Source organism: Corythoichthys intestinalis, chromosome 4, assembly GCF_030265065.1.
Source record: "Corythoichthys intestinalis isolate RoL2023-P3 chromosome 4, ASM3026506v1, whole genome shotgun sequence".
NCBI lineage: Eukaryota > Metazoa > Chordata > Actinopteri > Syngnathiformes > Syngnathidae > Corythoichthys > Corythoichthys intestinalis.
In genome coordinates, this window is record NC_080398.1 from 45,163,076 (window position 1) to 45,225,009 (window position 61,934).

At 39.1% G+C, this 61,934-nt stretch overlaps 1 protein-coding gene across 1 annotated transcript; it reads left to right on the top strand.

Annotated features, from left to right (window-relative positions):
• The first annotated feature begins 31,016 nt into the window (after nt 1–31,016).
• Nucleotides 31,017–49,659, top strand: LOC130915000 (metalloreductase STEAP4-like). The gene is made up of 10 exons (XM_057834630.1): nt 31,017–31,388; nt 32,212–32,319; nt 32,925–32,995; nt 33,065–33,152; nt 37,498–37,776; nt 37,868–37,962; nt 38,739–38,849; nt 41,618–41,660; nt 41,748–41,912; nt 49,146–49,659. Exons 1-10 carry the CDS (start codon nt 31,182–31,184, stop codon nt 49,395–49,397), a joined length of 1,419 nt encoding a protein of 472 aa, XP_057690613.1. The 5' UTR covers nt 31,017–31,181; the 3' UTR covers nt 49,398–49,659.
• Nucleotides 49,660–61,934: the final 12,275 nt, after the last annotated feature.

The window sequence follows — 61,934 nt, forward strand, 5'->3', positions numbered from 1 at the left end:
GTTCCTATTGTTGAAAGCACAAAAGTGTGTAATAATAAACAACTAGCACATTTATATTTTGCATTTTGTTTTCATACTGTACCGAAAATGAACCGAACCGTGACCTCAAAACCGAGGTACGTACCGAACCGAGATTTTTGTGTACCGTTACATCCCTAGTATTAGGGGCAGTTTACATGGCGACTCTGCGACACGAAGACGCAATGACTGAGTAGCGAAATTGCCTTGCGTGCATATGGTGTCGGCGAAGACGCAAGGCGAAAACGAAAAATTCTGAATCCTCCAAAAGTGGAAGAATTTGATTGCGGGGGATTGGGGGGGGCTTGCTTCGCATGCATATCAAAGGCTACTGCCGCGCCGGACCCACGCCGATAACGTCAGCACTCGTACACGTCACATTGGGCGTGCGCAGTGGTGCTATTTAACATTAAAAATTGCAAATGGCGGAACGTCGGCTTTAATTTACTGTTTTAATAATATTTTAAAATTTATATATGTTGAATGTTTCAATTTTTGTTCCTTTTGGAGCAAAAAGAAAATGCCATTGCTTCGAATGGGCGGGCATGTTTTCTTCTAGGCTGAGGAGCCTTGTGGGGTCAAAGTGCATCATTCGCTGTCACCTTGTAAATCTGCTCTGCCCCATAGGGCTTGGCTTGAATACTACATCGTTTTCATGCGGAATTGTGACATTGTTCGAATGGAAATGAAACCATGTAAATGCACATTTGAAATTTTTCGTCTTCTCAGAGAGTCACCATGTAAACTGCCCTTTCAACACTATTAATTGGTTAATAATATGTAAAAATAACAGACAATGTGAGGAAAGAGCAACATTGATTTGGGACAAAAAAAATCTGAAATCAACCAGATTTGCAATTAGTTTCCACCCGACAGCAGGGACATTGTCAAAGAATGAATGTTCTCTGTAAGTACAGAATCTTATCTTGGATTCCCAGAACCTTGTGCTGCTGTAGTCAATATTGTGTCCAATTTTGGTACTTTTACATTTAACCTGATTGCCAAAAAAGTTGTGGTAAAGACAAAGTTCTGCAACGATGAAGAAGCAGCACAAGAAATGTGTTGCTGAACGTCAAAAAGTGCTGCAGCAGAGCTCCACTCCACTGATATCCATTTCATTCCACTCACTGTGTGCTCCCTCTATTTCGGTGGTCATGGATCAGAGGGGACCAGTGATAACAAACAAAAAAAATAATAATTTGAAGTAGAAAATGCATGACCATAGCCTTGGGGAGCAGAAGGACAGCAGTGTAATGGAGGCTGCATGTGTGTGAAATAAACTATTTCGCTCAGAGACAAAATGAGGTCGGGGAATTGGACAGGGCGCTGATGCTCCAAACTGATGAAAATGCCTCGTACGATGAAAAGAACAGCCAGTAAAAAGTCCTGAAGTATGAAACTGGAGAAAAAAAATGGTGACCTATTAGGGAATCAATCAAAAGGATTTCTTCGTGAAGCCGAGGTCGAACACCAGTTTAAACCTCAGTCGAGTAACTTCCCCACTTTGTCTGATGGGAATTGTGTGAGTGTTTCAAGTCAAAAACAGCCGTTCTTCCCAAGGCCCCCATGTTAGAGCAGCAGAGGTCGCAACATTCAAAGCCCACCTCATCCACCCTCCATCTTTCTGGTTCGCGCACACATAAACACACTCATGTTCCGACCAAAGTGGGAGACAGTCATTGTGGAGATGGATGGAGGTGGTAAATAGGGGTGTCATGGCACTTTGATGGAATGAGGCAGAGGAGAATTCATCCTGTGCTTCCTCCAGCTTGTGCCCTCCTGCTGACAGCATCTGGAAATAAGGCCCTCTGTGTCTGTATATACACAACTATGTATGGGTGTGTGTCTTTATGTGTGAAAGGAGAGAAGGGCACATCACTCGCTCACTTGTATCACCTATTTGTGTGCCTGCGTGTGACTACGTATGTGTGTATGTGTATGTGTGTAGTTGTCAAACTTGCCTTTGTGCCTTTTTCCCTCCCAGTGTTGAGCATCTCCTCGGTTCTGGGAATTGGATGAAAGCGGCCCAATCTGGAGGAGAGAACTAGCGATAAGCGGGAGACAGCGTGAGAGAAATCGGATAGAGGAGAAAACATCCTTCCTGTTCAGCTTCATGTTCATATCAGGTCTGAAATAACATCCCGTCGAGTCGGTGGTCAGTAAAATGGTGTTAGATCCTGCAGAGAAGCTAACAGGAATTTTTTTTGCAAAAGGAACAAATGATTGCTGGTTATGCCTGTCTTTCCTCCTAAAGGCAACATGTTTTCATCATTGGAATTGTCAGAAATAGAGTGGAAGGAAAAGGAATATACAGTGGGGCAAATAAGTATTTAGTCAACCACTAATTGTGCGAGTTCTCCCACTTAAACATATTAGAAAGGCCTGTAATTGTCAACAAGGGTAAACCTCAACCATGAGAGACAGAATGTGAAAAAAAAAAACATAAAATCACATTGCTTGATTTTTAAAGAATTTATTTGCAAATCATGGTGGAAAATAAGTATTTGGTCAATTCCAAAAGTTCATCTCAATACTTTGTTATGTACCCTTTGTTGGCAATAACGGAGGCCAAACATTTTCTGTAACTCTTCACAAGCTTTTCAAACACCGTTGTTGGTATTTTGGCCCATTCCTCCATCCAGATCTCCTCTAGAGCAGTGATGTTTTGGGGCCGTCGTTGGGCAACACGGACTTTCAACTCCCTCCACAGATTTTCTATGGGGTTGAGATCTGGAGACCGGCTCGGTCACTCCAGGACCTTGAAATGCTTCTTACGAAGCCACTCATTTGTTGCTCTGGCTGTGTGTTTGGGATCACTGTCATGCTGAAAGACCCAGCCACGTCTCATTTTCAATGCCCTTGCTGATGGAAGGAGATTTTCACTCAAAATCTCTCGATACTTGGCCTCATTCATTCTTTCCTTTACACAGATCAGTCGTCCTGGTCCCTTTGCAGAAAAACAGCCCCAAAGCATGATGTTTCCACCCCTATGCTTCACAGTGGGTATGGTGTTCTTCGGATGCAATTCAGTATTCTTTCTCCTCCAAACACGAAAACCTGTGTTCCTACTAAAAAGTTCTATTTTGGTTTCATCTGACCATAACACATTGTCCCAGTCCTTTTCTGGATTATCTAAATGCTCTCTAGCGAACCGCAGACGGGCCTGGACGTGTACTTTCTTCAGCAGGGGGACACGTCTGGCAGTGCAGGATTTGAGTCCCTGGCGGCGCATTTTGTTACTGATAGTAGCTTTTTTTACTGTGGTCCCAGCTCTCTGTAGGTCATTCACTAGGTCCCCCCATGTGGTTCTGTTATTTTTGCTCACCGTTCTTGTTATCATTTTGACGCCATGGGGTGAGATTTTGCATGGAGCCCTAGATGGAGGGAGATAATCAGTGGTCTTGTATGTCTTCCATTTTCTAATAATTGCTCCCACAGTTATTTCTTTACACCAAGCGTTTTACCTGTTGCAGATTCAGTCTTCCCAGCCTGGTGCAGGTCTACAATTTTGTCTCTGGTGTCCTTTGAAAGCTCTTTGGTCTTGGCTATAGTGGAGTTTGGAGTGTGACTGAATGAGATTGTGGACAGGTGTCTTTTATTCAGATAATGAGTTAAAACAGTTGCCATTAATACAGGTAACGAGTGGAGCCTTGTTAGACCTCGTTAGAAGAAGTTAGACCTCTTTGACAGCCAGAAATCTTGGTTGTTTGTAGGTGACCAAATACTTATTTTGCACTCTAATTTGGAAATAAATTCTTTAAAAATCAAACAATGTGATTTTCTGTTTTTTTTTCCCACATTCTGTCTCTCATGGTTGATGTTTACTCATGTTGACAATTACAGGCCTCTCTAATCTTTTCAAGTAGGAGAACTTGCACAATTGGTGGTTGACTAAATACTTATTTGCCCCACTGTATAGTACTAGTAGCAGACAACATGAGTAACTTGGTCAACATGGCTTGTATTTTTGTTAAAAATGTTGGATATTTTTTTCCCTAAATCGGACCAAAACAAGTAAAATATCCTTTTTACTCACATTGGTTTTCCTAATTTACATTAATACATACTTTTACATACACATACATTATGTCAATTATTAAATTCTGTGAATGTAAACTGTGGTGTATGAGTTAGACCTGAGATTGTCAGGTAATTATTCCAGAGTGCACCCACTGGATTAAAAGATGATAATGATTAGTACTAAATATGCAGGAAATTTTGGAAAAACATTTATACAACATTATTCAAATACAGATCAAGACAAATGACTTCAAAACCTTTTCCATCATTATGACCTGTAACTTGTAAATCTCAATTTAATTTGTGTTTGCGTAAATGTACACAACTTCTTGTAGTCATTCAGCACACATCTGAGAAGATAATCCATGACGATCAATTGGAGTGCAACATTGTCATGGAAAAATACTTACACCAAATTTGGATTGGATTAATGTTTGGTTGGTAGTTGTATTACATTTAAAGATGCTACCCTATGCAGGGATTCTTCGGGTTACGATGTCCTTGAGCTACGGCGTTTTGACTCTACACCCATGCCTCGACCGCCATTTCGTCCCCAGCTAGTGCATAATATTTGTCGATATACTTTACTTCACAAACAGTTGACGAGACAGCTCCTACAGACATTACGCCACAGCTGGGCCAAGCAAAGTGTCGTGGCAGCTTTCACTGCGATAAACTCAAACAAACCCTGCGTTCTAACGCCGGGTTTAGGTGGAAACAGTACAAACGTTTTAGTGCATAGAAGCAGGCAGGAGTGTTTCGAAAGGGATTTGGTCAAGGATTCAAGGTAATTATCATATAAAATAGAACCATGCATGCATTTTTAAACGTGAAAAAAACAAATGAATGGAAAAAAATTAGCGTAACTTTAGCTTGAAATATTTATAAAATGAGTGATAACTGCCTGTTTTTTTTTTTTTAATTTGATTTTAATCAAGAACGCATAGACTGTTTTACGTTCATGTCTGTAGAAATTCAGGGATGTACGCATTTATTTACATGAATTTTCAACTTAAAAAAGCTCTTTGCTTTGTGATGGACACCATGTTGGATTTCGTATCCATATACAATAGCGTAACTTTACATTCAAATAATTAGGTAATTTTCGGCCAACTGCCGGTTTTTGGGCAAAAAACTAATAACTTAGACATTTTTGCGTCCATACAAAATAACTTAGCTTTTACGTGTTTTATTTTAGGTAAAAATTAAATCTAAAAACAATAAGGGCAAGATAGGATCGGAATTCAACCTAAATAAGTTATGATTGTATACAGAAAAATGCTATTTTTTCTTCTGTAGTGTAAAATTAAGATGATTCTGGATGCTTTCCTCATGTATTAAGTTTCTGATGTGAAAAGTGAGTGATTTATTATCTGTTGAAAACGTCAAAATTGCACAAAAAAAGGTGCTATTTTGGGCAAAAACGTTTTTCTCTTTCCACTCTTTCCCTTTTCCACCCTCCTTTTTTCAAATTATGGCCTCAAAGAAGACAGCTGGGTCTTCTAGCAATGCTGGTGCAGCCAAAAGAAATGTCATTACCATGGAAACGAGGCTTAACATCATAAAAAGATCGGCGAAAGGACAGACACTGATGAACATCAGTAAACATATGCTGCGTTCAGACCAAAGTTAAACCGTCACGCGAAAACACCTTGCCCATCACTAAAAGCAGTTTTCTGGTCACACAGACCTTATGTTGCCATCAATTCAACGAAACCATACAACATCCGGTTGACGTAATGTAAAAATAAGTAGAGTAATGTAACGAATCGGGTTGCATGTACAGTATGTGAGGGTGACCAAACGTCCTCTTTTGCCTGGACATCACACTTTTTACATTTTGTCCGTGGCGTTCGGTTGGGTTTTATAAATTCATGAAAATGTCGGGTTTTCAGTTTTTTTCACAGGACCAATTCGCGTGTATTGAAATTGACTGACACTTTGCACAGAATTCTACGGTACTGTGCTGCCTGTGATGTGTTCCCTGAGTGACTGCCCAGTGGTTGGTTCTGTTGTGCTCAGTAACAGAGAAAACAGATGTCGGAGATGTGTACCATCATCCCCAAAAGTGCTAAAACAAACAAACAAACAAACAAACAAACAAACAAACAAACAAACAAACAAACAAAGACTAAAGTGACAGTCCCCCCCCCCCGCCCATTAAATTTGTATTGTTGTGAGGCTACGGTTTGATTTAATTTAATTTTACCGGAAAGAGAAAAACACTTTTTATTAAAGCTGGATTTTCTACACAAGAGGTATTATTTAAAACATGATTTCAGGTTATTCATTTGTACAGTAAGAATTGAAAAGACAGCTCTGTATTATTTTGCTCAAGGAGGATTCACTAACACAGAAGAGGCATTATTAATTTTTAAAAATCATAATTTCATTCAAGTTTTATTTTTTACGTTATTATTTTTCAGTTATATTTGGTATAATAAAGCCTGTTGAGGAACCTCTGAGATTTTGAATTTGTCTCTTTGGTTGTATAGCTATTTTTTTTTGTTTATTTTTCTATCCGGACGGAGGAGTCACACTTTAAATATATTAAACTGATGAGGCATCTTTGAGTGAACTTGGAGTTAAATTTAAGTACATTGCTACTTCTACATTCGAAGTCAAGTTCCAGGACCTTGTTTGTTAGCCGAAAGGGTCATATGTCGAGCACGATATTCCCATAAGAATACATTATGATCCCATTAATTCGTTTCACACCCTGAAAACCTACACTAAATCCTTAATAAATGCCATTGGTACTACAGCAGATAGCAACTACAGAGAGCAAAACAAATAAGTTATTAATAAAAATCTGAAAAATATAATTATAGTAATAATAATACTAATAACTGTAATCATGGAACGAATGGGATTCTAATGTGGCGGATGTGTTTTATCTACCTATTTTGATGTAACTGTAGACGTTAACAGTGAAATCTGATTTACGCTGGAATTTGGGTTTAGTAGGAACGGAACTCCCTCATTTGTAACTCAAGTTCCTTGTGATGAATGGGATGGATATCTTTTTGTGAAGTTGACCATTTTAGATGGCTCCACTAAAATGACTGTCATCACTAATAAGCTTTTGCCGTTATTGAGCAAGGTCATCAATGTGTGTTGAGTAATAAAAACCAAAGTGTTATAGCTAAAAACAGTAGGAGTGAAGTCTTACAATGATTACCCTTTTCTCCTCAATCATTGCATTCAAATGCCGTATGCCCAGCTATCAACCTTTGTTTATTGCTTTTGCACAGTATTGGGCATTTGTATTTTGATGTGTATGTTCAAGTAAGTTTTCAGCCCGAGCTGACTTTTCTACTTGATTAAAAATTAATGCAGCCTTCTGCTCTGTGTCACTTGTGCTGCTGCTCCCTCTTATTCACTGCTTGCCCTCCCTCACAAACCTTCTCTATTTTCTCCAGGTCACCTCTATATATCACCCCTCAACACGCACACAACCGAGGATTCTGCGTGTACGTGTGATGTATACTGTACGTGCTCTGATCTACTCTTTTTTTTCCCTTGCTCTTATCAGCCTTCCCATGACCCATCTACTGTGCCTTTCCCTTTCTTTAAAAAGAAAAAAAAAAACATATTTCATCAAAGGCTTGCTTACAGGTAAAACTCACGATGATCTCATTATGTGTTGCTAAGCGCACAGACTTGAAAGAGCAGTTTTCAAACAGACACACACACACACTCATACACATGGCTAACAGTGGCTTAGGACAAGAAAATCAAAGAGACGATCCCGGCAGAAGGCTCATGTATAATTCTTAAAACTAAGGCAAAGTTTTTATAACAATCTAATGATTTCAGGCTGTAGTGAGACGGCTGAGCAAAAGGCTGTTACTTTGCATAAATATACTGTGCGGGTCTGTCTCCTCTTTGTCTCTGTCCTGTTAGTAGCTGTATTAACCTGGGGTGTCCCTACTCTCCTGATCAGTGTAACCCCATTAACTCCGATTAAGTCTCATTACCACACTCGTGAGGATTGTTACTGCTTGCTTTATCTAATTTCTGAAACACCACACTGTGCTTTTCTTCTCACCCAGGACAAGGAACCTTATTTCGAAAATGGAACATCTTTGATTTGAATGACATACATAAAATGTAACCAAAAGTCACACAAAGTAAAGCGAATATACAGTGGGGCAAATAAGTATTTAGTCAACCACTAATTGTGCAAATTCTCCCACTTGAAAATATTAGGCCTGTAATTGTCAACATGGGTAAACCTCAACCATGAGAGACAGAATGTGGAAAAAAAAAACAGAAAATCACATTGTTTGATTTTTAAAGAATTTGTTTGCAAATCATGGTGGAAAATAAGTATTTGGTCAATACCAAAAGTTCATCTCAAAACTTTGTTATGTACCCTTTGTTGGCAATAACGGAGGCCAAACGTTTTCTGTAACTCTTCATAAGCTTTTCACACACTGTTGCTGGTATTTTGGCCCATTTCTCCATGCAGATCTCCTCTAGAGCAGTGATGTTTTGGGGCTGTCGTTTGGCAACACGGACTTTCAACTCCCTCCACAGATTTTCTATGGGGTTGAGATTTGGAGACTGGCTAGGCCACTCCAGGACCTTGAAATGCTTCTTACGAAGCCACTCCTTTGTTGCCCTGGCTGTGTGTTTAGGATCATGGTCATGCTGAAAGACCCAGCCACGTCTCATCTTCAATGCCCTTGCTGATGGAAGAGATTTTCACTCAAAATCTCTCGATACATGGCGCCATTCATTCTTTTCTTTACACAGATGAGTCATCCTGGTCCCTTTGCAGAGAAACAGCCCCAAAGCATGATGTTTCCACCCCCATGCTTCACAGTGGGTATGGTGTTCTACGGCTGCAATTCAGTATTCTTTCTCCTCCAAACACGAGAACCTGTGTTTCTACCAAAAAGTTCTATTTTGGTTTCATCTGACCATAACACATTGTCCCAGTCCTCTTCTGGATCATCCAAATGCTCTCTAGTGAACCGCAGACGGGCCTGGACGTGTACTGGCTTCAGCAGGGGGACACGTCTGGCAGTGCAGGATTTGAGTCCCTGGCGGCGTGTTACCGATAGTAGCCTTTGTTACTGTGGTCCCAGCTCTCTGTAGGTCATTCACTAGGTCCCCCCGTGTGGTTCTGTGATGTTTGCTCACTGTTCTTGTTATCATCTTGACGCCACGGGGTGAGACCTTGCATGGAGCCCCAGATCGAGGGAGATTATCTGTGGTCTTATATGTCTTCCATTTTCTAATAATTACTCCCACATTTGATTTCTTTACACCAAGCGTTTTACCTATTGCAGATTCAGTCTTCTCAGCCTGGTGCAGGTCTACAATTTTGACTCTGGTGTCCTTCGACAGCTCTTTGTTCTTGGCCATAGTGGAGTTTGGCGTGTGACAGACTGAGGTTGTGGACAGGTGTCTTTTATACCGATAATGAGTTCAAACAGGTGCCATTAATACTAGTAATGAGTGGAGTCTCGTTAGACCTCGTTAGAAGAAGTTAGACCTCTTTTAAGGCCAGAAATCTTGCTTGTTTGTAGGTGACCAAATACTTATTTTCCACTCTAATTTGGAAATAAATTCTTTAAAAGTCAAACAATGTGGTTTTCTGTTTTTTTTTCCACATTCTGTCTCTCATGGTTGAGGTTTACCCATGTTGACAATTACAGGCCTCTCTAATCTTTTCAAGTAGGAGAACTTGCACAATTGGTGGTTGACTAAATAGTTATTTGCCCCACTGTATGCATTTGAATATTGTTTTATAGTTATGTGTGTTACCATAACTGTTTGTGGCGCATTATGGGTTGGCTTTAAAGTCCCCCTACTGCATTTTTCCCCCCACGTTTATTAAATCTTTTCAAAGAGTATTAAAAGAAATCAATTATTAAGACTCACACAGAACCAAAACTATTGAAATTGTCCAATAAATTATTATTTTTTTTAATGGGTTGCCTTTGCATAGTAGTAGAAACCGAAGATGTAGTCAAAGGAAAATATTCTGGTAGAGTGCATATGACTCACTGGAAAACAGTGGTCGAGACTCGTTTACTTGATCGTGTGACAGGTCGGAATATGAAATTGAGAGCCGGTCAGAGGGGAAAGTTAGTCCCCTAAGAAAATGATTCCAGGGATATTTTATTGTTCAAACCAGAGGTAGAAATTCACCATAAGACCTAATTTATACTTCTGTGTTCAGTTGACGACGGCGCGACGGCAGAGACCCTATGTCCTCATTAAGCATTCAAAGTTCTGCGTGAAGGGAACACGTTGCTGTAATGCACGGCCAAGCCACAAGAGGGTTGTGGCTTCGAAGTTTTCTTCCGGTCATAGCAATGGCAACGGAGATAGAACCTGTGTATTTGCAGTTGCAGCTAATCAATATTGAATAACAAATGTTTGTTGATACAAATGTTAAAGCGCAGGCGACACAGAAGACGTTTCCGAATATTTGAAAACAGCGTTGTCGTTGTGCTGAACCGGAAACAACGTTCTGAGCAAACCAATTACAGTCCTTAGACGTTCACGTCACTACGCGTTGACGTGACACGTAGTCAGGATTTTTGGGAGGTGCACGTCAGGTTACGGTGTAGGGTCGTAAATCGGGTCTGCGTTAACGGCGTAGGTCTGCCATCACCACAACACAGAAGCATAAATCAGCCTTAACGCAGCGTGAGTGAGTGGGCGAGCTAGAGGGAGGGAGAGGGCTAGAGTGCTTAACATGGAAGCAATTTTGACTGCCATTCGGATCTTGGCCGCCTAAATGGTAAATGTTTTACAACTACGCCTATCACTTTTACACAACTGCATGGATAGCGATCGAAAAACTAATAATTTATGATCTGAAAATGTTAAAACCATGATTTTTTTTTTTGCTGGTACACTTTTGGTGATGCCGGGCCAACAATGTCGGCTTTACCCTTGTTGTTTCAGTTCCAATGACATTGCCACTTGGTCAAAGCAATCTTCAGTAAAAATTTTTTATCAAAACAACAATACATACCGGCTGGCCCACTCTATGTGCTCAATCCGGTCAACTCATTGTTTGGTCGGACCGATTAAAAATAGGGGCTTACATCAGCAGTGTTAGGGTTGGAGCAATTTCTTACACAACACGTATTAACCATTGTTAACCATTGGCCCTGAAGTGCAAAACACAACAGTAATTCAAAAAACACAACGGCAATTCAAAAACACAACGGCAAATCAAAAAACAAAATTATATTAAGGAACCGGTAAAAGTAGGTAGCAGTCAAAAAGTACACTCATCACTGATTGTACGAATCTTTCAGAAAGGGTCGGTATTGATAAATTAGGAAGTTACTATATTATAACTTACCACGCTTCTGACATGGTATTTCCAAAGACGCGAACGTGGCTGCCGCTATGTCTCTTGCAATGTTAGTGATTGCTTCATAAGGAAATATCTCATCTGCATATTGTACCATGTGACTTGTGGTTTTCCTGGAGCGATTGACAGTAATTGTAGCAAAAAAACTCCCTAGAATGGGGAGCTCGAAGCTCACGTTGCTGAGGAAAAAGTCCTCAGCAGTGGGAGTGAAAGTGTGGAATAGAGTGACAATTTGACACACAGTCTACTCTAATTACAGGAGGCAGCCAGAGAGGAAAAAAATCAGAAGTGTGTGGTCCATGAATCAATTACTCGATACCTTTACTACCACAGGGATTTCAGTTTTATTGTGACATCTTGTCTGAGTGTGGCTAAACTATGATAGGACACATAATTGGATTAAAAAAATGTTAATTCATTGCAAGAATCCCATCAATTGCTTTGGCAGCACAGTCTTGTACTGGTCTATATTTTGTAACCAACTGACTTATTAAACTAGGAAAAGGAATTGGTTTAGACATTAGAGCAGGGGTAGCCAACTCCGGTCCTCGTGGGCCCCTTTCCAGCTTCTTTTCAATGTCTCCCTCCTTTAAAACACCTGAATCAAATGATCAGCTCATCAGTAAGCTCTGCAGGAGCCTGATAACGATCCTGATTATTTGAGTCAGGTGAGTTGGAGGAGGGAGACATGGAAAACAAGCTGGATAGGGGCCCTCAAGGACCGACGTTGGCTACCCCTGCTTTAGAGGTTCTATTTATTACTTTGCAAGCAAATAATTATTGTGGATTAGATTTACGTCACAGCTTCTACATACTCTCCACAGGATTGATCAATTTAAGCATAATTACAAAACATTCTTATTTTACGGAATTATTTGTATGAAATCATTGCTTGAAATGAGAGAGAGAGAGAGAGAGAGAGAGAGAGAGAGAGAGAGAAAAGGAGGCAATAGTCAGGAAAAACTCTTGTAAGACATTGTGAAAAATCAATCAATTTCAGTCAAAATTGAAAACACAAAGTTTCACACAAAAAGAAAAAGTAACAAATCCATCCAAACATTGCGAAACAAAATACGAATCAACAATAAAAACATATCTGAGTAAAAAAAAGAATGACGTAAAATGTCAAGACAAAACTGATGAAAATTTGACCAATGAAACAAAAGAGAAAAAAACGGCGCAATTCTACACCTGATTAATGCATAATACGAAAACTGAAATGATATGATATAATATCATATAATTACGATACAATATAAGTTCATGTGACGCTCTTATATCCTGATTTCTTTCAAACTGCTTCTCTGACAAGTTCAATTTTACAACGAGTTGGCTCAGGACCCATGTAAAACTGGAATCTTCTCTCATTGCTCCACTTTTACAGTTAGAGCATGTGTGTGTGCGTGGGCGTGTGGGGGTGTGTGTGTATAGAGGTGTGTTATAAGGATAGATTGGATCTGACCCATTAACTTTATAGCCCACTCATTGAGCATCAGTGCAGTTGGGGTCAGTCAGGAGATTTCACTGTAAAGCCCTAAAACGCATCACACTAATATACTGCAGAGAACGAGCACAAGCACTTGCACAAGAGAAGGGGAGGACGAAGGTAAATTAGTAAGGTGGGGAATTTGAACAGTAGCATGCTTCCTTCCTATCTACTGCCGGGAAAGCACAGATTGCAAAACTGTTCCCAAACCTTGTCCAAAGCCAACAAAGTCGACGATATCATCTACTGCCAAGCTGCCAGCTGGACTTGATTTTCTTCTGTAATCCATTTAAAGCACTCAACAAGAAAAGAGCTTTTTTTCCCTCTACCTCCCCGTGTTGACATTTTTAGAACAAATGAAGGGTGTAAATACAGGCTCTGTTTTACAAGTTTGCCTTGGGTAAAAATAAATTTTACACATGAAATCTAAACTCAATCTAAATGGCCGGAGGGATGCTCACATACACACACAAGCACCAGATGCAGTACGCCAGTCACTTTGCTCTCAAACTGAGCTGTATCTTTGTTTTTCCCCTGCGGCACTGCATCTCCCTGCTCGGTCACACCTAAGACCCACTAATGCACAGTAATACAGCTTGCAAGATTCCTGATAGCGCATTGAGAAAAACTGGGGATTAAGAAATATCTCATCTGGAGTTTTGCCGCATCTTGAAAAGTTGGTTTCACATTTTAGCAATAGTAGCATTTAGTATTTGTATGCATGCATTCAGTAAACCAAGTCATCTAAAAAGCACTCAACACGCAATACAATACACAAAGATAAAATTAATTGTAAAGATATTGAAAGGGGTGGTTGCACATCTTTAAAATATTTTTTCATTATTAGTTTAACTAGTAATAATGAAAACACATTACTGGTACGAGGGTGCAAATCACCAATTTCATGATGATGCGATAACAATTCTTTGAACAATAATACAATATTTGCTGATACGTATTGCAAAGTCTGCTACAATTTAATTTAAATTCGATTCAAGGGCCTTGGATCAATTTAACACAAAAGTTAAGACACATTTAACACAGTCAGGTCTATTCCACCTAAAAAACAAAACAAAAAAATGTGGATGTTTTTTGAAGAATATAAGGTATTTAAATGGAAACCATTCTTCATTACCAAAAGTTGTATCTAAAAGCTGATAATAATTACTGATGTTTCGCATTTTCATCGATTTTGATTTGAGTTAACGAATTAATGTATCGATTCAAATCGATTAATTATTACACACCTAAATATTGGTGCGTGATTAATATGATCTGTGTAATAAAATCTACTACTTCTTATACCCTTAATTTGATATGCAAGAAACCATCGCACCGAAGAACAAAAAGGTGACTTATGAGGTGTCAGTCATTTGTAATCAGTGTTGTTCAAGTTACTTTTGAAAAATAAAAAGTTTTAGTTACTTCTCTGACAAAGTAACTGATTACTAGTTATATAATTATAAAGTTACTTTAAGTTACACCTATAGGTTATCCTGTACATATAGTATATATATATATATATATATATATATATATATAAAACACAGACAAGGCTGAAGAAGCATTTTTTGCTCTTGCACCCCTCTTTAAAATAAACTACTGTATTTTAAGCCAAAATAACTGTTGTGTTTGATAGAACAATATGTCTATATGCTGCCATATCAGATTTCATGGCGCATTAAGCCCCTGAACTATTTTTAATTTGTCCGTTTTACCCTGGAAACCCCGGTTTACAGACGTCGTGCAACCGCTTTTGTATGAACCTAGCCATGAAAAGAAGGCAAGTAATCGTATTTATTATTCGAAATGTCTGCCATTTTTAGGTCAGAATCGTTAATTGATGTATAACATTTAGTTAAAAAAAAACGACAAAAAAAATTATTCAATTGCATATTTTAAACTTTTAAACAAATTACGTCCCCAAAAAAATTGGCGTCTGTAAAAAAGTAATGGATATCTACCTCGTAACTATCGCTTAATTGTTTTTTTTTTTTTTTTACTGTCGCAATTTCTTCGACACGTTGGATGATAATCGATCCAAAGAAAAATTGGAAAAAAAAAAAAAGTTTAAAAGGGTAAATATACGAAAAACAAAATCTCAACCACTCTTTGATGTCTGCGATTTCTGCATCGCGACCCTTGTTATATTACCATGTTTCACCCATAAAATCCCCCAAAAAATCCAGGTGTGGCCATTCACAGCTGTGAATCTTGACACTCAGTGATACATGCTACATGGAGTTTTTGGATGGAAACAAGGTAAGCACGCGATAATATCTCGTTAAAGTCATGGCGTCATTTATTCTGCTCCCACGTGTCTCACCTCCAGACAGGGTTTTGCTGTTTAAAAAAAAAAAAAAAAAAGTTTTTTTTTTAAAAAAAATGCCCTCCTGTTCAAAATATTTCTTCTTTCAGAATATTGAGATTTTTTTAAGCTTTCTAATGATGCATCACACGTGTGTATCGGACAATTTAGAATTTTGGACAACTTGGGGGTGTCAGAGCGGAACTTGAAGTCACCTGAGTGTTTTCCGCCATATATATAGTATGTGTATATACAGTGCAGCAAATAAGTATTTAGTCAACCACTAATTGTGCAAGTTCTCCCACTTGAAAAGATTAGAGAGGCCTGTAATTGTCAACATGGGTAAACCTCAACCATGAAAGACAGAATGTGGGGGAAAAAAAAAAAAAAAAATCACATTGTTTGATTTTTAAAAAGAATTTATTTGCAAATCCCGGTGGAAAAAAAATATTAAGTCAATGCCAAAAGTTCATCTCAATACTTTGTTATGTACCCTTTGTTGGCAATAACGGAGGCCAAACGTTTTCTGTAACTCTTCATAAGCTTTTCACACACTGTTGCTGGTATTTTGGCCCATTCCTCCAAGCAGATCTCCTCTAGAGCAGTGATGTTTTGGGGCTGTCGTTGGGCGACACGGACTTTCAACTCCCTCCACAGATTTTCTATGGGGTTGAGATCTGGAGACTGGCTCGGCCACTCCAGGACCTTGAAATGCTTCTTACGAAGCCACTCCTTTGTTGCCCTGGCTGTGTGTTTGGGATCATTGTCATGCTGAAAGACCCAGCCACGTCTCATCTTCAATGCCCTTGCTGATGGAAGGAAATTTTCACTCAAAATCTCTCGATACATGGCCCCATTCATTCTTTCCTTTACACAGATCAGTCGTCCTGGTCCCTTTGCAGAAAAAACAGACCCAAACCATGATGTTTCCACCCCCATGCTTCACAGTGGGTATGGTGTTCTTCGGATGCAATTCAGTATTCTTTCTCCCCAAATACCAGAATCTGTATTTCTACCAAAAAGTTCTATTTTGGTTTTATCTGACCATAACACATTCTCCCAGTCCTCGTCTGGATCATCCAAATGCTCTCTAGCGAACCGCAGACGGGCCTGGACATGTACTTTCTTCAGCAGGGGGACACGTCTGGCAGTGCAGGATTTGAGTCCCTGGCGGAGTATTGTGTTACTGATAGTAGCCTTTGTTACTGTGGTCCCAGCTCTCTGTAGGTCATTCACTAGGTCCCCTTGTGTGGTTCTGGGATTTTTGCTCATCATTCTTGTTATAATTTTGACGCCACGGGGTGAGATCTTGCATGGCGCCCCAGATCGAGGTAGATTATCAGTGGTCTTTTATGTCTTCCATTTTCTAATAATTGCTCCCACAGTTGATTTCTTTACACCAAGCGTTTTACCTATTGCAGATGCAGTCTTCCCAGCCTGGTGCAGGTCTACAATTTTGTCTCTGGTGTCCTTCGACAGCTCTTTGGTCTTGGCCATCGTGGAGTGTGACTGACTGACTGACTGACTGACTGACTGAGGTTGTGGACAGGTGTCTTTTATACCGATAATGAGTTAAAACGGGTGCCATTAATACAGGTAACGTCTGGAGCCTTGTTAGACCTCGTTAGAAGAAGTTAGACCTCTTTGACAGCCAGAAATCTTGCTTGTTTGTTGGTGACCAAATACTTATTTTCTACTCTAATTTAGAAATAAATTCTTTAAAAATCTAACAATGTGATTTTCTGTTTTTTTTCCCCCACATTCTGTCTCTCATGGTTGAGGTTTACCCATGCTGTCAATTACAGGCCTAATCTTTTCAAGTAGGAGAACTTGCACAATTGGTGGTTGACACATATATGCACATGTGAAACTTGTGGGGTTCAGTACCCTTAGCAAAGTTAAGAACCACTGATCTAGAGCCTCTTTCAGATTTATATCCTGGTAAATTCCCTTGTAAAGTGACGTGGGATTTACAGGGTTGGACACATTCAGACTCATCCCGTGTTGGCAAATCGACACTCTCTGTGCAGGGAGGACAGCTGATGGGATTTTATAAGCCGGACATTACGTCATTTTTGGTCGACAACAAATTAAACCACAAATTTCCAAAGATGGATGATGGGCTGTCTTTTCCTCGGCTGTATGGTCCAGTAGCAATTTAATTTCACTTTGTTTCCAGTTTAATTTAGCTATTTCCAGTTTGCCATGTTGATAATTGCGATGGTTGTTTACCACTTTTCATCTTACTGCGAAGAAAGAGGAAATGACAATCAGCCTTCGCGCTGTGACTCAGGAAATAAACGCGTGCTTTCACACATGCTGCATTGCAGTGAAAGTCCCAGACATTGTACTTAGATGTGACCCGGTAAATGTACGTGTCCTCTCCGTATCAGTCAACCTGGAAAATTGCTTTCACACATAAGGGCTACTCGTTTAAATCCAGGGAATTAACCGGAGTTCAGGTATGTGTGAAAGGGGCTTAGTTCTCTCAATTGGCTTCATCAAACACCACTCCTAAACTCTTGTTGGTACAGTAGACAGTCGAGTGTGATGTGATTGGGATATGAATTAAAACCTCCAGATATGAACTGATGGTTGCAAGTCAGAAAAGAGTGGAGTGGTAATTCTTGGTCGGGTAGGAAATCGTGCCCCAGGTGGAGTAATGCAAGTATTTTGAGGTCTTGCTTACAAGTGAGGGAAGGTCAACTGATGGATCGGTGCAGCATCTGCTGTGATGCTAACTCTGCATCGGTCCGTTATAGCGAAGCAGAAGCTGAGCCAAAAGACCTGCCATTCCCTATGGTCACGAGCTGTGGGTCGAGACACAAAAAATAAGATTGTGGTTATGAAATGAGATTTTCCGTAGGGTTTCTCCCTCAGAGGCTCTCCCCTAGAGATTGGGTCAGAAGCTCAGTCATCCGGGAGGAGCTCTGTGTGGAGACCCTGCTCCTGTGCAATGATTTGGAGCCAGATGATATTGTCGGTCATGTGATTAGGATGCCTCATAGATGAATCCCTGGAGAGGTGTTTCTGGCACATCTCACCGGGACGACGCCCTCAGGGACTGTAGAGCCTCATCGGTTTGTCAGCTGAACTGCAGTTTTTCCTTCATGCAACATTGATATATTTATCTCAATCGACATAGGAATGTACCCAGCTGTGCAAGGATAAAAATCTCCATACTATGGTTTTGTACTACTGTACACTCATTACGTACAAAGTGTTATAGTGTGTACTACACAATCAGCTCCAGCTACTTTGGCACTGTGATCACATACAAACTACTTGATAGACATAATGCATTTCAATCCTTAAAATCAGGCCTAAAAACTCTATTGGTTATGAGAGTATATTCTTAAGTGCATTTGCTGTTCAAATACGCAAATATGCCTTATGCTTTTTATCCATTTATTTGTGTCTGTAGTATATGTATTTCAACTTCCTATTTTAAGTTTGTGTTTTTAATTATGTCTTGCGACTTTCATTTATCTTATTTGTGGTGTGTTTTTTTTCCCGTATCTCTTAGTTGACTGCTTTTGTTTTCAACTTGCCGATTTTTATGTGATGTGATGCACTTTGAATCACCTTGTGCTGAATTGTGCTTTGTGCAAATAGATTTGCCCTGCCTTCAGTAAACATGCAAAATGTCTTCATTTACCAATAGTCCCCAACCAATCTTACTCCTCATGAGATGTGCGTCTGTATGTCTGATGTATTGCAAGAAATAACAGATTCATGATCAGATTATGATGCCGCATTGAAATGGTGTTGCAGTCATCTTCTCGGCTGTGACCTTGTTAGGGCCAGAGCACCAACTGGCGTGAGAGTCCTATTGGAATGCAAGGGCATATTATTTCTTCTTCATGGCAAATGAAAACGGCCAATTTGGAGGCTTTAACATGCACGAAAACTCACCAAAATCTGCACATAAATGCGGCTTCGCGTAAATTTTGATCATTTTTAACGTTGCAAAAAAAAGTAGCAAAATGGCTCAGTGGCGCCCCTTTGAATTTTTCAAAAAGGCCTCTCCTATTAGGTTTTTTCAATGGAGAGCAATGAAATTTGGGGAGTCGATACCTTGTCCAAAACTGCTCCAAAAAGTCTCTTGCACCCATGTTCCAAAACCAACAGGAAATCTTTTTGGATTGAATGTAAAATTTAAATTAAGTTACAGGGTGCATACTGTATCTCAGACAGTGGCACCTAAGGAGTAAGTCTGATCCTCCTCAAAATGGGTAAGACTGTTCATGAAACATACGAGATCTTAAGTTTTCAAAATCGTTAATTTTCATTCAAGTGTCTGACCTGGGTGGGGTGCCAAAGTCGTCAATTTTTTGGCAACACGCCGTATTCAGTAAATGACTAATAACTCCCTGATACAATGTGTTTTTTTTTTCATTTCTGGCATGTACAGTGCTGCTCGAAAGTTTGTGAACCCCACAGCGATGGTCAGATTTTTTGTAAAAAAAACTAAAATAACCTTATTAAATGTTAAGTTATACCCAAATCCACAATACTGACATTCCAAATAATGGACTGAAACAAAAGAAATAGTTATATTGTCATTCTTTATTTAACAAAAGTGGTTGATTTAAGAAAAACTCAGATATCATGTGTGCAAAAGTATGTGAACCCCTTCAGTTAATAGGATATTGCGCCTCCTTTTGCAGAGATTACCTCAACCAAATGGTTTCTGTAGTGACTAATCAGCCTCTCACATCTACTTTGGGGGATTTTTGCCCATTCTTCCTTGCAGAACGCAGTCAGTTGAGAGAGGTTTGATGGGCGTCTGGCATGAACTGCTCGCTTCAGGTCCCGCCACAGCATTTCAATGGGATTTAGGTCAGGACTTTGACTGGGCCAGCCCAGAACACGAATCTTCTTCTTTTTCAGCCATTCCTTGGTTGTATTGCTGGAATGCTTTGGATCATTATCATGTTGCATGATCCACCTTCTGCCAAGCTTTAACTTCAAAACAGATGGCGTCAGGTTATGTTCTAGGATTTGACAATATTCCTCAGAATTCATGATTCCCTGGACTATGTGGAGTTGTCCAGGTCCTGAGGATGAAAAGCAAGCCCAGATCTTGACATTCCCACCTCCATGCTTCACTGTTGGGAGAAGGTTCTTTTGGTGGTATGCAGTGTTGACTTTTCGCCAGACATGGCGGTTTTGGTTGTGACCAAACAGTTCAATTTTGCACCTACATCAGTTGATGAAAACTCTTTTTAATTTAGTCTCGACAACACAACTGTTAAAAAAACAAAAAAAAACTACTGAATTGATTGATTAGGAAATCAGGTTGAAATAATAGAAAATTCCAAAATGTTGAGGGGGTTCACAAACTTTTGAGCAGCACTGTATGTGAGGTATCTCATCCTGAACATGACTGCAGTAAAATATTCACCATTAGGCCTGGCGCCCCCTGCTGGAAACAAGAATAGTCCTTTTTTACTAGACAGGCTCCTCCTCCAAGGGAAAAAAATCAATTAGCCTCAAACCTGCATCAGAGGAGCCTTAAGACATGTGTTCAGGTGCCTGATGGCAGATATACAACATGTCTGCGCCAAACTTCCCGTGCTTGTTAAGGGTCGTACCATGAAGGGTCCTGTAGGGGTCATTTGCATCAACCCTACAGCGCAAACTAGTGGCAACAGAAAGTCGCTCATTTTACTTGTACAGTACATGTCCAGTTCTTTTCAGGTTGGTAATTGTATTTACAAGACCTTTTGTAATACTAAATTTTAAGGCCCATGTTCACATGTCTCTCTCTGTTGCCATGACGACACTTTGGCAACTTATAGGGCCACGAAATTTGGCACACTTGGTTGAATTCGTCCAATTAGAAGATTCATTCTGGTTTTAAATAGCGCGTGGCTGCACAGCTCAGGAGCACCTCCTTTTTTGTAGGACCCTCCTCAATAGGGTTTTTCGTGTGAAAATAGGTGAGTTCCGAGCAAGTTAGGTTCTCATGAGATGATGAGAGGGGGACGATCTGCTACTACCTTGACCTGCGTGACGTCCGAGTTGCGCCAAACTGCGAGGGCCCGTTCAGTCGAGCTTGCTGGCCTAGTTTGTCTTTGTTTCACATGCGCCTTTACCATACCGCAGTTTTAAAATTCCCTTTGAGTAGTTTTCCAATAGTTTTCCTGCCTGCATGCCTGAAATTTCTGGCTTCCCTATTATCCAGAACACAGCACCACAACACAGCTGCCCTTCTTGTTCTTTTTGACGTCAAATCACACTTTGCCGCGCATTATTTCATTGTGGTCTTTTAATATTTAAACCCTCTGCCCATGCTCTCCAATGAATAATTGCTACAGTTTGCCATGTATTTGATATCACATTTATCTGGGGAGCATGTGCCTTGTTAGGCCTCTCATCATGGGGAACCTTTCATCATTGCACTTACTACAGCTAGGTATAGTTATCAACATGTAGTTTTGTCACATACAGTGGAACTGAAGTGCAAATCAAGAGCAAATAAAAAACACTGCAAATCACAAAACACAACAGCTAATAATAATAATAATAATAATAATAATAACAACAACAACAACAAAAAAACAACGAAAAATCAACAGATCAAATTAAACAACACAATGGTAAATTGACTGCAAACCATAAAACACAACGACAAAAACAACAACAACAATAACTGCAAATAAAAAAAAAATGCGAATCAATAAGGTTGTCAAATTTGTGTGTGATTGACAGTGTTGTTAATAACGGCGTTACAATATAACGGCGTTACTAACGGCGTTATTTTTTTCAGTAATGAGTAATCTAATTAATTACTTTTCTCATCTTGGCAACGCCGTTACCGTTACTGAGGCGGGAAAGGCGTGCGTTACTATGCGTTACTAAGTTGGTTGAATAAAAAAAAGTCTGAGAGAAACGGACTCACGGGGACGAGAGCAGAGCAGGACTGGGGAAGACGCCGTTGCAACCGCGATGCTAGGTGGCTCCAATAATACCTGACTGCAGCCATAGCCGACAAACTACGCCCACATGACACGGTAGATATCATATTATAGAACTAGATGCAAATGATAGACACTGCTGCACTGCCAACATGTTTTAAGGACTACATGCGTTTGTAAACAGCCGCCATCTTAAAGCAGTAGACCTCTCAGGAAGGCCCTGATGTAGAGATCCTTCCTAGCGAACCTAAGTAATTTTTTTAAATCTAAAATGCTCCTAAATCGGCAAAATCTTAACTTAAATCTATCTTTAAATGATGAAACAGTTTTAAAACTTACACATGTTTAAAGTAGACAAAAGGGAACTAATGCAATAACGGGAGAAATTTTAACAACTTTAACGATTGATTCACAACTTTAAATGACTTCCACACATAGCAAAGGTTACTAGCTAGTTATCGCAATACCCTTGTGTCTAGTTAAGTGGAGGGTAAAGAATTGGGCTTGGGCCAATTGTCCCCCAAACACTTTAAGCTTCACATTGTGTGACCTGTGTGTGTGTGTGTGTGTTTTTTTTTTTTTTTGAGAAAAGAAAAAACATATCACTAGTTACTTTGCCAAGTAACTAATTACTCTTACATTCAGGTAACTGAGTTACTAACGCAATTACTTTTTGGGAGAAGTAATTTGTAACTGTAATTAATTACTTTTTTAAAGTAAAATTAACAACACTGCATGGCACTAAATGCGTTAGTAGACAGCCGCCATCTTAAAGCAGTAGACTTTTTAGGACGGCTCTGTTGTAGAGAACCTTCCTAGCGAACCTAAGTAACTTTTTATCTTTTTTTAATCTTTTTATATAAATACTTCTAAATCGGCAAAATCTTGACTTGAATCTATCTTTAAATGATGAAACAGTTTTAAAACTTTCATATGTCGAAAGTAGAGAGAAGGGAACAAATGCAATAATGGGAGCAATTTTAACAACTTTTTACAGTTGATTCAGGGTAAAGGGTAAATTAGGGTAAAGAATTGGGCTCGGGCCAATTGTACCAAAAACCTTCACAAAAAACTTCACATAGTGTGGCCAATGTTTTTTTTTTTTTTTTTTGAGGGAAAAAAAAAAAGGTAATTATCACCAATTACTTTGCCAAGTAACTAATTACTCTTACATTCAGGTAATTGAGTTACTAACGCAATTACTTTTTGGGAGAAGTAATTTGTAACTATAATTAATTACTTTTTTTCAGTAAGATTAACAACACTGGTGATTGAATTCCCATAAAATAATTTGTTTTACATTGTCATACTTCTGTAACTTTTTTACTTCTGTTTTTTTGTGAGTGTGCATTCTGTAACTTCATTATAGTCTGTATGTATTCTGATTGAGTTTATATTTTTGTATTGTTCAATTTAAAATAAAAGTTGGTGTTGTTCTTTTTTATGTGGCGTAGACATAGTTGTGCCTTCTATGTTGTGGCAGGGTAGGTGAAGCCATTGCAGACCAAAGTGTGACCAGGAAGCAGATGAAGAGTGATGTGATATTTATTAGACAAAGACAAGGTTTTGGGTGGCTGGCAGGGGTGATGTGTCAGTAAATGTTTGTGGCAGGTGGCTTAGTACAAACAGGAGACTCAGCTGAGTGGGTGTCCTGAAGGAAAAGACAGAATTAGTCAGGGTTCAACAACAAGAGTAAAAAACTACAAGCTTACCTCGAAATTCCATTATCTCCATGTGCGCTACTCCGATGCGGACCGCTTGCGATGCCCAATGCCCACTGCATAGGTCTCTCATGGGGTCTTTACACCCTGGTGGCTCTGAATTTCAAAACAGAACGACAATTCAAAAAACACAGTGGCAAATTAAAAAACACAACGGCAAATCACATAAAAAAACACATTAAAAAACACAAAGGCAAATCATATAACAAAAAAAACAATTAAAAAAACATAACGACAAATCCAAAAATGAAATTACATTAAGGAACCGGAAAAGGTAGATAAGTACCAGTCAAAAATTACACTCATCGCTGATTGGACGAATCTACCGTCAAAGGTAGGTACTGATAAACTAGGAAGTTGTTCCGCATCTGGCGTGGTATTTGGAAATTAGCATTAGCCAACGTGGCTTCCGCTATAAATCCATCCATACATCTTCAACCGCTTTGAATTACTTTTATGTTGGACATACCTATGAAATAAAATATGCCAGCACCACAAGGTGTTTCAGACTTTCCTATTGGTGCGTTTGATGTACCAACGCGATGGTTTCCTCCGGTTCCTTAGTTTCATTTCATTTTTGGATTTGTCGTTGTGTTTTTCAATTTGTTTTTTTGTTATGTGATTTGCCATTGTTTTTTCTGAATTGTTTTATATGTTATGTGATTTGCCGTTTTGTTTTTTTAATTTGGTTTTTAGTTATATTAATTGCCTTTAATTTTTGATTTGTCGTTGTGTTTTTTTATTTGTTTTTTTGTTATGTGATTTGCCGTTGTGTTTTGAATTTGCTGTTGTTTTTTGATTTGCCTTTGTATTTTTTTAAATTAGTTTTTTGTTATGTAATTTGTTGTGGTTTTTTTGTCTTTTTGTTATGTGATTTGGCATTGTGTTTTTTAATTTGTCGTTGCGTTTTTTTGATTTGCTGTTGTGTTTTTTGATGTGCCGTTGTGTTTCGGACTTCAGGGCCACCGTACCCGAGGACTCTAGATGCACATGGGCAAAACAGAGACCACGTGATCGAATGAACACAAAGTTTATTATTGTGATAGTATTTTCAGAAAGAAACACACATATATGGGCCAAAAATGCACAAAGGCCAATTGTACAGTTTAGCCACAGTTAAATTCCATTACCCACCCACCCCACAAATCAGAGCAGACATGCACGCGCATGGTCTTAAGTATTGGCGGCGGAAACAAGCTTCAGTAATCCAGCACAGAAGTGTAGCTCACTTTTTACCGTTTATTTTTCCCCGCCCTCAATCGTGATGTCAGTAGCCCACCAATGGGAGCGTCGCCTTGCCGCATCAAACGCACCAATTGGAAGGTCGCGCTGACGCATCATTGCAGAACTGACAGTATTCCTAGTGACACTGCAATAGTTTTAGGAATAATGTCATTAATTTTAGTGATTTCAAAATATATTTTATTGTTTGGAGATACACAAGCACTATACATTCTATGCAAATGATCTATATACATTTTGTTTTGTGTAAATTTTATTCAAAAATAGTAAAAATTAGATGCATAATACTTTTATAAACATTATTTACTTTGAAAAAACAGATATTGCTACCGTTCTGTTTCCTGTTTGGTGCGTGCTAAACGGTAGGGCTTGATCTGGCCGCAGGTTGACGGACCAGAAAATAGACCCCGTTCATAATTTATTTTTGATGAACCGGAGAGGCCGGACTCCGGAGCTGAGCGGATCATGTGGACCACCTCGTATTGATTACAGTACAAACGCATTTGTTGCATCATTCAGAAGGCAGCTGAGTGCAGCGCAACGCAGCGCACATGGATCGAGTGGAATTTAGTGGTTCGTTGGCCGATGTACCAACAGTGCTCAGGTCGCTCCTTAAAAGCAATGGTGATTGCTGATGGAGCTGTAGATACGCCACACCCCGCCTGCCAAGGTTGAACTCATGCCACATGTCAAAAAAAGGAAGTGTTACAACAATAAAAGTAAAAGTTGAGGGGAGTCTTCGCAAGGCCCACCACATTCTAGTTTGATACTCAAGCGCTTTGGAAATTTCAAGCTAGGTGGTCACTGACATTTGTGAATTTTGACTGTGTTAATTTCTGGAATCATAAGGATTGTTCAGCATTGTTTTTAGATACGTCGGTATCACAGACCCATGTCGGGCCGGGCAATACTGAATATGTAATCATAGGACAAAAAGCCCAAACATGTCTTCCCTTTCGTCCAGTCAGCCACTAATCTACTTTCTCCAAATTTCTTATTTTTTCAGGAAGACACAGAATGTCGAATCAGAGATGATGTAGTTTGACACCATTAACCAGCTTTTGTAGAAAGTTCATTTTGTTTTGCCTTCTGATTTGCCATTGTGTTAAGTGATTTGCTGTTGTTTTGTTTCGATTTGTCTTTTAATACGCAGAATTTTTTGTGTTTTTTTTTTCTGTTGTTTTTGGAGTCGTCTTTATGTTTTTGATTTGTAGTTTATTTTTGTGATCTGCAGTTGGTGTTTATTTTTGAGGGGGGGTTGTGATCTGATTGTGTTTTGTGATTTGCTGTTGTGTTTTGCCATTAGCCATTTTTTTTTTTTTGTACTTTAGGGCCACTGTAGTCACAGAATGTTATTTATTTATTTATTTATTTATTTACAAGGGTGACCCCCAAAAAAGTTTACACTGTCATAATACAACTTACATGCCGTGTTTATTCAGTTTAGAATTAGAATTTAATCACATATTATACATTATTGTAAAGAACATGTACAGTACACTCTATTTTTCAATGTGTCCTCCCTTAAGTGTCACAACAGCCTCCAGGCGCCTGTGGAACGCTTGACAGGTCTTCTTTATGTAGGATGCTGTCATCTTTTCCCAAGATCTAAGAATGGACCTCTCCAAGGCTGCCACAGAAGGGTATGGCTTCTTACAGGCACTGTCCTCCACAGTTGCCCATATGCGATAATCAGGGGATTGAGATCTGGACTCTGGGGTGGCCACATATCCTTGGACCAGAATGCCTGCAAGTTGGCATCCAACCATTCCTGAGTCCTTTTGGAGGTGTGTGCTGGTGCACCGTCCTGCTGGAACACATAATTCCCATCCGGGTAGTTGGCAAGGATCCATGGCTTGACTTTATCATTCATAATAGCCAGATATTTGTCTGTGTTGATGCGCACTCCTGAAGGAATGAACACTGGAGGCATCTTCTTTCCATCTGATGAGATGAGGCCAAAAACCATGACAGAAGATGGGTGTTTTGTAGTGTTGGTATACTTTACATTATCAGGGACATCTGAAGGACCACCTCCAATCCATCGGTCATTTCTGCGGTTGAGGATTGCATTCACAGTAAAAATCTTTTCATCTGAGAACAAGATCGCACGACCTGTTGCAGCATGCTTGACATCGTTCAACAACACCTTGGACCGACTGAACCGATTTTCTTGTTGCGCCTCAGTAAGCAGTGGAACCTTTACTCTGGCCCTGGACTTCATGTTCAGATCATTCTTGATGAGCCGTTGCCTTGATGAGCGGTTCACATCAAGCTCACGTGCCATCTCTCTCATGGACCTCACAGGATTTGTCTTGATGCGCCGTTTGACCTTGTCAATCAACTTTTTGGTCTGCACAGATCGGGCACGTCCAGACCCAGGTTTTTGTGAGGCTGTTCCAGTATCTTTCAGCTTCTTTTTAATTTTGTAGACTGCACATCTGGATATTCCCAGATTTGCTGCAATCTCAGTAGGTGTCAGACCGGCACGCAGCAATTCAGGTACAGCTAGTTTTCTTCATTTTCAGCAGAAGCACAGGAATTGTAGAGACGAGAGATTACCAGCTGCATTGAGTGACCTTAATGAATCACTTAAGCATGACAACCTATTTAGATATGTTTCAATGGCTTTTAAACAAGCAGTCACTGAGTGTAAACTTTTTTTTGGGTCACCCTGTATTAAGGCTAATAGCTTTCCTAACTAAATGTCAGATATAGCACAATTCATTCATTTTGATGACAGCACAATGGTAAGTGTAACTCACAATGGTAAGTCATGAGTCTAAGGGAGCTTTTGTTTGCATGGACTTACAAGAACAAGTCCTCAACCTCCACATTCATTTTTTTCCCCCATTAACGTCATTTAAAAGGATCACAGCTTCTTTTCATCTAGGTTTTTGAATGTCAGAAAGACACCCACGCTATTTGAGGCATTTTGCATTGTTTGGTGGTGAGTTTAATAGGGCTCAAATACAGCAGAGGTTTGATGTTTTGTCCTTTATTGATTTTTGAGCTTAACCGTAGAGTGGGAAACAAAAACAATTGGTAGGACACAGTATACAGTAAGGAAATAACACCACTGAGTTGCTTGATTGATCGAACTTAACAACAACACTGAAACTTCTTCTTTGTTGGTGTTTGCACTCACTTAATGATACAATTTTAGGACTACATTTGCATTTTGCATTTTCCCACTTATAGAAAGTTTCCTGAGCGAAAATTGGGCGGCGCCATCTTTGACATTTTATGCTCCGGACTTCCGGTTTAGACAGAACACCATGAATTGCGGTTGAAGTAGACAGTCGATAGTTTTAAATTGCCAAATCTAACTAGAGGAACCCACGGAATCTCCAAAAATGGATTCAGCATGACATAGATGAGACTCGGAGGCCTTCTGTGCTGTGCTTGGTTATATGAACTCCTGGAAGCTCCTATAAATATGCTTGGAAGTGAAATGTTTTGAGCAGCATCCAGCTTCAAAGCGCTATTGTGGCTCTACCTCGCCATACGCCTTAAATCGAGCAGACAATATGTTAAGGATGTGCTTTAAAGCTAAATGATCTATCTAAAAGATTGCATGTTTGTTTTTATCACTTCATTGATTGTTTGTGGACAAAATTCTAACAATCTGTGCAGCCACGGGGTGGAGACTGATACGCCGGCCACTTAAGTGACTAAAATGACAAACAATGTTATAGTTGCCGAATGCAGAAAGGCTGTCGTGGATTTTGTTTGTTGTTACAAGAAAATACTATAAGGTCATTTTCATCTAGTAAGGTTATAGTTGTGATACCGTATTCATCACACATGTACATATAAACACAAATAGTATCTCATTCTTTTTTATTGCAGACATTGATTATTAAGTTGCGCATTAAGTTGTCTTCCCTAGCCTAATAACGTTTTCCACCTGTAAACAAATGAACAAACACCGTGTAACACCTGAATTTATGCAATTAGGGTTAAAAACCCGTGTATGACCTGTAATAGATGGGTGTTTTCCATTGTTTTTATCGTCAAAGCTAATGCAGAGCTAATGATGTCTCAGCTGTGACGTAACACAGGATTGTAGTCAAATTGAACATGCAGTAATTGTACCTGTTATTGATTTGTGGTGGTGGCACTGTCTTGGTTCCACATCTGCCTTCAAGGACCCAAAATTCCCATATTCATGTATTAAGACACATTCAACTGGATGCTTTGGAGCCTTTCAGGACCCTGATTGCGTTTCCATCTACTGCCATTAAATCAATAAAATACAAAACTATTTTGGTTGTGGCGACTCTTAGCCATTTCTTCATGTTGTCCTCCCATGTCGTGATGATGGTCGATGGATGCTGCATTTCCAAATTGTCTTTTTTGAGGGATTTTGTAATTCCACCCCACAGTTCCACTGTTGTTGTGGATGGAGAAAGTGTAAAACGGAAGTCACGAGCAGAAATGTGGAACTAAAGCGGAAGGATATTTCATTGATCGCATGCAGTAGATTTTTTTTTTTTTTTTTTAATCCTTCCCTTGAAAATGCAATATAATCCCTAAAATCAGGTGCAGTACTCTTAAATAAGAAAAACAATCCCCCATCATTGTTTAATTTAGGGTTATGAATTAGAGGGGGAAAAAGCACACTTAAAAACAACTTAATGTTCAAATATATTTTTGTACACACTTCGACAATATTATTAAATATCCTTAAAGTCTCCCAGTTAATTTGATTTTTAAGTACTACCTGTTACGTACAGCCAGTTTCAGCCAATGATAATACAGTATACAGTATGTGCCACTTCTGGGTCTATTGGATTTTATCTGTCAATTGAATGATACTTTACAGTAAATTGTTCAGTTACAAACTATAAAGACAGCCAAACTGATTTAATGGCTTTCAACTTTGTTTAAAACCTGTAAAATCTCGATCTATCTGTCTTCAGATTAAACTCTCAACTTTAAAACCAGATTTTTTTATTGTCTCATTGCCCCTCTTAATCATTTTAAATGTTTTTTTTTTTTTCACCATGATTTTATATGCTGTCGTCTTACATTTTCCTCTGGCTGCTTCATTTATTTATGAAATACCCACTTGCCTTTGTGCAGGAAATGGGATGTATAAATAAAACTGCCCTGCCTAATAGCCAATTAATTGCTGTTCAGGTCGCAGGCTAATTACAGTGCAAGAAAGCACAGCCGCGATAAATTTAATCCCCTCCACCCAACCGCCGTATTTGAGTCACATACACACTAATGTGGACCTTGGTAAAGCAGCAGAGCGGAGGGAGTAATTACAGTGTAGGACAGGTCATGAGGTCAGCATTTCACCTCAACTGGAGAACACTGGATCATTTTGGACCATTTGGGAAATAAAAGGCCATCTTCCGCTTCGAGACTAAGAGCAGAATTTATCAGCGGGCAAACATAAAAGTACAGATTAACCTACTAATTAGTGGGCTTCCCTGCAAAGTGTTAATTTGTCATCAGTGACCAATTGTAAGGATTTGCTTGCCCTCTTCTACAATGTACAGTAAATGTTATTGCCTTTGCCTACATGTGTTCAAGTAGTCATGCTGTTTGGGGAGCATGCTAAGTGGAAAAGAGGAAAACATTGTGTCCATATTGTGTTTGTTTTCTAATGTTCACGGTTAATCTCTCTAGGAGTTCCAGATATGAGGCAATTATAAAGAACACAGTGTTATAAAAACAGTTCACGTTATACAATTGTATTACGCAAAACTGGAAAAAGCAAGTGTGGAGAAGTGAAAATGTTTTTTCACATGTGATGTGTTGGGTTTCCCAGAAAAGAAATGAAACCAGACGGACACACACAAAGAGGACTTACTTACATAGTTGTTTGGGTTGAGGGCACAAATGCACCTCCCACCTTTTGCCCCTGAATATCCCGGTTGGGAAAGACTTCACCCTTAGCCCAACCTGCAATGGGAGGAGGGAAAAGGCAAATACAAAACCGCCGCCAAAATCTGTGAGTCAACAGACCAACGTGGTAGTAGACAACATACAAAAGACACCACTAATAGACAGGATTTGACTTTTTCCAAAGAGAAAAGAAGCTACTTTTTCAGGATAATTTTGTTTTATCTGCTTTGAATCAGAGTTGAAGCTCAGGCCAATGTCAAAAGAAGTGAATTCAGTGAATGTGACTCTGCATCCTCTGGGAGGAGGACCAGAGGTCACCTCGGAGCAGGAACCCTTGTGCATTTTTGGGACAGGAGACATGGGACGCTCATTGGGCCAGCGTCTGCTGCAGACCGGCTACAAGGTCATATACGGCAGCCGCAGACCTCTCGGCTGCGGCCCTGTGCCTCATGGAGCTCAGGTAACACGTGTGGCTGCCAGGCTGCCTTAAGCAGTGAGCAGCAAGCGGGTTCGAAATATGTTCTGTCTACCTCGGTTTAAAAAACACAAAAATTTATCAGCTGAGTTAAAGGTCACTGATAATGAAAATGTTTTTCTGTCTGCTGCTTCAAGAGTATTTTTTTTTTCATAGCAGCATTAGTTTCACACCAAATCATTGTATTTACTTTCAAAATAAACTCTAAATACAACTCTTAATATTGTATTACACTTATGATACTAATTAAAAAAGACACTCATTTGAATGACAGTACTGAAAAACACAAGGTCACCCCTCTCTCCAAAAAATGCTGCAAATTGAATAGGCGTCATTTCTTTTTTTTTTTTTTTTTTTAATTTTTGGTTCGTTTTTGTTTTTGGTTCGTTTGTAACATGATGTACATTGTTCTGAAAAGAAAAATAAAATTGTAATAGCTACAGTCGCCTTCTAGTTTGGAAAAAATAAAATAAAAAATCAAACAAGAAATGACACCTATCCAAACCTGTGGTCTCTCTTTTTTTTCTGGGTCACTCCGGGAAAAAAAAAAAAAAAAAAAACAATTAGAAAAATAACCGTCGTCGTAATTGAAATACTGCATAATGAAATATATGTATGAGAAAGTATTTGTTAACGTATACAAAAATAATTTTGAAAAATGAATGAGTCTACTTTTTGGCTGTCAAAAAGCGGAATAATGCAACTTCCGGTGGACCATGTGACTTGTGGAATATTCCAGTGAAAAAACTAAAGAAAATAAATCAATGTAATATACACCAATGTGTTCTGTTTTGTGTGTGTAATGTAGGTGATGAGCTATGCAGATGCAGCGCAGTTAGCCACTGTGGTCTTTGTGTGCTTACACAGAGAACATTATGACCTCATAGAGACACTCATGACACAACTGAAGGGAAAGGTATTGATCCACACCAACATCATAATACTGTAAAAGGAAAAATCTGTTGCATTCCAGAAAATATTGTTTATTACCGTAGTTTCCTCAAAACCTTTTAGTGTGGAGAGTTAATTAATGCATTCAAAGAAAAGAATGAATGGGAGGATTTGTTGCGTATCCAATTTCACATTCAACATTTGATCATGAGGTTGAATAGTACATCTTATAGGATTTCCATCTGTTGCATTTCTCTTAAAAATTACATTTTTTTGGGAAAACATATCCATTTACCATTAACCGGATTTTCATTAGTTGGTTTGTTTTATCAGGTGCTTTATGTATTCAAGTAAGCCTACATAGAAATATACCAAAAAAGATGTATAGGTTTTAGAGTTAGGATTTATAAAGATGATAAACTGGCCATGTTGTGTGTGTTTACAAGGTAAGAATAGAAATATTTAGTCGGTGCTTTGGTAGTAGCAGGTCATCATGAATTGTACCGATAAACCTCTAAACATCTTTTCCTACGAGTGCTATTTCCTGCTAGGGGTTACATCATCTTACTCATTCTTGCGCTCAGTCTGACTTCTATTTGATTATCATTCACCCCACTTTTTGGTCCTGAGGTGCTGGTGGATGTCAGCAACAACCCTGAGAAGAATATGTACCCGGAGGCCAATGCTGCATATTTGCAGAGGTAGGAGTAACTCAAGCATGCATCTTTAATAAAGCCAAGTTTGAATCAGAAACCACATTTGCTGTCCAGACTACTTCCTGATTCTCATGTGGTTAAAGCCTTTAACACCTTGTCCGCCTGGGCTCTTCAGAATGGACCTGCCGACGCATGCAGACAGGTACAGACTTTGGTGTGATTGAAGCTACGAAAACAGTAACACAATAGTTGTCATTTTTTTCTCAAGATAACACATTCTGGTACAAATAAAATTTCTACTTCAAGATGTGTTACTTTAAAATGTTAAGAGTATTGATTTCGGTATGATTTGTTCAGCAATTCCACTGGCATAGCAGCGCTCCAAGCCTTTGGCATGTGTCTTATGTGTTCCCACAGTAGGGTGCTGACCAACAAGTTAAAAATAATGGAAAGAATCTCAGTCCAAATTATATTATTAACTCATTTTGAAGTTCGGATCAAACCAATTCCAAGCGACAGCAGCCAAATTTGACGAGTCGGCCTTGTGTCTTTGCTGCAAGAGCCACGTCTGATGTACCCTTGAATCAATTAACTCAAAGTCACTCTTGGATCTAAGTGGCCCATCACACGTTTTGCTTTTCCGCTCAGTACTCCAAAACCGTGGCATATGTGGGTATTTTTTGTTTCATATTCATCCATTTGAACAGTCCCAAAGGACCGCAAAGCACATATGTGCATGTGTGTGAGTGTTTGTTGGTCTTTTCGGAGCATCATTGGGCCATTGTTGTACATTATGAGCCTTCTTCAACTTTTTTCTTAAGTATGAACCAATTATTTTATTCTTTGCACCCAAGGGGCAATAATCCATTAATATAATTTAAAAAATATAAATGGCCTACTACAACATTTTTTACACTGTAAGACCAGTCTCAAATTCAAAGGGTTTTATCGCACAATTAATGTGCCTTTACAAATCTTACCTACAAGTTTTCAGTAACATTTTGAGAAAGGGATTCATTTACCATTACACTTTTTTATTTATCTATTTGTTAAATACAGAATATATCAAGGGTGTAGGTTTGTATAAGGATGGTAGGGACATAACACAACCAACTTTTTAGGATGCTCAAATTGTCCCCACCAACTTTTAAGCAACCTTATTTGCATTTTATAATGACTTCAGTTATATAGGTCAATTACATTGTCTTCCCATATATTAAAAGGATAGAATTGACTCTACCATTATTAAGTAAATTATTTTCATTATGTTCAGACTTACATTTACCTCTTTTGACTTGCTGTATGTGCCAGTCCATTTCCCCCCCTCAAACACATTTGATTGGCTGATCAGTTATACAACATGTCGACAATATGCCGCCTCCTAAGCCCCGTTCGAATAGGAGGAATATTGGCCTTTTTTTTTTTCTTTCCCCCAGCCAGCAAGTAATATAAAAAGACGTCAATGTTGTGGAGGTGGGGAACATACCACAAATTTTGCTACTTAAAATCCAACCTGCATCAGAGTTAGTTTAATAGTAAACCTCTAACTTTCTAACCTGCAAAACCCGAGTAGGAAGCTGCTTGGAGACAAGTGTTCTTCTGTATGTGTTTTTCTACTTTTAACATTAATTAAACTGTGAGAAATGTAGTGAACTAATTGAACTAGTGAACTGTAGTTCCCAATTATCATTTTTTATTTTATTTATGTGGTCTTAAGCAACCCAGAGGAGCTTTCATTATTTTTTAGTTTGGTTGTACTTGTGCACAAAAGCAGTAGTGTTTTACCTGAAGGAAGGCTCCATTTTCATTTATTTTTGTTATTCGCTAAGACGTTTTTTCAGTTATATTTAATTTCTTCATTTAGACAGACAATGTTGACTGGTCTTAAGACAAATGTTTATTTATTTATTTATTTGCATTCCTGGATAGTTAAGAGGTTATTAACAAGTTTGCATTTATTGTGTACGCTCATAACATGTAGGTTATGTGCAAATATTGCATTTTAAATTTGCTGATAAAATCAAGACATTTATTTTGTAAATTTTCTAAATGTTTCTTTAGTAGTTTTTGAAAACAGAGTTTGAATCAAACGGTGTATCACTTGAACCAATACACAGGAAAGTTAGATACGGCAATACAGATTTATTTTGCATTGATCATTTAGCTTATCAATAAATTAGGTTCATATTCGTGAGAAATTTAGCCCTGACCCCCGTTCACCCAATCTTTTTGGTCTTATTAATGTCACGTCCCCAGCAAAAAGTGTACATGCGAGTTATGCTGTTATATTGTTCCTACCAATGTTGAGACCAAACCTATGCACTTGGAATATATATATATATATATCTACTGAGAGCATTCTCCCAAAATTTTCAATGCCTAAACTCAGACCGAAGCTTAAAGTGACTGAAATTGGATTTTATTTTTTTGTTTTGTTTTGAGCTATGTGTCTTTAAATCTGAGATGGGTTAGATTTTTCAGTCCAGTTACCCAAAATCGAACTCATTTGTCAAGTAAGTTATTTTGTATTGCTCAGCAATAGCATGAAATAGTAGGAGTAAGGCGTAGATGGAGTCGATGGACAGCAAAGTGTTACAACTACTGTAATGTAGGTATTTTTGGAGACGAAACAATTCATAGGCAACTTTAAGGGATCAACCGTAGCGACTGGCTTCATTTCGTATTTTCAAATGGAAGCTGGCTTGACCTCAGTCGTAAAAGCAAAAAAGGAGTCGGAAAGTCAGATTTAAGAAGGCAAAAAGGTCCAATATGCAAAGTGGTCATGGACGGAAAACACATTCGTTTTACAATGAGCTGAATAATGTCACTGGCAATAAACCCAGAATATTTCGGCTGTTTGTGACATCTTATATTATTATACTTCTCCGCACACGTGTCACTTTTGCTCAGTGCGTTGTGGACAGTGGGCTTCAATGCATGCATGACACTTTATGGCCTCAATGGAAAATGGTAGTCTGGACGACCACACAAAAAGATCAGATCACCCCCCCGCCCCCCCACCCCAAATACAAGATTTGTACATCAAGACCTGCGGTCTGAATGTAGCCCTAGTAATTGTGGACTTGCGTGGCCGTGAGCTACAAATAACAGTTAACAGTTTTGCCATAATATTGGTCAAGGCTTAATCTCATGTTGCATTGTCAGCTCCATCTTGATGATGTAATTATGATAAGGTGGTTAAATCATCTAATTAAGAATTATGCTGGTTTGAACATACCCCCCAATGAGATCATGAGATTATAAATATATCATATTATTATAAGTACTTTGCTATTGATTATCAAAATCCAATCAATTTAAAAAAATAATATTTAATCTTGAACATACATTATTTAGTGATGCCTGTTTAAAAATATATTTATGCCTCTAGTACATGCTATTGTTGTTTTTTCTTTCTTTTAAATGTTTTTCTTTATAGTGTATTATTCTATATATTACATTATTTTTTATGCTTTTATTTTTTTTATTGGGGTGGTATTACTATTTTATATATAACCATAAGTATACATTATAGGCAAAAATATTTCAATACATTTTTAATTCAACCTGCTTGAGCTACACTGTAAATGCAATGTAGATTATATACAACTTAATTAAATATGATAAGGGAACCAAACTCAATTTTTATCGAATGGTGTGAACACTAATTTTTATAAGTAAGTAGTAATTTGGGTCTGGACAACATGCCTAACTTGATGTATCTCAGTTAAATTAAAATGAGAAAAAAATACATTTTTTGTACCTAATGTTCTTTGGGGGTTGTTTCAGACATACACAGATCTGCGTCATTTATTTTGTGCTTTTCTGATACCAAAACATTCCCACACAAGTCCACGGTGAACTACGCCGTCAGTCAGAGCTCTCCTCAACACTTTCACTTTACTTACTTCACATCGATTTGGTAATTTAATATTTTACTCTTTTATAAACTGTCATGTTGCCCTGTTGTATATGGCAACGTGACATTTTATAAAAGAGTAAAATATTCTAGCGACTGTTATTTGTCTGTTCCGCCGCACTAGATGACGGGTAGTTGTGGCAACCGCGACTGAGAGTAGTGGTTGCAGTTGTTATGTCATGTGTGTTCTGTTCATTAAAGTGCGCTGTTCTTGGGGTCTTGTGGTGAATGGGGCATAAGAACAGCAAGTGTTTAAAACAAAACTCAGTCTTTGTCATTCTTCTCCCCGTCGCACAATATTTACTTAACCAATCAATATGAAGTAAGTAAAGGTGTTGATGAGAACTCTGGTCATTCTACTGACTCTTTATTTCACACAAAGAATTAGCCAAACATTCGGCAGCGTGTCAAGGGCTAATGCTTCTTGTGCTTTAAATGCATATACAAGTATAACACCATTTAACACCATAAGAAATTTCCTAGATTGTCAGATGTCTGATTAAGAGAGCTAGACTTTCCTGAAATAAAGTTAAAATTATAACCAGACTACATGAATCATATTTTGATTCTGCAATTCCCACCCTGACATAGAGTATCTATCTACCTATCTATGCCCTTAATCTTACAGGTATATATTTGTGGCAAGAGTGCAGAGGCGAAACAGGCTCTAGCAGAGGTGGCCACCAAGATGGGCCTAACGGTTTTGGACAGGGGGTCCCTATCAGCTGCCCAAGAGTTGGAGGACTTCCCTCTGCAGCTGTTCCCCGAGTGGAGGCTCCCTCTCCAAATAGCCTTCGGCCTGACAGCCTTTTTCTTTTTCTACCTGCTCATCAGAGACGTCATCTACGCTTATGTGGATGAGGGGAAAGACATCTCCTTCAGAATTATGGTGTCCTTGGCCAACAAGGTCAATTTCTTTGTTTTGTTTTTAATTTAGATAACATATCGAAGTAAACGTCATGTGTAAAACAAAGTAAATGACGTGTGGTTGTGTACAGGTGTTTCCTATTGTGTCGCTCATCATGTTGGCCTTGTGTTACCTGCCTGGTGTTATTGCTGCCTTCCTTCAGCTATACAGAGGGACCAAGTACAGGTAAGACATCACAATATAAAATTCCTTTTTTTCCCCTTTTCTTTTGAATGGCGTTTCTTCAGCGCGCTGCACAGCCCAAACTGTTTGACCGACTGTCACCGTTTGAATATCCAAATAATTGGAAATTTTGAGCGCCGCAGGGAATTTTTCAAATGACCCGCTAAAATTTTCAATTCGCCTGTAAAGGCAGTTTTTTTTTTTTTTTTTAAAGAAAAAAAAAATCAAAACGCTACCTGTCCTAAAATTTTTGACCAAATCGCATAATTTACATTTAAGATTCCATTAATTTCTAATGGCAAACATTTCCCCTTCATTTTCAATGGCAGGAAAACATAGTTGATGATTTTTGATCGAAAACTTACCGTTACTGCCCATTGACATTCAACTGGTGCCCATGTAAGTTGATGCCATTGAAAGCCATGCAACAGGACGTGTCCCTGAAATGTCCCTAAATTAACAGGAAATTACCTTATATTAACTGGCCGTGTCCCCAAAATGTCCCCATGTCAACAGGAAGTGAATGGATATCAACAGGACGTGTCCTCGAAATGTCCCCAAATAAACAGGAAGTGACGTGATATCAACAGGAAGTGTCCCTGAAATGTCCTCAAATCAATAGGAAGCGACCTGATAGATCTGTATCTAACACAGCAAAGCCCCATCGTAATGTATCCAGAAATTGCAGTTTCTAGTCATGGAATACATTTTTAGTTATGGACTATAGCATACTCCATCCTGATGAATGTAATCTACAGTACAACATATGGCTCTTTCAGTCGCTTTCCTGATTGGCTGGACCGCTGGATGCTGTGCAGGAAGCAGCTGGGACTGCTAGCTCTCGCCTTTGCTTTTCTACATGTACTCTACACGCTCATCATCCCAATTAGGTGCGTTATGCCAAGTCTCATTTTTATATTTCACTATAAACTTCAGATTTTATCATCTCATTTGTGTATTGTTTTGCAAAAATATAAACACAAAAGTATATGTGCCACTGTGTAATTTGTACAACATTTTGTGCAAAATAGTGACGTGCAGACAATGACTACTAAAACAATGAAACCTTCCATATCAGGTCTTTTTTCTCTAGATAACATTCTCAATTTAGAATATTGGTACTTTTGAAAGAATTCTTTAGTCATTGGAGTGGTAATGTATGATATACTGCAGATTACCATTGTTTACAAACAAAATGCTTCCTGGATAAAAGTAGTAAGACTTAATTAAAATTTCGGTCATTAAAAATTAAATCAGAGGTAAAAAATGTCAATTGGCTATAGTTTTTGAGATACAGCATCTGGCTGGAAATGTTAAAATTTGGGGTGTCACACGATTAAAATTTTTAATCGGAGTTAATTACAGCTTAAAAATTAATTAATCGTAATTAATCGCAATTAATCGCAATTCAAACCATCTATAAAATATGCCATATTTTTCTGTAAATTATTGTTGGAATGGAAAGAGGAGACACAAAATGGATATATACATTCAACATACAGTACATACAGTAAGTACTGTATTTGTTTATTATAACAATAAATCAACAAAATGGCATTACCATTATTAACATTCTGTTAAAGCGATCCATGGAGAGAAAGACTTGTAGTTCTTAAAAGATAAATGTTAGTACAAGTTATAGAAATTTTATATCAAAACCCTTCTTAATGTTTTCGTTTTAATAAAATTTGTAAAATTTTCAATCAAAAAATAAAGTAGTAGCCCGCCATTGTTGATGCCAATAATTACTTAAACAATGCTCATGGGTGCTGAAGCCCATAAAATCAGTCGCACCCAAGTGCCAGCAGAGGGTGACAAAACTCCAAAAAACACAACAAGTACACATTTCACTGTGCTGTCATTTTAATGTTTGAGCGGGGCATGTGCGTTAATTGCGTCAAATATTTTAACGTGATTAATTATAAAAATTAATTACCGGCCGTTAACGCGATAATTTTGACAGCCCTAGTTAAAATTCAAGCAATTTCAATGAAAATCGGTATTTATTGGTTATTTCTGGGTAAATATATCTACCTAAATGTCTACCATTTCAGAATATAACTGTAGGCAAGAGCTTTGACATAATATGCTCGTTTCAATGTATTGCATAGATCCTGGTGTTTTGGAAGTGGACGCAATACATTAATGTTGACACATTTCATAAGCAGTGGCACACAATGAAACAGTATATCCAAATTGAGCTATTTGTAAAACTGTTATGATTTAATTACACCAATGCACCTTTGTTATCAAGCTTTAGCAGTAAAGACAGTGGTACCTCGACATACGATCGCTTTGACACACGATCGTTTCAACATTCGACGTAAAATTTGACTCATTATTTGTTTCTACATCCGATGAAATGCTCGAAATACGAAGATTTCTTTGTTTTACCAGAAGACGGACAAAAGGCGGATTTTCTTGTGAGAGAAAACACCGGTTCCAAGGTTAGTGCAGGTGGTGAAAAAGAAAAAAGGTGACGCTTACCATTGAAATGAAGATGGAAATGATAGAAAAATATGAGTGTGGTGTGCACATCCGTGGACTGACTCGACAATATGGCCGTAGAATGTCTACGATCTCGACGGTCCTCCTCCGACTTCCGTTCGACAATTATTATTATGGTAACATCACCAAATAAATAGCCAGCTTTGTCAGGTTTCTAACCATTTATTCCATTAACTTCTGCAACACATTACAACTACTGTCCGCTGCAGTTGACGCCTGCCACAAAACATCAAAAGAAAAAGTAAAATCTCTACCACACTCTCTATCTCACTGTCACGTCAGCCACGCAGTGCGTTCAGGTACAGCACACAAAAAACGCCCGCCACATTAGAACCCGATTCGTTACATTATTACAGGAATTATTATTATTATTATAATATTATAATATTATTCCGTTTTTTATTTACAATATATTTGTTTTGTTATGTATAATTGCCATTTGTAGTAGTAGCAGCAGTATTGATTAAGGATTTATTGTAGGTTTTTGGGCTGTGGAACAAATTAATGGAATTATAATGTATTCCAGTACAACCATTTCGACTCACAAACAAGGTCCTGGAACAAATTAACTTTGTATGTAGAGGTACCACTGTATCTTGCCAACCAGCACTAAAATATTTGATTTTTTAATCCATGTCACCATAGCAAGTAGAGTATGACTTTAGACATTTCTATCTCCTAAGCAGACCAGTGTTATATACTGTACATAAACACAGACAAACAAACAAAAAAATATTGAAATCTTGTCTAAATGTGGTCAGCGGGAAGTACTGTTTCTTTTGCTTGCTTGGTTAAGTGTGCAATGTGTAAACGCTGCAACACGCCACGCTGCTCATTCAGTCACTGACCCTCAGTGAAACGTCAATTAATGATAAAATACTTGACAGTTAATTATACAAATAAATTACAATATAAAAGAAAAATGTTTATAAAATTAAACATTGACTGGTAGTACAATTTTCAATTTATTTTCTACTAAATACTACTTCAATATATACTTCGGTGTTCAAGCTAAACTAAAAAATTTCCTTCACGACTGTGATGTCTGACTTATACTCAGTATTGTATCAGAAAGGAAATGAGTGAAATCAAAAATAACTTAATAAATAGGTGAGAATATCAATGAATTTATTTTTTTCAAATCTTACAGATATTATGTGAGATTCAGGATTTCGCAATACACCATCACACAGGTAAGACATGTTTTTAAAGCCTTGTTGTGTCTTGTAAGAAGCATATGCTGATATTTTTCAGTACACAAACCCTTTTCTTGTGTTCAGGTCAAGGAGAACCAAACTGCAAAGTTCGATACAACTTTGGCCTGGGGATCGGACGCTTACCTCTCTTTCGGCATTCTGGGATTTGGCCTGTACGTTTTGCTGGGAATAACTTCTTTGCCTTCAGTGAGCAACGCTCTCAGCTGGAGAGAATTCAGCTACGTACAGGTAGTCACTTAATGTTTGTGTACACTACATTTGAATGTGAGCTGACCTTAAATACAAAGGTCCAATGTGTCCTGATGCTGTGCAATCGTTGAGCAAAATCCATGTGCTCTGTTTACTTTCAACACTGGCAGTTATAACTGCAGGAATATGTCAGTGGGTTTTTTTCCAGAAGCTGTTACTTCTCCTAACAGACTTCTCATTATGCAACTGTCTGTGCCTGCATGTGTGGGTTTGCATTTGTGTGTAACAACATAATAGAATATTATGTGTCTGCGAGCACGACGTTAGTTCAGTTGGAAGCTTCTCCCATGAAGCAAACACGTCCCAAAGGCGAGCTTGTGTCACTTCATTAGACAAACATTGACTCACAAATGAACCCTTTAAAGGGCACCAACAACAATGCTGCATCATTCAAATTCAAACTTAGGGAGGAGAAATTTGTCACCTTTTTCTATGAGTTCATATTGCTCGTAATTATGTGTTTATAAATTGGCTGGGATTTTTAAATGCCCCGTATTCATGATCTGAGATCTTAATCATATGGCACTTTTTTTGGACATTTTCATTTATTATTATTATTATGAGACTTTGTTTTAACCCCTTCAGACCTGCATTTTTTCTGCTGGGCAAAAAAACAATATTACATTGTTTTTAATGAGAAATGAGCACTTACGTTTGCCATTTTGAAGTTGTGTTTTGTCTCAGCCATTTTCAAAGCGCCAAAAATAGCAAAGAGGGCATGCTAAACCTCATGATTTGATTGCGATGGGTAAAGTTCCGTCCAATCGGCCTTTAGAAGTTTATTGATTTAAAGACGCGAATGCATCATGTTCTTCAGCAGCATGCTCAGGTCTGAAGGGGTTAAACTTTATTCTGTTCTTCCTAGTTATTTATTTTATTTCTTTTCAGTCGTGTTCTAATTTTTGATTTGTCCCATTAACATTTTTACATTTTTCCAAATAATGAAATTATTGTAACTTCAATAATCATTGTAATTTTAATCTCTTTGTATTTTAACTTGCTTCAGTTTAATCATATTTTAGCATATACTGGTAGTCCCCGGGTTATGACGTACCCGACTTAAGTGATTTCGACTTTACGACGCTGGAGTCTTGTTCGACATTTTGTCTTGTTGATTTTTTTTTGTGTGTGTGTGTATGTAAAGGGGGCTGGAAGATATGACCCAAAAGCTCAGCAATAAGAAGTCTGTAATCAGATGCAGGCCGAAGGCATGTTTATTGAACAAAGAAAGGGAAAACCGGTGAGAAGTGGTGGCTCTGTAGATTTCCTGACTCTGCTGGAAGGCCAAGTTGGTTTGGTGATGCTGTGGAGAAAGTACCCTAATTTTCGGACTATAAGACGGTACTTTTTCCCCTCATTTTGAATCCTGCGGCTTATAGTCCAGTGGGGTTTATTTGTTGATTTATTGGGTTAAAAGGTAAAATTTTATTTTATTTCTGCCGTAAGACTGTCATAATTATGACATGACACTATCATGGGCATTAATGTATGCATATGACAGATGTCATTAAGTGTCATCTCGCAAATTATGTCACTAACTTTATATCCAGCTCAGATCTTTTACATCCATTCAAAAGTGAGATCATTTGCCGGATGACACAAAATAAATATCTGTCATAAGCATTGATTAATGCTCATAGTAGTGTTATGACAGTCTTGTCAAACCAAGTGTCACCAAATAGTACCATAACTGGCAACTAATGATACAACTGGACCAGTAACTGAAGAAATAATTAGCACAGAACATGAATTTTGATTGTCATTTACATTTTTAACACAGCAATGCATGCTAGGAGGCATGTTTTACGACAACAGTGTTGACAGCAAGTGGAAGCAGAGGTTGACTGTATCCCTCAAGGGAATAGTGATGGCCAAATGTAGCTTCTTGAAGCAATGAAGCTTTTCAGCCAATTGGTTCAGAGCTCCGTGGTGGTTCATTTGGTCTTATGATGTCGCTGTCAAATAGTGTTACCGGTTAATATCTTTTGGTGTAAATACCCCATAATACAGTGAGGACAGCTGCGGCTAATAGTCCAGTGCAGATTATCTATGAACAAATGCTGTTTTTGTGTCAAATTTGGTGGGTAGTGGCTTATACTCAGATGCAGCATATAGTCCGGAAATTACGGTAGAAAAAAAAAAAGCAAAGTTAGTTTGTAGAGTGGCCTATAGGCCCATACGTGGTTAAGCCCAGGGGTTGAAAGAAGTGTAGAGCAGTCTCTTATAGTGGCAGGCAGTTGATTGCAGAGTGGAGGCAGGTTTGTAGATTGTGACAGGTGTGTAGAGCATTGAGGAGGGGGAGGCAGTTGTGCAGGTGAAGAGGACTGATCCGTAAAAGTGTAATTTTCTGAGTGTAGCTTTTTCATCATCGCTTTTCGCATCGATGGTTAAAAAGGTACACGGAGAAAGGACTTTCAACATCTTCTCCAGCCACCTCTCAGCATGGTAAATACAGTATCTTTTTATTTATTTATTTTTTACTGAATTTTGTTAATATGACATACAATACATGTTTTTGTATAGTTATTTTGAGATTTAGGTTGTATTTTGGGGTACTTAAAGGGTTAATTCCGATTTACGCAGAAATTTGTGTTACGTCGCCAGAATAGGATGTAGGAAAGGAATTCGTTCCTAACCCGGGAACGACCTATAGTTTTATTTTCCTACAGCATGATGCCATTTCTAATATTTATATTCATCTCTGTTTATTTTATTATTGTGTAATTACTTTGTGCCACAATTTTGGCTTGTAAAGCCTTTTCTGTGGTACATTTTGATCGCTTAATGGACAATCAGTAATTTCAGGCAACCGCTCATCAAATGATAAAGTGCCCCTGCGGCTGTGCTCCATTTAAATTTGCACTCACTTATTAAACTAAAAGTAAACTAGACTAAATGTTTCACACCTTTCTGTAGCCAAGAGATTTGGCAGTCGCTGAGTATGAACTAGAGGATACTAATACATTGTTGGACCTTTCAGACAATTTACTATGATGCTACATGAGCCATCTTGGATCTAGGCTTGCACCGTGAAAGACTGTAAGCCACAACTTGCCTGATGATTTATGAAACTCCTCTCTCTGTGCTGAAAATAATTAGAAAAAGGCACAGTTGGTGTACACTTTCAATCTGCCTGCTGGTAATATTTTAAAGTGTGGTTTAAAAAAGAATAAATTAAAAAAATCTATGCTGACAAATTACTGACACTGCACTGAGATTCTCATGATGTGGAAAATTACAGAAACTGCTGGTGCTTGTAAGACATACTTTTAATATAATTACGTAACATTTCTTATCATGTCAAGCTTTTTTTGATTAGGATTATCATTACATACGTTATGTATATAAACTATATAGTATAGTTTCATTTAGCACAATCTTTGGTGCACATTTATTATTGCTTTCATATTGTTTGACTTTGTGACCACCCCACAAATAGTGAAACCCACGATGTGTAGTACCCCTCAAATGTATATATATATGTGTGTGTATGAGTACATGTATGAAGGGCTGTACAAGACATTTTTCATTCTGGCCCTCTCACACACATACATACTCCTCTCACATACATACTGTATATATTCACTCTTACACACATATATTCTCCTCTCACATACATATATATTCACTCTCACACTCATACATTTTCATGCTCACGCTCATACATTTTCACTGTCACATTCATACATTCTCCTCTCGCATACATACATTCTCCTCTCACGTCACATATATTCTCCTCTCACATTCATATATTCTCCTCTCACATACAAATATTCACTCTCTTACACATACATGTATTCTCCTCTCACATCCATACATTTTCCTCTCACATATGTGTGTGTGTATATAAATAAATAAATAAATAAATTTAAAAAAAATATATATATATATATATATATATATTCACTCTCTCACACACACATATATTCTCCTCTCACATCCATACATTCTATTCTCACTTACATATAGAAATATACATTCACTCTCTTACACAGACACACACGCACATATATTCTCCTCTCACATCCATACATTCTCCTCTCATATACATATAAATTTTACTCATACACATACATACATTCTCCTCTCACAAAATATATTTTCATTCTCACACACACATATGACAAATTGACTAGCTTCAAACTTTAATAGCTGTGAGGTCTTTTGACCGTATGACCCCAAACCAGTGCAGGGTTGAAGTACTTTACTTGGAGATCAAGGCACACCTCTTAGTTGTCCAATTTATCTATTCATAATGTTTTTATGGTTTTTAAAATTTATTTAGTAACTTCAAACTTCAATATCTCCTAGACCATTTGACTTTTTGATCAAAAAAGTTGCAGGGTAGAAATACTCTCTTTTAGGTTGGACCACACCGCTTAGTTTTCCAATTTAGCTCTATTCATTCATTTAATTTTATTTTTATTCACTTGAATAGCTAATTGTTCTTGTGACCTTTTCAATCATTATCAGTGCGCATTCATAGAACTCTCCTTGCTGTTTGTGGAACATATGTTTTTTTATCATTAAAACAGCTGGACATTTTCCATTTGTTGCTGTAAATCATAGCACAAATAAAATATGATCTGTCAAAATAATTGACACAATTATAGAAAGTGAGTGCTTGATTTTACAATAGTGTCTTAATTAGTCAGGCAGCCATCATTAATTTTTTTATTTGGAAAAATACAAGTAAATAAATGTAAGTCTTTAGCAGGGTTCGAACTCGTATAGTCCAAGCGACAGCCTAGCGATTTTTCCAATGCGCCATTCTCCAGCATGATGTCAGGTCTGTGATTTTTTTTGATTTTTTATTATCTGATTGAAAATAAAGTGTGGCTGGCCTGACCATGAAATCAGAAAACGCGGCTCAGTTCACCCGGCAGTGTTTCCCTTGCCGGGATTTCCAGTTTCCAAAATGTTGGTGCGTCTGATATCACAATTACTGCCGTGACGATCCTCGCAGTTTGGGCACGTGTCACGTTAGCTCCCGCTTGGACTGCATACCGTCCACCTTCCTTGCTCAGCAATTCTCAACTGGGTCTCATAGGTTTTTGGCCAAGACTAATAGTTTATCCACCATTGCAGGCTTGAGACAAGAACGTTAGCACGTAACAATGATCCCACTTGTACTAAAAAGCCTCTGATGGGAAGCTGGTAGCAGGAATGCATAGATACTTGCATTTTAAATGGTCCCACATGTTCGACGGATTACTTCTTGTCGAGGCAACCACAGCGAGGCACTGTCGACAGGGCTGTTTTTTGTTCCTTATCATCTTGTCGATAGCCAAAATACTTCCAAAACTACTTTTTGAGACAGTCTTCCCTCGCTTCCTTCAACATGTTGCTTGCTTGTTTTCAGTTTGAGAATGGCCCCTCCTCCCTCTGCTCTGCTGTTCGGCCCCTCCTCCCTCCACTCCGCTGTAGCAGGGGGAGGGGGAGGAGCCGATGACTGCGGAGCTGGAGGGACAGAGAGGCTGTGCGCTCTCCTTCCCTCTCCTTCCTCAAAACAAACGTTTGTGGATTTAAAAAAAAAAGAAATGAAAAAACTATCGCACGTCCTTGCGATGGGACTATTGCGCATGCGCACATCGCGATGGCGATGTTTAAACGATATATCGTTCAGGCCTAATACACACACACACACAGAGTGAAAATGTATGAATGTGAGAATAAAAATGTATGAATATGAAAGTGAAAATATACGAATGTGAGAGTGAAAATATATGAATATGAGAGTGAAAATGAATGAATGTGAAAGTAAAAATGTATGAAAGTGAGAGTAAAAATGTATGAAAGTGAGAGTAAAAATGTATGAATGTGAGAGTGAAAATATATAAATGTGAGAGGAGAATATATACGAACGTGAGAGGAGAATATATATGATCGTGAGAGGAGAATATATGCGTGTGAGAGTGAAAACTATGTACTGTATGTGAAAGGAGAATGTATATGTGTGAGAGGGCCAGAATGAAAAATGTCTTGTACGGCCCCTCATATACATGCACGCATGTACGTACACAAACTCAACGGAATGTACCCTCATTTTGTCGTTTGCTCCTCTGTGTGTGGCTGACGTTCTATTGACGCACACGTCACGTATTCCACGAATGTTTGCTTCTTCCTTCTTCATGTAGCGAACATTAGATTGATGGATGCTATATTGGCGTGTGACTGCGCCGTAGAATTGCCCCTATTTCAACGTATCGAGAAGCTTCACGTTTTTGGTAATTGTCATCATTTTGCGATAACGTTTCGATTCTCCAGAGTCACTTGGCGATGGCTGGCATTGTTTGGGACCAATTTAAACTTTAAAACATCACTAAATCTCTGAAATAAGCAACTTTTTCACACAAGTGCTAGAAATGGGTGATGCAGAGAAGCGTTTCAGCCAATAAGCGTACAGGCCACTGATGTCATAGCAGCCAATCACAGGCCTCGATTTCATTCATGGGGCATCCCGTGTAGGCTCTTGTTGCTTCCTGAGACTCGTTCTTGATGTGATGTGTTTCACTTCAGCCTCGCGCGCTTTGTTTTAATTTTTTACGATTCTTTTTTTTTTTTTAATTAATATTTTTGAAACGTCTGCGATGTACAGACCACGTGAAGTGTGAGAGTTAATCTTTTTTTCCTACATAACTTGATGTTTAAAGGGAATCGGGGGGTACTTTACATAAACATTCCAATGCAACTGGACTGCTTTATACACTACCTCTGGGAATGGCAATAAAACTCCCAAAGTCTCAGAAACTAAGATGGAAAAATATTTGTATAAATGTCCAGATTTTATTAGCATTCCAAAACAAGTTATTTCTTGTTTTTTTGTGCATTTCTTCTGCATTTATTGTGGGTTGTTTGGCCTTTTCCTACTTTGATCAATGCAAAATATAATCCGCCTCCCTAACTAAGTCATTCATAATGTAACTGGGTCATGTGAAGCTCATCTTCACATTCCACACCCCTTCTCTTTACTCCAGTACGAATTAGAGACGTATTTTAAATGTTAATGTTATTCCTCAAATGAAATTTAAAAGCAATACCTTATCCTTGGTCACTGGCATGAATAGACAAGCACATTTTTGTGTGTATTTTGGTATGTGAGTGCATGTGCCAACAAAAAATCAAAGGTTAAAAGGCCAATGCTTTACACTGTAGCCATCTGAGCCCATGAATGTGTTTCTGTTTTTGATGACTGACTTTCCTGTTTTCCAGTCCAAGCTGGGCTACTTGACTTTGTTCCTCTGTACGATTCACACTGTGCTGTACGGGTGGAACAAGTTTCTGCGGCCCTCCGTGTACAAGTGGTACACACCACCTGGCTTCATGCTGAGTCTGGTGGTGCCCTGCGTGGTACTGGTATTAAAGATGCTGCTCCTCCTGCCTTGCTTGGACCGGAGAGTCACCCAAATTCGACGAGGCTGGGAGAAAACCAAGCACCATGAGGAGAAAACACTTTTAACATAGGGCAGCGTGCCAGAAAACAGAAGGTGTTTTGGAAATGTTTCATTAGGGGTAGTGTCCCTCCAGTTCTCTCAAATGTAGTAGTGTTTCAATTGTAAACTGAATGTGTATAAATAAATTACAATTTCATTTTTTAGTGCTGTTTTTTGAGGTACTTTTTTCAAGGTCTGTTTTTTTTTTTTTTTTTTTTTGCTTTTGCTGATTCACTCTGTTGTATACTTGCTGTACTTGCTGTTGTTGTATTAAAGTCAAATTTGCAATCTCAGTGATCACTGTTATGCTACCTTTTCCTAAATCAACAAAATTCACCTAAGCAATTTTCAAATTTGACACATCCCCATTTCTGTTTTATTACTCTTGAATATGAATTAAAGTGAGAGTGGTGAAGGATGGGTACGTGCGTTGAACTTTCGTCATTAGGTATCATTTATGCTTGCGCCTAATCAGTTGCATATATCATGAAAGCACAGAGAATACGATGAAGTGAAGAATATATTGGCTTACAGTAAATACAACAAAAGGAATCTTATGCTGCAGTTGAAGTAGTAAAAGGTTAATTGTGTATATCTGATAAGCAGAGTTGGAAATGTACATATAGTAGTTTTTAGAGAGAAGACCCACAGGGTTTTATCTTTGAACCATCCAATTCATTATTGATCCATACTTATTATGAAAGATTTTCACTACAGTGCACTTTGAGATTTGTTTTTCAAATGTAAATAAAATGTATTATTATTATTTACAAGAAATGACGTGGAAAGCATTTGATTGTCCGGGATCTCATCAAATCATGGTGATGTACATATGTACTGTGGTACTTCCACATACGGATTTAATTCGTTCCAGGACCTGTTTTTTTAATTCGAAATGGTCACATGTCGATTGAGATTTTCCCATAAGAATACATTTTAATTCGATTAATTTGTTCCACAGCTCAAAAGCCTACGCTAAATCCTTAATGTAAATACTAGTACAATTCCAAATAATAACTACACACAGCAGAACAAATAAATTATAAATACAAATCAGAATAATAAGATAACAATAATAACGATTATGTAACGAATCGGGTTATAATGTGGCGGTTGTGTTTTGCACGCTGTTCCTGAACGCATTGTGTTAGATTTATTTATTTATTATGTATTTATTTATTTAATAGGGACAGTGCTCAGTGATGAACATCTAAAAATGTAAATATACCAGATTGTAGCAAAATTTTTTAAATTTACATCTGTAGTCCCTAGGCAGGTAACACAAAGACAAAAAGACAAAGGACAAAAGATTACAATAAAACGGTACAGTACAATAGATTACTAAGAACTTAAAAGTCAGTGATTGCAGGATGACAGAGTGAGAGAGCAGCGGAAGTTTTTATTTTCTGTTTTCATGTTGTTGCTGGCGACAGTGGACAGTAGCAGTATTATGTTGAACAAGTTCTAAAATAAATGATCAAAAACCTAACGAAGCTGGCGACTAGTTACAATAATAATAATTGTCACCTTAACTTCTAAGGACTGGCGAACGGAGGTCAGAGGAGGACCGTCAAGATCGTAGACATATTCCAGCCGTATTGCCAACCAAGTTCACTGATGTGCACACCATGCTCATATCATTTCCATCTTAATTTCAGAGGAAAGCTTTTTTCCTTTTCTCACCACCTGCACTAACCTTCTTGGGCCCCATGTTGATTTCTCTAACAAGAAAATCTGCGTCCGTCTTGCGGGAAAACAACGAAATTGTGACACTGTCATAAATCGTATTTCGAGCATGTCGTCATATGTCGAGACAAATGACGAGACAAATTTTACGTCGGCTGTCAAAAGGATTGTATGTCGAGGTACCACTGTACTTGTTTGCATTCAAGTCAATGCGTTTAAATTTAAGATTTGACATAGTCGTTTGTTTGTACTGTATGCTGTTCCGGTATGAGTTAAACCATTGTGAAATGCACTTTCAATTAAAATTATACAATGGTTAGAGAACTGCATATCTATTACTGTGACTCAATGACATCGTGTCTGTGAACTCGAATAAACTCCCTGAAGAGTTGTGTGCGCGTCTGCTCGGTCTCCAGAGTTCATCTGAAGTCTTTTTGTGAGAAACGCAGACTTCCCCACTTCTTCTCCACACTCATTTTAAGGCTTCAACATCTCATCCTATCATGGCAAGAGGAGCATTTCAAGTGCCTTATCAGAGGACGACCTGAGCAAATGTTGTACTTCTTGAGAGAGTAGATGGTGCGAGTTCTTGGGAAGCAAAAAAACTGAAGAAAAAGAGTATAGCGTGTTTGAGATCAAACTTCAATATATATGCACAGCAGGTGCATGCGTTTAGCTTTTACATGTGTGAATGCATTAATAACATAAGTAAGGCACTCACACATACGTACACCTGGGTGAATGTAAACTGAATAGTTTCACAAGTGGAAAAATATCATTCAACTATAAAAATAAAGCAAGAATGGAAATATTAATGACCTCAAAAAACATAAAATATTTAAATTTAATGTTGCGCATTGTGCTATTGGGGGGAATTCTGATTCAGTGAATAACACCGAAGAAAGAAGCATAAATTTTTCAGCAGGACATGGTTTCACAAATGAAAGATGAAACAATAGGGATTGATTTTTCACAATTTTGGAGCCTCCTTAACATTTAACATTTGGCGTTGATCAGTTTGATAAATATTGTTGTACAGTAAATGTGAAGAAAAGAAGTATAACAAAATTCATAACCATTTTTCAAAGTGTGTAGTTTAAGCCGCTTTAGGCACATCACACTGCCGGCAGCAGCTTTCTCCGTAAATTGTATAATCTGATAAATACACTTGAGCCTCTTATGATTTGAAGAGTAGATGTTACTTAATTATTAAAGACAAGATCGAGGATGTAAAAAACACCCTCAAGGTTGTTTTGGTCTCTGTCGGTTATTAAACTTTTGCACATTTCACACATTAGTCCTTGGTGAATTCTTCATTACAACTCATGATGTGTATCTTTACCCACAATGCAGCAGTTTATTTACTTTTCCTAGCAGGCCATAGATAATCGTGTTATGGGTATCAGAGTTGTCTAGGTGTGTGAAATTTCAACACGAGTAGAAATTATAATATGTAAGCCATGTTGTTTCACAGTTTCTCTCTGCTTTATTAGATTCATCGCTTCCCTGGGCAATATTTGAATCTCGTTTACATCTCAGTGCACACATACCCCCCCACCCCAACACACATACGCACACACACACCAAAAGATGGGATATAAAATAGCCTGAAATCAACATCAGTTCTTTGGTAAATGGAAGATAATACAAGAGTGGGGGAGAGCTTATGAAACATCACAGATTGTGTGAGCAGATAATGTTATTAGATACCGGATAACTAAGTTTTTTTTTTGTTTTTTTTTTTTTTAACCATAAATGCTCTGCCCTGGGGCGGACGAGGATCTGATAAGGACAGCTGCTCCATTCCCCTCACTTCTCACTTCTGCTTGTACGCTATCTGATTAACAGCTATTCCCTGCGACTCCACACCTGTCCACCAGCTGTCACTGCTGAGCACCTCTGTCAGTTACATAAGATGAAATCACCTGCTGGTTCAGGTCATCTGCTTTCTTCAGCTTTTTGAATTTGTATTTATTTTATTTCTTTTTTTTTTATTTTATTTTTTTATCATTCATCTTTGAAGAGGATGACAGTATTGCCTCCAACTAAAACACACACGTTTAGTTTAGAATGTGGTTCATTGTTGGGAACAATTGCATTGAATCAAATAAACAGTGTGTGAAATACAGCTTTAGAAAAAAAAAAAACAGTGGTCTTGTGGTACAACTTGCCTCCCTGTGCAGGATAGGTTGTGCCTTTATAGAAAATACACTTGTCACTACAAGTTGAAGCCTTTCAGTGGAGCTTAGCTTCGACTGCTAGCTGCTGACATAGAGAGACCGCTGTAATCCACACATTGCTAAGCAGAAATCTGGTCTGACTTTAAAAGGTTGTGATGATTCTGTGAAAATGTGTAAAGTAGAAATCCTGAGCCTGCTGCTATACTGGCATTGTGGGGATATTGAAAAACATGTGAATCTTTAGAAGGTATTGACTAATCCAAGAATAACTACCGGTGTTCTGCCAAAATATTCTACACGGCGAAACGTTCTACCAATGCCCAGTGCGCTTGCGCACGCATGCACGTATCAGTTAAGAACAGTACTTATTTTTACCTTTCTATTGCCTCAAAATCTTTTGGTGTGTTTTCTCTCTGATAGTTTTTAAGCATTGTGTTTTCTTGTGGTAGCTTGAAAGAGCATACGACACGAGAAAAAAAGTCTTAAATGGCGTTATTATGTGAATTAGAATCATATTTTGAAACGATTCGACTATATACAACAATTTAGCAAAGCGCAGATGACGAGAAATTAGTCTTTTAATCTGCCGGTTAGCCACGCCTACCATTATAGGGCTTTAGCGTCCCCAACAGGTGGATGACATCAGCGGTAGACTGGGCTCATCGGTTTTACTATTCAGCCCATTGAGGGGAATTGTTCAGAACGAGGAAAACACGACGAAGGTAGCCGCAAAATGTCATTGTTTCAGTCTCTCTACTCCAATATTTTTACAGGATATTCTTTTTATCAAAGTATTTTCCCCCAATAGCTATATAAATGGCTTGAGAAGGACCAGTCAGCCCGCCGAGGGGGAACTATTCACAACGAGGAACACGCGACGAAGAGAGCGGCAAAATGTCATTGTTTCTGTCTCTTTACTTCAATATTTTTACAGGATATTCTTTTTATCCAAGTATTTTCCCCAATTGCTAAATAAATGGCATGGTCATGACAAATAACAGTCTTGTGCTAAATGGAATATGAAATAATAAAAATCCATTTATTCAAGACGACATGGCAAAATTACTCCATAAATGGTCAAAACTGTCAACTTCACCTTTACTGTCGCACCTCCTGAACGATATTTTAAGACACCTAAATCGGACATATGTCATTTCCCTTCCCCGGCTTCGGAGAATGTAAGCAAACCAGAAGGAGTGACAGCTAGCCGACTTGCTAACCCGAACCGAGTGATGTTTCAAAGTCTTCGAAGCGGAAAATCACACATAACTAGCCTGGATTATTTGACATGACGACCCGGTTGTCGATTGTCTTTGCGGATCGGCAAGCCGCCCGGCGGAGAGGAATTTACAGTTCGTTCCCCGGAGGAGAGTGGCTGGAGTTGTTGTGCAGCTAACGTGCTGCTAATGAGCATGAGGAGAGCTTTTTACATGCCTATCAATGATCAAACGTAAGTAGTCCTTTATTTAAAGGAAGTTTGTACTGTTTACTTTGTAATCGCTGTATTCGTATTTGACATAATACAAAACAAGATGTTTACTCACTTCCTCGTAAGTCCAATGGTCCCACAGTAAATATCCACAGTGAATGGGAACCTTTTGAAACTCCAAAAAGGCGCATACGCCTCTCCCTCTGATGGGATAAATATACCCGGAATATATGCCCCGGATTGAATTAGCATTATTGCATTGTTTCTCTTAGTTCCCTTAGTGACGGTACCGTATTAGAGCTTTGCCACTTTGGCGCCTCTGTGATGTATGACTTTTCTTCCTCGTCACTTTGACGTATCTGTAATGCGTGATTACAAAGTATGACTTTGCTTCCTCGCCACTTTGACGTATCTGTTATGCGTGATTACAAAGACATGTGTAACAAGGGGCGAGTAGCGCGTCCTCATTTGAGATAAGGGACGGACATCTCGTAACAAGGGGCGAGTGGCTCGTCATAAGGGACTGACATCTCTGACCTCATTCCTGACGTCATGTATCCCTATATAAGCCGAGGACATTTTCCTCTCGGGTAGAAGTTTTTGTAGCTGCAAGACGCTGAACACTGTTTTAGCATTTCTGGAGACCCAAGAGTCAACTACGCCTGTATTCCTCTGCAACTCTACTGAGCGTAGGCTTTCTGCCCGATTATCAATCGGTAAGAGTTTTGACTGTTCTTGTGTGCTTTAACAGTAGCGCGGGGATTTTAGAAGCAATCTAGCGCTGGCGTCATTGTTCTTGTTTTCTTCCTTTTTCTATATTAAACATTGTATTATTTGCAAAAGTGTGCCTGTTACTGACTCGCTGCGAACCCGGAAATTTCGTAAAACATTTTGGCGTTGTCGGCAGGATAGTATTACTAGGACAGTATTACTAGGATAGTATTACTGGGATTTTGTTAATACTAAGTGAGCCGTAACAGAATAACGATGTTTAAGAAACTGCGAAGAACGATGTTTAAGAAGCTGCGAAAATTTATTGTGGAAGAATCCGAGGAGTGTATCGATGGAACGGTAGTAACTCCTGGTTGGGAAAAAGAACCATGGAACGGAATCGCGTCGTGTTTGCGCGAATGCGGTGGTCGTCCCGAATCATGGAAAGATTCGCTAGGGGACAGTACTGCGCACGATGTTAAAAAGGTATTGTCGTCCGTAGGGATCCCGGCTAAAGCGTTGTTGGGTGGGGTCCAACGACGCATGTGGGTCTGCGCTACGGCGTGGAGGATTCAAACGGAGAAATTAGAGGACGCTGAACGAGAGGCGTCACAACTAAAAGTACAATTGGACAATTGTCAAAGTGAACAAGGCATTTTAGAGGAAAAAATTAAATTGCTAGAATGCCAACGAGATCGGTTACACCATATGTGTGAACAAGCGGTTCAGTACGTGGGGCGTTTACCAGCTCGGGAGCGCAAACTCTCTCGAAGGCGCGCTGATCCCGTTAAAGTACGGGCATTTGTGGCGTCCTCGTTAGAGAACACCAGTTCGTGGGATCCCGAAACGTGGGATGGGGATATTTGGAATGCGCAAAGCCATGGGAATTATCAGGAACGTCCCATATCCCGACGACGACAGGTGGAACATATTCTCCCACCGATTCGCGAGCAAATGGTTGATCAGGATGGCGCTCCGCTGCTAGACAGGGATGGTCAACCTCTTTATCAGGAAAGACAACGTGAACAGCCTGCTCCTGAGGTATATAAGTCTATCGAAGATTATACTTCCGAAGAGGTGATTCATTTGAGTTCCAAATTTCGTCAAAAACCTGACGAACCTTTGGACTTGTGGATTGTTAGATTATTGGAAGAAGGAGCATGGCAGGCTGATATTGACATACATGACGGACATCGATTTTCTGGAATGTCCCGCGATCCCGTGGTGAATTCCGAATTTCGGTTGTACGTTCGTGCACTGGGAGACGAGGTTCGTGCTGTGGGAAACGTGTATGCTCAAGCCGTGTCGGTGCGCTATCCCTCTCCGTCGGATTGGCCCCCTCTCGACCGGGAGTGGCAGACCATAAGGGAAGGGAAACAGCGCATGTTGCGCATGTGTGTTCGCGAGGCTTTGAGGAATGGGGAAGTGGAGATAGTTCAAGATATCCCGGTCCCGAAGTCGGTGCGTGATGCTATGATCAAAACTGCGCCACCGGCTTATAAGTCACTGGTTTTAACCCTGATGGTAGGAAATCCGAATCAAACGCTTGGTGAAGTGTCAAGTATGATGTCCGAATTAGGGAGTTTAGGGAACTGGGAGGTCATCCGGAAGGAGGCTCCTCGCCAGTCAACTAGTCCTCCTCCTCCTCCCATGCGAGACTATCGAGTCTATCCAGCGGCCGGAGGGCCGTCTAGGAGAGACCTGTGGAACGCTCTTTTGAAGGCGGGAGTGCCGTTTAGAGAGATAGACGGTCTCCCCACTCCGGAACTGAGAAAACGGTGCAAGAAAAAGGGGATTAAGGTCAGTTGTGTAGAAGCATCCTTCGGAACATCACTGAAGAAAATGGAGGAGGTGCTGCGGTCGGTTTTAAGAGAGGAGGGGCGAGAAGTTCCGACAGCTCCACCCCCTCCACCCCTAGAGTCGGAAGACTCCTCCTCTACTTCTGAGGAGGACGAATCAACAAGGGTGCGGTCAGTGAAAAAGAGCAAGCGAACCAAGGACAAACAACATCGACAGAAGAGAAAGGAACAAAGGGGGGAGAAGGTTTCTTCCCTCTATCCTAGCCTCTTGGATTTGGAATAGGATGGAGGCCAAGCCCCACCTTTTTCCATCAGAGCTCATCATTCCAATTGGTCAGGTCATGACACGCGACCTCATGTGAAAATGAAGATTCATTGGAAGAATTCGGAAAAGTCCAAGCTCTGGTGGACACAGGGGCGGAGGCCACACTAATTTCTAAGATCGCGGAAACCGCCGAATTACCTGTTCGAGCTACGCCAGGTTCGGCTGGTCTTGATTTACGAGCCCTTAAAACGAGCACTTTAATTCCCGCGATACCTAAAGTAGTTTCAACTGGACTAGGACTTAGACGTCCCAAGGGACACTACGGGCACATTTTACCTGGGTCTGGATTGTCACGTAAAGGGGTAACCATACTTGCGGCAGTCATCGATGCCGATTATCAGGGAGAATTGGGGGTTGTAATGTCCAATTTAACCCCTGAACTGTTCATTGTGAAATCCGGCGATAAAATCGCACAACCTTTAGCAAGGGAATGTGAATAGGGTGTAGGTTCAACTCCCCCTTTCAATGGGACAATTGCTAAAAGCTATCTATTCGGTGGAATGGATCATCGGAATGGACAAACTTCAGAGTGCCCAATCTTTGTCCATTCCGAAGCATTTTATTCTGTTTTCTTTTTCAGCATGGTGATTGATGTGTGATGTGGAGGCGGTTGATGGGAACGTCTGCGGGAAGATCGCGGAAGATCGCACCGCATCGATGGTGTCTGATCATGGGCTAACATCCGTTGCGTCCTTTCTGCATGGTGGATGATGAGCTCTGACTCGCTGGGGAGTCCATCACTTGATATCTAACACGATTGACTGAGAAGTCACTAGAACGATGTTGTTCAACACCGGAAGAGACGTGGCTCACGGTCTCTCACCTGTGGGACTATGGTTGCCCGCATCTGTCGTGCCCCATGAAGAAGCAACATCCTTCCCAACTGTCGTGGGACAAGACAATGGGGAAAGAGGAGAATATCTTACTTATGACTTAAGTGGCTGCGACACATCGGACAAAGTTATTGCATGTATGAAAGAAGTAATGTATCATGAAGCATGTTTTAATGCGACACAGGCATTATGCGATTGGCATGTGGAAAAACCTCGAGACTTGCTACCACATCCACAGTTGCCTATAACACCATTTTCGGGTTGTCTAAATGTACACTTTTTCACTTGGAATAACCAGACCTACAAGTTGACTAATTTTACTTGGGACCAGCGATTGACTACGGCCCAGTGGGAAGCCTTAAAACTACTTAGACAGTAACGCTGGAGCGCTTTAGAGGCGCCCTAAACCGTTCCACGTTGCTACAAAAGATGATTGAGGAACACAGGTCTACCATTTCCAAGCTTAAAGTGTCCACATTTATAGCCTGAAATGAGGTGGTATATCGCCAGCAGATTGTATAATTAAGGGAATGATGGATTCAATCCGGGTCAAGGGGTGGAATGATGGGATAAATATACCCGGAATATATGCCCCGGATTGAATTAGCATTATTGCATTGTTTCTCTTAGTTCCCTTAGTGACGGTACCGTATTAGAGCTTTGCCACTTTGGCGCCTCTGTGATGTATGACTTTTCTTCCTCGTCACTTTGACGTATCTGTAATGCGTGATTACAAAGTATGACTTTGCTTCCTCGCCACTTTGACGTATCTGTTATGCGTGATTACAAAGACATGTGTAACAAGGGGCGAGTAGCGCGTCCTCATTTGAGATAAGGGACGGACATCTCGTAACAAGGGGCGAGTGGCTCGTCATAAGGGACTGACATCTCTGACCTCATTCCTGACGTCATGTATCCCTATATAAGACGAGGACATTTTCCTCTCGGGTAGAAGTTTTTGTAGCTGCAAGACGCTGAACACTGTTTTAGCATTTCTGGAGACCCAAGAGTCAACTACGCCTGTATTCCTCTGCAACTCTACTGAGCGTAGGCTTTCTGCCCGATTATCAATCGGTAAGAGTTTTGACTGTTCTTGTGTGCTTTAACAGTAGCGCGGGGATTTTAGAAGCAATCTAGCGCTGGCGTCATTGTTCTTGTTTTCTTCCTTTTTCTATATTAAACATTGTATTATTTGCAAAAGTGTGCCTGTTACTGACTCGCTGCGAACCCGGAAATTTCGTAAAACACCCTCATACAGAATGATTTTTCTGCAGCCGTTTGGCTGGCGTGATGCGAAAAATAAACGTATTAATCCGCAAAATTAGCTGAATCCTTCGGCATAAAATACTGCGTGTATTATGAAATAAACATGCTTTTTCGTGTCACATGCACTTTAAAGCAGAGTGTTTATCTGTTGACCACATTAGTCACGTAGTTTATTTAAACCACCCTTATTTGATATCATTACGTTTAAGTATTAAGGCATTTTTAGCACGTTCTTCCTGCATGCAACTAAACAAAACAAGCTGAAAGTGCACGGTAGTATTTAGGGTGTCAAATTAACCATTTGTAGCACATTTTGCCGGTGTAGATATTTTGGCAGAACACCAGAAGTACCCTGTTTGTTACTGCTGAGGTATGCCGCCCGCAGCACACAGTTTGCAATAGCCAAAGTTACTGTTTACATTGACTGATGCTGGGCTGTGAAGTGTGTAAACACACCAATCATGGCTGCCACAACTAGAGGGCAATGTACACAAATCTCTACTCGGATTAGTCAATACACAGGGGTGAGAAGAAGAAAGCAAGAGACTATGTTAACCACGAAATACTGCTTTCAAGCGTCAGATCATATTAAAAAGAGCAGGTTTGTTCTCTTGTTTACTAGCTCTGTGTGGAATATTCTCATCATTCCGAAAAGGTTTTCCTCATTTTGTTTCTGGCCATCAGTGTTTAATGGAGATACTCAGTAGTATATCTGTACTTCTCTTTTTTTTTTAAAAGTACGGTACTGTATTTTAAACACACATTAAGAAATTTTGACATTTTTATGGCTTGTTAAAAAATAAATAAATAAAAAGTTGGGTCTCTAGAGCAGGGATCCCCTACTACTGGTTCATGGTGCATTTGCTACAGGGCCGCAGAGCAATAATAAATAATATGTTAACGACTGCAATCTGGCCTGTGCCTGTTGACTAATCCGTATGGAGATTTTTATATGTTGCCCTTTGGTGGTTTGTGGCTAAAAGCTAGCAAACAAAATTTCACAATTGGAGAAGAACTTATTATACCTGCTGTCACGTTGTTGTTGTTGTTTATTGTCATCATCATCAGTATCATTGACAGTTACAAGATAGCATTGTGATAAGATTAATTAATCCAAAGAAAAGACAAGGGCTGACAGGAGAAGTCAGGGTTTATTAAATCCCGTCCCCATTAAATCAAAGGACGCAAATCTTCACATGATAATGTAGACATTTCACATTGTGATAGAAGTGCAATATTTTAAAAAATATATATATATTTTTACACATGATTCATATCATATCATTGATTTGACGTGGCACTTGGGTCAATACGTCAATCATCCGTTTGCTCACTGATTTGATGGCCAGACATAGGCATTGGTTCGATGTAGGTCGCATTGTTGAAAAAATCTTGTCCAAGGTACTTAGTGACCAGTTGAGCAGTTCCATGGCACATAAATTTGATACAGATTTAATCAGAACTAGACAGCATTCGCGTATGTAAGCAGATGAATAATGTTCTGTCTTTGCAACAGAGCTGATTGTTAAGGCATGTTATGTCTGTGCGTTTATGTATGTGTCTATTTGCGTTCTGCTGCTGGTCAGATTTTGTTTTGGTGCAGAGCCGACTGTGGGGGCGTGCCGATATCGCACTTGCAGCCAATCCCTAGCCTGGAACTCCAGACTCACCGCTGTTCCAGCTATAGAGTCTGGCGACTGTTCAGTGGATCAAATTCCCAAGGCAGAGCAAGCCACAGAAAACAGACAGCGGAGTGGACCAATCAGCAACGGGCGGATGTGACTTTGGTAGAGCGACAATAAACTCTGGCGCGAGGACGTAAACATACGAGGAGAGTGGAGAACGGAGAAGTTTATTCAACATGGCTAGCGCGAAACAGACTGTTGGTTTTAGCGACTCAATGTGTTTTTGGTCATTTAAAACTGAATTTACCAGCTATTTACCAGTAATAGGAACATATTCTCGGCTCTCCCGTTCGCCAACTGTGTTGTTGTGGAGACGACTTCCGACGCGCAAGAGTGACGTTGCTCATAAAGAACACGTCACGCCAATAAACAAATCTGATTGCACGGACGATTTCGTTGAGGTTCGAGAGGCCAATAAGGAGCTGGGTCCCAGACTCTATAGCTGGAACAGCGGTAAATCTGGAGTTCTAGGATAGTGGTAGCATATAAACGCAGGCCATCCGGGAGAAGGGTGCCGAGATATTATTACCTTGCTGGTTGCCATCGGACATTCTAGTAGTCTCGAGTTGGTTATTCGCGACTGGCTAGTTTTGCCTTGTCTTGGTTTTTGTTTGTCTGCTACTCTTGTTTGTATCCTCTACCTTGTGCAGGTTT

Bases quoted from the DNA above. Each gene is read 5' to 3' on its own strand.
- LOC130915000 (XM_057834630.1), top strand. From the start codon at position 31,182: ATGTCAAAAGAAGTGAATTCAGTGAATGTGACTCTGCATCCTCTGGGA. The intron at 33,153-37,497 runs GTACAGACTTTG...TTAATCTTACAG, and splicing joins CTGCCGACGCATGCAGACAG to GTATATATTTGTGGCAAGAG. The intron at 37,777-37,867 runs GTCAATTTCTTT...GGTTGTGTACAG, and splicing joins TGGTGTCCTTGGCCAACAAG to GTGTTTCCTATTGTGTCGCT.